We start from the raw sequence: 72,089 nt of genomic DNA, 5'->3' as shown, positions 1-72,089 counted from the left end.
AGCGAGTTACCGGTGCAAAAACTTCTTCATAATCCACACCAAACTTTTGTTTGTAACCTTTTACAACGAGTCTGGCTTTGTATTTTTGCACTTCTCCGTTTTGCTTTAGCTTTGTTCTATAGATCCATTTGACTCCAAGAGCCTTTTTATTTTCTGGTAATTTTACTAACTCCCATGTCTCGTTTCTTCTTATTGCATCAATCTCTTGATTCATTGCATCTTTCCAATTTTCATCTTGAATTGCTTCTTCAAAGTATACAGGATCAACATTTGCAAATAAAGCAAAATCAACATGTTCTTCATCTAGTATCCTTCTTGAAGTATTATAGATCTCTTGAATATTTCTGGTCTTCCTTGGAGTAGTTTCTTCATCACTTGTGGAGTGTGATGAAGAAGGTGAAGTCAGTGGTTGAGTTACTTCAAGCTCCAAGTCTCGAGCATCTTTTTTTCCATCCATATCAACATGTAATGGATTTTGGTCTTCATTTGGTGCATTCCATTGCCACAATTTTGCTTCATCGAACTTGACATCTCGACTAATAATAACTTTCTTACTTATCGGATTGTATAGTCTGTAGGCCTTAGAGTTCTCACTGTACCCAACAAAAATGCATTTCTCTGATTTATCATCTAGCTTACCTCTTTTCACATCTGAAATGTGAGAGTAAGCAATGCACCCAAACACTCTTAGGTGACTAACAATTGGTTTCAATCTGTTCCATACTTCTTGAGGAGTAATACCTTGCACACTTTTTGTTGAAGCTTGATTTAGGAGATAGACATCACAAGTTACTGCTTCTCCCCAAAATTGATCAGGAAGCTTCTTTGCCTTCAACATACTTCTTGCAAGTTCCATTATTATTCTATTTTTCCTCTCTGCAACTCCGTTTTGTTGAGGAGTTCTTCGAACAGTCTTCTGATGCTTGATTCCATTTTCCTTCAAGAAATCTGCAAAAACAATATATTCTCCTCCACGATCCGAACGCAATGATTTCAATTTCAAGTTACTTTCATTTTCCACCATTGCTTTGAATGTCTTGAAACATTCGAAAGTAGCACTCTTTTCTTTTAGTAGATAAATCCATGTTTTTCGACTGTAGTCATCAATAAATGTGAGAAAATAACGGTTACCTCCATGTGTAGTAGTTCTCATAGGTCCACATAAGTCTGTATGAACAAGCTCGAGTGGTTTTGATGCTCTCCAAGAACCTCCAGTCGGAAATGAATTTCGATGATGCTTTCCGAAAACACATGCTTCACAGAGTTGTTCTTCCTTTTTAATATTTGGCATTCCTCTCACCATATGTTGTTGACACATGTGAGACCAAGTGTCAAAACTTAGGTGCCCAAATCGACAATGCCATAACCATGAGGTGTCATTTACTAAAGTCTGAAAACAAACAAGCTTCTCATAGCATATTTTAATTGGAAACATTTTGTTGTGAGTCATACGAACCTTCGTTATGAGATCTTCATTCTTGGTTCTAATCTCACATATGTTATCTTTAAAAATAACATCATGTCCTCTTAGGAGAAGTTGTCCAACACTTAAAAGATTGTGTTTGAGACCTGAAACATAATACACATCAGTAATTTTTTTGCTCCCATTTTTGTCTTGACAAGAATATCTCCTTTTCCTTTGACTTCAAGCTTCTTGTTATCACCAGTCTTCACTACATTTTGAGGAGATTCATCTAAAGATATAAAAATATCATTTCTTCCTGTCATGTGGTTACTACAACCACTATTAAGATATCATATTTCTTCAGTGCTTGATTCTTGAACGTTGAGAGTGAAGAAGAGAAGACCTTGATCATTATTCGATTGCTCATGCATTAGAGTGGTTTCTGCTTGATTAGAATTAGCCTTCTTAGACCAACAGTCTGCTTGCAAATTTCCATAATGTCTACAATTGAAACATTGTATGTTAGAAAAATCTCCACGACCACCACTTCTATCTCTTCCTCTATTTGAACTCCTTCCTCGTCCTCTATTTGAAAAAGATTGATTGTCTCTGCTCTCTAACTCTGTATTTGTTACAACGTTGGATCGTTCATTGCCTCTCATTTTCCTTTGACTTCAAGTTTCTTGTTATCACCAGTCTTCACTACATTTTAATGAGATTCATCTTAAAGATATAAAAATATCCTTTCTTCCTGTCATGTGGTTACAACAACCACTATCAAGATACCATATTTCTTCCATGCTTGATTCTTGAACGTTGAAAGTGAGAAAGAGAATACCTTGATCATTATCTGATTGCTCATGCATTAGAGTGGTTTCTGCTTGATTAGAATTAGCCTTCTTAGACCAACAGTCTGCTTAAAAATGTCTATAACGTCTACAATTGAAACACTGTATGTTAGAAAAATCTCCACGACCACCACTTCTATCTCTTCCTCTATTTGAACTTCTTTCCCGTCCTTTATTTGAAAAAGATTGATTGTCTATACTCTCTGACTCTATATTTGTTACAACGTTGGATCGTTCATTGCCTCTACCACCATGTCCACCTCTTCTTCCATTGGATCAACCTCTATAGGAGGACTGCATATGAAAAGCTTCTTCTGAAGGAGTAAAATCAAACATCTTCAATTTGAGCTCATGAGATTGAAGAGATCCCATTAAGCTATTTATAGAGAGAGTTGACAAATCTTTGAATTCTTCAATTGCTACAACAATATGCTTATATCTTCTAGTCATGCTTCTAAGGATCTTCTCAACTATCCTTTGATCTTCAATTGTTTCTCCATTTGATCTTAATTGATTAACAATCAAAAGAACATGGTTGAAAAATTCTTCAATAGTTTCAACATCTTTCATTCGAATTGTATCAAATTCGGTTCGAAGGATTTGTAATCGGACCAATTTTACCTTTTCTTCTCCTTCATACAAATTTTTCAATGCATCCCATGCTGCTTTAGTGGTAGAGACTCCTGATATTCTTTCAAATATATTTTCATCTACAGCTTGGTAGATGAAAAATAATGTCTTCTTATCCTTTTTTCTAGCATCTCTCAACTCATTGAGTTGTTGTACTGAAAGACCATTCTCACTTTCTTGCTCCAAATATTCGTTATCAACAATATCCCAAAGATCTTGAGATCCATAAAGAACCTTCATTTGTTGGCTCCACCGCTTATAGTTTTTTCCCTCAAAGAGAGGAAGTTGAGGTTGCAACATGCTAGACGACATCTTTCAATCCTTGCTCTGATACCACTTTGTTGGAGGCATTGACGAGCCCACTCTAAATTTACTTTAAATCTCACAAACTTTTAAGAGAAGAAACTTATTCTTTTAGAAAACTCAATAACACACAAGAGAAGAATATTGTTCTCTTGAAACTCACTTACTCTCTAAAATTCAATTTGTTTCTATTGATTTAATTCTTTTCTCTTTTTTTTATACAAATGAAGGAAATGATCTCTATATATAGTACTCAAGAGACACTTCCTAAAAGACACAAAATAAATGAAGTACATGTATACATACCATTCATGTACTTGAATAATTACATGTATCTAGAAATGCATATATATCTTGAAATTAGAAATGTATCTATTAATGTCTTATCCATAATGTATCTAGCTTATTAATTTCTAACACTGTTGTGCTACGACAACTCTAGAGTGTTGTGAACGCTCGAATTCAAGATGTACTTTGATGAAAAAATATTCACCCATGTGAGCTCAAAGTGAAAAGGGTTTAAAACCTATTCGTATTAGATTTAATTTCTCTCACTCGTACATATAGTACACCGCTATCTTAGAATACTTATCAAAATCTTGTAATTTTTCTCTAAACGTCTATTAGATTTCTCTCACTTTCATTTCTTTGAAGACTAGTCTATACCATGTTTGAAGCTTTTCCCAAAGATGACGAAGAAAGTACTTTCTAAAATTCTTTACCATGTTTGAAGCTTCCCAAAGATGATGAAGAACTAAGGTAAGTCTGTTGGGAAGAGAAAGTTAGGTGGAGTTTTCTTGAGAATCCATATTTTAATTCTAGATGAATTTAATAAAATCTTGGTTGAATTTTGTGCTGAATTTTAATGGAATATAAAAAAATCACTTTTGAGTGACAAAGTTTTAGTTGCACAAGACATTTTTGTCTTTGTCAGTAAAAGATCATTTATAGCAATGTGTTAAAAATGTGTCACAAAATACAATTATGAGCAATGCACTTTTCAATGCACACACCACTAAAAGAATTTGTAACACAACAATCAGTGCCACTAACTATCAAATAGTTCTAGCAACAAACATGAATGTTCCTAAAAATAGAACCAAATTCACTCACCCAAAATTTTCTCCCCTTAATTTTACTTGGTCTCTTACATTTTTCATTTAACAAATTAGGTAAAAACAAAGCTTTCTTTACTTTTCCATTTCTTTCCATCTCCCTTCACACCTTGAATTCATCATGTGGCGTTATGAACAACCCAATATGAGGGTCTCACTAACCTAGTGGCAGTCGTACGTATTGCATTCTGAAAACATTCTCCTATAGTAATGTTTGTTCTCCTTTTACTCGTGGACGTAGCTAACATGTTGTTGTGAACCAATTATATCAATCTTTACGTTTCTATATTGCTTAATTGTTAATTTTGGAACAAACGCACAAGATGAGACACTTCACTCAAAGTTGAACAACACCTTACGGTTGCAAGCCACAATTAGCGATGACTTACATCAAGTAATATCATAACATAGTCATATCATATCTCAGCCATAACATATCTTAGTCATAACATATCTTAGTTATAACATATTTGTCATCTATGGTAGCTATCTATATGAGTCATCCATGTCACTCACATTATGCATATTAGCTACCTTAATATGAAAAAAATACATGCAAGTTTGGATTCGGTTTCGAAAGTCTAATAGTAGAATCTTTTACATGAGAGATTAGCTAACAAATAGTCTCTAGTTGACGGTCAACATTTCAAATGAACTAATCCTAAATAGTAAGAAAGAAAACAACTTAATAACCTAATAAAATTTTTCAAATGGTTTCATCCAAGACTTTCCTATTTGACTTACCAATAAAAGAGGTTGAAACCAACTCAACCTTTAAGGATAATTACAGATGACTACTCCAAAACTAGTTAATCAATAACCTTCAAGAAAAATAATCCAACTTTAAGAAAATAATTCAACTTTCACCAAAATTAAATTATTTTAGAACCAAGGGAACTGATATTTGATGGATAAACCAAAACCAATCAAATACTTACCAAAAACTTAAATAGCTTAAAGAAACTCACTGACGACTCGACTTGAAGAGAAATCGGCTCACACCAAGGTAGAGAGGCTTCAGGGCTCGGGTTTAAAAAGGAACAGTCGACTTGGCTAGGCTTGGAGAAAGGCATCTTGCACACGAAGTTGCACGACTTGGATTCATCTGAGACAAACAAATTGACATGACCGACAAACGCGTGCGACGATGAGACTTGACGAAAAGTCGTGCAAAAACCGAAAGGTTGGTAGAACGAACGGCTTGTGAAGTGGAGACCAAACACACAAAGAACGAATGTAGCTTGGTTCTCCAACGATGGCTGTGCGGCGGAGAATGGTGACCTGAAGTGAAGATGATGACAAAGAGATCGACATTCGTCGAGGGTTCGCAGAGATGAGGCGATGGGCTAGGGTTTGGTGAGGTAAAAAAGATGATGAATAGTGATGGAAATGGTGTGGACGTATAATGATGGCTATTAAAAAATAACAACAACAATATTATTATTATTTCTATTTTCCTTTTCCTTTTCCAAAAAAAAAAAAAAAAAAAAAACCAATAACTTCTTCTCTCTTCTCATCAAATTTCCTATCAAAACTTATTTTCAAAATATAACAAATTATATATTATCCTTAATAATAATTACGTTATTCCCAATAATATAATTATTCAAATGATTAAAGAGAGCAAGCTAGTGATTGAGGTTAGGTTTTAACTAGATTCATTTGAGAAAAAAACATGTTCAAACAAAGTCAAGTTTCTCTACTCCGATACCTAGACACGCTTCGAAAGGATTAAAAGTGTTTTAGGCAAGCCTATCCTTTACTATTGAGCGAGAATGATCCTTAAATCTAAGCCCTCAGCCAAAACTTAAAGCTAGTCAAAAAACTCTAACATTAAGTAGTACTAGTTTTTCTTAAGACAAAGGGAAGACTTTCTCGATAGGGGTTTATACCTCACTAACATCAGGCAACCTAACTGATCACAAAGGAATTTCCTACCATTTGGCTTACATGTACTAAATGTACTCACACTTGTTTAGTAAGCTTCTTTCTTTCTTTCACTTTTTTTTTTTTTTTTTTTGAGCTATTAACCTCACCTTTTATGCTAGCTTTTGCTTAGCCACTTTTTTGTTTGTGTTTTTTTTATGGTAGCAAGCATTTTGCTTTGCACTAGGTAGGCTATCCTAATCTAGTGGTTCTCTACTTAGTTTCTAGCTCGATTGTCCCTTCGAGGTGACAACAAGAGAATTTAAACACCTAGCCTTTTCTAAAATATTATAGGTTCGTTATGGCTTGACAGGAAGTCTTCTAACTCTTGGTTTGACTAGATAAAAAAGTTAAGACCACCGGAATGTCAAAGAAATGGCAACTTTTATTCTATTTGAAATCAATCTAGGCTAGATTTGGAAAAAGTGTATCATAGGTTTGGCTCATCATAACAGGCAACGTAAAAAACTAGCAAGAAGTATACATGCAAAGTAATAAGCATGCACTCAAAAATTCATTGCACTCCTACCAATACAATCATTCAATAGGAAAAATTATGGTATGGCCAAGAAAGGGTATTCAACACAGAAAACACACATATTCTTAATATAGCATCATATATCATAAATACATTTCAAACATCGATCCACCAATGTGAGCTCAATGCTCAAGGGTTGAGACTTATGCTTTTTATGCAAGATCTAAGTAAGCTAAGATGTTATAATGTACTTTATTCTAAGGAGAAATTTTTGAATTTTTTTTAAAGTTTGGGCAAATTTTGAAATGCCCTAAGTTTAAAATACACATGCAAACTAAGTAAGCTACTACCCACCCCCACTTAAAAAATTTCTTTGTTCTCAAAGCTTTTGAAAAGCAAAATAAAGGAAGAGAGAAATAAGGGGGAACAGTATACTCCCCTAGATGGATCGACAAAGATTTTAAGTCAACGTCCATTTACCTTTAAAACTTTTCTTATATTTTCACCAACAATCTCAACTGGACCAAAGTTAGAAACATTAGACACAACGAAGGGACCAATCCACTTAAATTTTAACTTGCCCAAATTAAATGACAAAGAAGAATTGAAACGGCTACTTTGAACTCTTTCCTAAGAATCTTGCTATCTTATTCATTTTGTCTTTTCCTTATAGATTTTATAATTTTTATAAGAATCTAATCTAAGCTCTTCTAACTCACTAAGTTCTAGAAGTCTACTTTTGTCGGCCTTTTCAAGAGATAGGTTACACTTCTTAACTGCCCAAAAAGTTTTATACCTGATTCTACAGGAAGGTGACATGCTTTTCAAAAAAACAAGTTTGAAAAGGAATGTACCTATTGGAGTTCTGTATAAAGTTCTATATGCTCATAGAGCATCATTAAGCCTAGAACTCCAATCTTTTCTTTTTGAATTGAGAGCCTTTTAAAGGATAAATTTTACCTCTTTGTTTGAAATCTCATCTTGTTCATTCATTTGTGGATGGTACAGAGTAAAAACTTGTTGTTGAACTCCATACTTCTTTATGAATGTCTCAATGGTTAAGTTGCAAAAGTGTGAGTCTTAATCACTAATGATGGCTTTTAGAATTCCAAACCAAGAGAAGATGTTAGCTATCAAGAAAGAAGACACAACAGAAGAACAATTTGTCTTAGTGGAGATTGCCTCGACCAACTTTGAAACATAGTCAACTACTAGAAGTATGTAGAAATTTTCAAAAGAAGGAAAAGGTCCTATGAAATCATTTCCCCAAATGTCAAAAACTTCACAAGGGAAAATTGTTTAAAAGGGCATTTCATTCGTTTTGAAAATGGACCCAAACGTTTGACACCTTTAACATGATTTACAATATGCATAAATGTCAGTAAATAGTGTTTTCCAATAAAATCAGGAATATAAAATCTTCCTAGTAATACGATTAGGACCAAAGTGTCCTCCACATGCTCTTTCATGAAAAAAAAAAGACAATATAGATTCATGCTCATTTTTAGCTACACGTCTTCTAACTATTTGGTCTAAGCCTATTTTTCATAAGTAAGAAGACTCTCAAACATAGTACTTAGACTCACTTTTCAATTTATATTTTTCATTGTAAGAGAAATGGATAGGAAGGTAACTAGTCACAAGGTAATTTACTATGTCGACATACCATGGAACGTGCAAGTCTAACTTGAAAAGGTATTCATAAAAAAAAACCACCTTGTATTGGATTGTCCTCTTGTTTTTGGATGATCGTATGAAATGGTCGGCTACGGGATTATCAAGGCCTTTCCTATCCTTAATGGTGAAATTGAACTCTTGAAGTAGAATAATTCATGGTGTTATTCTTGGTTTGGTTTCTTTCTTGTTTTCTAGATACTTGATAACTGTATTAGAGTAAATAGTTAATTTAGATCCTATGGTGTAGCTACGAAACTTTCAAGAGCAAAAATTATAGAAAGAAACCATTTTTCAGTTGTTGAATAGTTAGCTTGAATTGAATTTAAAGTTTTAGATGCATAGTCAATTGCATGAAGTTTATTGTCAACTTTTTGCCTCAAATTTGCATCTAATCACTACAAGAAATCGAAGGACTCTTGATGTCACAAAGGACATGAAGTTTATTGTCAACTTTTTGCCTCAAATTTGCATCTAATCACTACAAGAAATCGAAGGACTCTTGATGTCACAAAGGACGTTGGGAAAAATTCTCAATGCTTCTTTGCAGGTGTTGATTTAGGGGAGCAAGCCCGGCGTTAACATTTAAACGTCAAGACAACTCCACCATTTCAAAAATTTTATATTTAGTAATAAGTGTTCCTCGATGTTGAAGAAAAAAACGTCAAAGAGAAGAAAAATAATTATTTAAATGCTCAACTTTTCTGACACTTTGGAGAGAAACGTTAGAGAAACTAGAAATAATTATTTAATCGGTCAACTTTCCCTGACATAATGGAGAGAAACATCAGGGATAGTCAAAATAATTATTTAATTGTACAACCTTCCTCGACATTTTTGCAGGAACGTAGGGGTTGGTTCCGCCATCTCCAACATCTACAATGATGACATCGGGAATAATTGAATAATAAATTTTAATGTTTAATTTTCCCGACGCGATTAGTGAAACGTCGATCTTGGTTCCACCATCCTCGACGTCTACATTGACCACGATGAGGAAAATTGAATAATAAATTTTAATGCTTAATTTTCTTCGTCGCCATTAGTGAAACGTCGGCCTTGGTTTACACTATCTTCAACGTTTCACGTTATGACGTTGCGGTTGGTTGTACTTTCCAACGTTTTCGAAAACGTCAGAAAAGCCTAACACTTTCATTTATGTGTTCATAGGACACACAATAACGAAAGGAAAAAAGAAAGAGGGTTGAGAGAGGAGAAAAAGAGACATGCATCCTGTCATCCGCCATCGTTGCCACTGGAGTTCTTCGTTGCCCACCATCCTCCTTGTCACCCACCGCCACCACTCTCAATCATTATTTGTTCTTGTTTTTTTTTTTTTTTCAAATTAGATTAAAAATGAATGTATTGATATGATATAATGTATGTTTTTAGGATTTAGATTCAAATGTATGTTATGTATTAGAAAAATGTATGTATGTATTGATATAATGTATGTATTCGAATTTAATATCAGATTTTGAATTATTTTTAGATTTTAATATTAAATTTGAATAGAGGTTAGGATTTAAGATTGACGTTGAGTATTATTGAATTTGAGATTGATAAATAATTTGAATGTGCTGAGATTTGTGGGGTTATATTGAATTGGGGGGATGTTTATTGAATTTGAGATTGAGGGATATATGAGTGTTTACTGAATTTGAGATCGTTATTTAATTTTAATTTGATACTGAATTTGAATTTTGACAAAGCGAATTTATATGCGTAAAGAAGTATGCAAAGTATGTAGGCGAGGTCATTATTAAACATAAGTATTTTTGAAAATGAAAATTATTCCAAAAGGGTACTTACCTAGATTCGCTTTGACAAAAAAAATTTGTAGTTTACTCTTACTCTTACCCTAGATAGGTGGAAGCACGGGTGTCGAACCCAAAAGAGTGTAGGCTAAGTAATTCTCTTGAATAAAAGCTTCAAGGTGAATGATATTAGTAACAAAAAGAAAAGCATTGAAAAGAGATTAGGGGAATTCAAGATAAACCAAGAATTAAAATTTTATGGGAAAAATTTAATATCATTCAAAATGAGACCACCCAGTAGTTAGATGCAAACATTCGAGACCTTCGGCATCATTCTAAATAGTGTCCTTTCTTCGTAAGCTATAGCATTGGTCCTTTTTCCAACGTCTTGGACGAAAATAAAAACCGACTCTCGAGAATATTTTTTTTGGCTTTTATGGGCAATTTTTTTTTATTAAAATCACTCAAAGTGAGACCACCCAGTAGTTAGATGTGACCTTTCGAGACCTTTTGCATCATTCAAAATTTAGTCATTTCTTCGTAGGCTATAACATTGGTCCTTTTTCCAAAATCTTGGGACGAAAATAAAAACCGACCATCGAGCATATTTTTTCGGCTTTTAAGGGAAAAACATTTTAATATCACTCAAAATGAGACCACCCAGTACTTAGATGCGAACTTTTGTGACCTTTGGCATCATTCAAAATTGGGTCGTTTCTTTGTATGCTATAGCATTGGTCCTTTTTCCAATGTTTTGGAACGAAAATAAAGAACGACTCTCGGGCATATTTTTTTTCGCTTTTATGGGCAAAAAACATTAATATCACTCAAAATGAGATCACCCAATAGTTAGATGTAAACTTTCGAGACCTTTGACATCGTTCTAAATTGGGTCCTTTCTTCGAAGGCTGTAGCATTGGCCCTTTTCGCAACGTTCTGGGATGAAAATTAAAATCAACTCTCGGGCATGTTTTTTTCGACATTTATAGGCAAAAAACTTTAATATCACTCAAAATGAGACCACCCAGTTGTTAGATGCGAACTTTCAAGACCTTTGGCATCATTCTAGATTGAGTCATTTCTTCGTAGGCTATAGCATTGGCCCTTTTCCAACATTTTGGGATGAAAATAAAAATCGACTCTCGGGCATATTTTCTTCGACTTTTATGGACAGAAAACTTTAATATCACTCAAAATGAGACCACCCATTAGTGAGATGTGAACTTTAGAGACCTTGGTATCATTCTAAATTCGGTCCTTTCTTCGTAGGCTATCGCATTGGCCCCTTTTTCCAACGTTTTCAGACAAAAATAAAAATCGACTCTCAGACATATTTGTTTTGGCTCATATGGACAAAAAACTTCAATACCACTCAAAGTGAGACCACCCAGTAGTTAGATGTGAACATTCGAGATCTTTGACATCGTTCTAAATTGGGTCCTTTCTTCGTAAGCTATAGCATCAGTCCTTTTTCCAACGTTTTGGGACGAAAATTAAAACCGACTCTTCGAACATAATTTTTTTCGGCTTTTATGGGCAAAAAACTTTAATATCACTCAAAATGAGACCACCCAGTAGTTAGATGCGAACTTTCGAGACCTTGGTCATCATTCTAAATTTGGTCCTTTCTTCGTAGGATATAGCATTGGACCTTTTTCCAACATTTTTGGACGAAAATAAAAACTGACACTCTGTCATATTTTTTGCGGCTTTTACGGGCAAAAAACATGAATATCACTCAAAATAAGACGACCCAGTAGTTAGATGCGAACTTTTGAGACCTTTGGCATCGTTCTCAATTGGGTCCTTTCTTCGTAGAATATAACATTGGATCTTTTTCGAACGTTTTTGGACGAAAATAAAAATCGACACTCGGGCATATTTTTACGGCTTTTACAGGCAAAAAACATGAATATCACACAAAATGAGACCACCCAGTAGTTCGATTGAAACTTTCGAGACTTTTGGGATCGTTGTAAATTGGGTCCTTTCTTCGTAGGTTATAGCATTGACCCTTTTTCCAACGTTTTGGGACGAAAATAAAAACCAACTCTAGGGCATATCTTTCTCGGTTTTTATAGGCAAAAATTTTTAATATCACTTAAACTGAGACTACCCAGTAGTTAGATGCGAACTTTCGAGACCTTTGGCATCGTTCTAAATTGGGTCATTTCTTCGTAGAATATAACATTGGACCTTTTCCGAACGTTTTTGGAAGAAAATAAAAATCAACACTCGGGTATATTTTTGCGGCTTTTACAGGCAAAGAACATGAATATCACTCAAAGTGAGACCACCCAGTAGTTTGATTGGAACTTTCGAGACTTTTGGGATCGTTGTAAACTGGGTCCTTTCTTCGTAGGCTATAGCTTTGGCCCTTTTTCCAACGTTTTGGGACGAAAATAAAAACCAACTCTAGGGCATATCTTTCTCTGTTTTTATAGGCAAAAAATTTTAATATCACTTAAAATGTGACCACCCAGTAGTTAGATGCGAACTTTCGAGATCTTTGGCATCGTTCTAAATTGGGTCCTTTCTTCGTAGGCTATAGCATTCATCCCTTTTTCATAGTTTTGGGACGAAAATTAAAACTAACTCTCGTGTATATTTTTTTCACTTTTTTGGACAAAAAACTTGAATGTCACTCAAAATGAGGCCACCAATAGTTAGATGTGAATTTCCAAGACCTTTGACATCGTTCTAAATTGGGTCATTTCTTCGTTAGCTATAGCATTGGCCTCTTTCTCAACGTTTTGGAACGAAAATAAAAACTGACTCTCGGGCATATGTGTTTTGGCTTTTATCGGCAAAAAACTTGAATATCACTCAAAATGAGACCACCCAATACTTAGATGTGAATTTTTTAGACTTTTGACATCGTTCTAAATTGGTTTCTTTGTTCGTGAGCTATAGCATTGGCCCCTTTCTCAACGTTTTGGGACGAAAATAAAAACTGACTCTCGGACATATTTTTTTTGGCTTTTATAGGCAAAAGACTTGAATATCACTCAAAATGAGACCACCCAGTAGTTAGATGTGAATTTCTTAGACATTTGACATCGTTCTAAATTGAGTCCTTTCTTCGTAGGCTATAGCATTGATCCATTTTTCAACGTTTGGGACGACTATAGAAACTGACTCTCGGGCATATTTTTTTTTTTGCTTTTATGGGCAAAAAACTTGAATATCACTCAAAAAGAGACCACTTAGTAGTTAGATGTGAATTTCTAAGACCTTTCACATCGTTCTAAATTGAGTCCTTTCTTCGTAGGCTATAACATTGGCCCATTTTTCAACGTTTGGGACAAATATAGAAACTCACTCTCGAGCATATTTTTTTTGGCTTTTATGGACAAAAAACTTAAATATCTCTCAAAATGAGGCCACCCAGTAGTTATATGTGAATTTTCGAAGCCTTTGACATCGTTCAAAATTGGATCATTTCTTCGTAGGCTATATCATTGGTCTTTTTTTTAACGTTTTGAGACGAAAATAAAAACTGACTCTCGGGTATATTTTTTTCGACTTTTACAGGCAAAAAACTAGAATATCACTCATAATGAGGCCACTAGGTAGTTAGATGCAAATTTCTAAGACATTTGACATCGTTCTAAATTGAGTCCTTTCTTCGTAAGCTATAGCATTGGCTTCTCAACGTTTTGGGACGAAAATAAAAACTGACTCTCGAGCATATTTTTTTCACCTTTTATGGGCAAAAAACTTTAAATCACTAAAAAAGAGACCACTCAGTAGTTAGATGTGAATTTTCGAGACTTTCTACATCGTTCTAAATTCGGTCATTTCTTCGTAGGCTATAGCATTCACCCTTTTTTCAAAGTTTTGGGACGAAAATCAAAACAGACTCTCGGGCATATTTTTTTCAGCTTTTATGGGCAAAAACCTTGAATATCACTCAAAATTTGGCCACCCAGTAGTTAGATACGAATTTCCGAGACCTTTGACATCGTTCTAAATTGGGTCCTTTCTTCGTAGGTTGTAGCATTGGCCTTTTCTCAACGTTTCGGGACGAAAATAAAAACTGATTCTCGGACTTATTTTTTTCAGCTTTTATGTATCACTCAAAAGGAGACCACCCAGTAGTTAAAATGCAAAATTTCGAGACCTTTGTCATCGTTCTAAATTGGGTCCTTTCTTCAAAGGCTATAGCATTAGCACTTCTTCCAATGTTTTGAGACGACAATAAAAACCAACTCTCGAACATAATTTTTTCGACTTTTGTCGGCAAAAACCTTTGATATCACTCAAAAAGACACCACCGAGTAGTTAGATGCCAAGTTTTGAGAGATTTGGCATCGTTCTAAATTGGGTTCTTTCTTCGTATGTTATAGCATTGACCATTTTTCCAACCTTTGGGGGGAAAAATAAAAATTGACTCTTGGGCAAGTTTTTTTTGTCTTTTATTTGCAAAAAACTTTGATATCCCTCTAAATGAGGTAACCCAATAGTTAGATGCAAACTTTTAAGACTTTTGGCATCGTTCTAAATCAGGTTCTTTCTTTGTAGGCTATAGCATGGGCCCTTTTTCCAACGCTTTGGGATGAAAATAAAAACTGACTCGTGCATATTTTTTAGACTTTTATTTGCATAAATCTTGGAGCAATGAAGGAGTAATAAATGTGGCTTTTGGTTATGTTTTATTCGCTTTTATAAAGAAAATAACTTTAATATTATTATTTTTCCTTGTGTCTAACGTCTAGTTTTTTTAAAAGATGGTGAAGTTGCTTTATTGGTTTCTTTTTAAACAAAATATTTTGAAAAGACATATTATTATATTATCATTTGTATTGTGTCTAACGGCTAATTAAGTTTAAATCTCAACCATTCATTTTTCTTTTACTTATATCTAATGACCCAAAATGATTTTGAATTTATCTTTCCTCTCTTTTTAAATACTTCACTTTTCCCAAATTTTAAAAGACAAGATCATTAAATCTTTACGGCAAAAAGCCAACATTGTTATTCTCTCTAAAACTTCCAATTTTTGTTCTTTTCATCTTATTCTTGAGAGCTTCTTATCGTATTGTGAGGATTAAATTTGTGAGCTTCAAATTGTATACTCACTCTTTTAGAGAGTTTTCTTATGTGTGATTTAAAAACTTCAACATATTGTAACGGTTAGATCCTAACTCGTGGAAATGATCGGGTTTACTCTTGAACCCGAAAAAGGAGCAAGAATCGGTTCGGCTCAAATCCATGAAAAGAGTCCAAAGAAGATTTTCAATCAAAATCCCAAGAGGTGCTTGGGAAAGTGGATGTAGGTTGAGTTTAACCGAACCACTATAAAATTACGGTGTCTTCTTCTCTAACTCTTTTCTAATTATTTTTTAATTTAATTTTAGTTACATATTCTTATTGGTTGAGTTTGATTGCATACTTCCATTCATATATTTTTATCAATATTGTTATTTAACAAAGTTTACAAAGTTTTTTATTTAAATTTAAAAAATATCTAATTAGTTGATTTTACTTTTTATTTGTCAAAAAGATTATTTAAACCCTATTCACCCCCTCTAGGGTTGTCATACTGATCCAACAGCATTGAACATTTTTTCAACATTATGGGAGGAAAATAAAAACCGACTCTCGAGCTTTTTTTTTTTTGGCTTTTATTTGCAAAAAACATTGATATCACTCAAAATGAGGCAACCCAGTAGTTAGATGCGAACTTTTGAGACTTTCGGTATCGTTCTAAATTGGGTCCTTTCTTCTTAGGCTATAACATTGATCCTTTTTCCAACGTTTTGGGATAAAGATAAAAACCGACTCTCGGACATATTTTTTTAAGCTTCTATGGACAAAAAACTTTAATATCACTCAAAATGAGACCACCCAGTAGTTAAATGCGAACTTTTGAGACTTTTGGCATCGTTCTAAATTGGGTCGTTTCTTCGTAGGCTATAGCATTGATCCTTTTTTCACCGTTTTGGGACGAAAGTAAAAACCGACTCTATGGCATATTTTTGTTGGCTTTTGTGGGTAAAAATCTTTAATATCATTCAACATGAGACGACCCAGTAGTTAGATGCAAACTATCGAGACCTTTGACATCGTTCTAAATTGGTTCCTTTCTTCGTAGGCTATAGCATTGGTTCTTTTTTCAACGTTTTGGGACGAAAATAAAAACCGACTCTCGGGCATATTTTTATCGCCTTTTATGGACGAAAAACTTCGATATCACTCAAAATGAGACCACCCAGTAGTTAGATGCGAACTTTTGAGACTTTTGGCATCGTTCTAAATTGGGTCGTTTCTTCGTAGGCTATAGCATTGATCCTTTTTTCACCGTTTTGGGACGAAAGTAAAAACCGACTCTATGGCATATTTTTGTTGGCTTTTGTGGGTAAAAATCTTTAATATCATTCAACATGAGACGACCCAGTAGTTAGATGCAAACTATCGAGACCTTTGACATCGTTCTAAATTGGTTCCTTTCTTCGTAGGCTATAGCATTGGTTCTTTTTTCAACGTTTTGAGACGAAAATAAAAACCGACTCTCGGGCATATTTTTATCGCCTTTTATGGACGAAAAACTTCGATATCACTCAAAATGAGACCACCCAGTAGTTAGATGTGAATTTTCAAGACTTTCGGCATCGTTCTAAATTGGATCATTTCTTCTTAGGCTATAACATTGTCCCTATTTCTAAATTTTTGGGACGAAGATAAAAACCGACTCTCGGGCATATTTTTTTAGCTTTTATGGGCATAAAACTTTGATATCACTCAAAATGACACAATCCAATAGTTAGATGCCAACTTTCGAGACCTTTGGCATCGTTCTAAATTGGGTTCTTTCTTCGTAGGCGATAACATTGGCCATTTTTTCAACGTTTTGGGGAGAAAATAAAAACAGACTCTTGGGCATATTTTTTCTGGTTTTTTTTGCAAAAAACTTTTGTATCACTCAAAATGCGGCAACCCAATAGTTAGATGCGAACTTTCGAGACTTTCGACATCGTTCTAAATTGGGTCCTTTCTTCTTAGGCTATAGCATTGACCCTTTTTTCAACGTTTTGGGACGAAGATAGAAACCGACTCCCGGGCATAATTTTTTCGGCTTTTATGGGCAAAAAACTTTGATATCACTCAAAAAGGTACCACCCAATAGTTAGATGCAAACTTTCGAGACTTTTGGCATTGTTCTAAATTGGATCGTTTCTTCGTAGGCTATAGCATTGACCCTTTTTTCAACGTTTTGGAACAAAAAAAAAATCGACTCTGGGGCATATTTTTGTCGGATTTTATGGGCAAAAAACTTTAATATGACTCAAAATGAGACCATCCAGTAGTTAGATGCGAACTGTCGAGACCTTTAACATCGTTCTGAATTGGGTTCTTTCTTCATAGGATATAGCATTTGCCATTTTTCAAACGTTTTGAGACGAAAATAAAAACCGACTCTTCGACATATTTTTTTTGGCTTTTATGGACGAAAAACTTTGATATCACTCAAAATGAGACCACCCAACAGTTAGATGCTAACATTCAAGACCTTTGGCATCATTCTAAATTTGGTCTTTTTTTTGTAGGCTATAACATTGACCCTTTTTCCGACGTTTTGGGAAGAAAATAAAAACCAACCCTCGGGCATAATTTTTCAACTTTTATGGGCAAAAAACTTTGATATCACTCAAAAAGAGACCACCCAGTAGTTAGATGCGAACTTTCGAGACCTTTGGCATCATTCTAAATTGAGTCCTTTCTTCGTAGGCTATGACATTGGCCTCTTTTTTAACGTTTTGGAACGAAAATAAAAACCGACTCTCGGACATATTTTCTTCGGCTTTTATGGGAAATTTTTTTAAAATCATTCAAAATGTGGTCACCAAATAGTTAGATGTAAATTTTCGAAACGTTTAACATCTTTCTAAATTGGGTCCTTTCTTAGTATGCTACAACATTGGTCGTTTTTCGAATGTTTTGGGACAAAAATAAAAACCGACTCTCGGGCATATTTTTTTTGGGTTTTATGGGCAAAAAACTTTGATATCACTCAAAATGAGACTACCCAGTAGTTAGATGTGAACTTTTTGAGACCTTTGCCAACATTCAAAATTGGGTCCTTGCTTTGTAGGCTATAGCATTGACCCTTTTTACAACGTTTTCAAACGAAAATAAAAACCAACTCTCGACTTTTATGGGCAAAAAACTTTGATATCACTCAAATTGAGACATTCCAGTAGTTAGATGCGAACTTTCAAGAACTTTGTCATTGTTCTAAATTGGGTCGTTTCTTTTGAGGCTATAGATTGGCCTTTTTACCAATGTTTTGGGACGAAAATAAAAACTGATTCTCATGCATATTTTTTTCGGCTTTTATGAGCAAAAAAACTTTGATACCACTCAAAATGAGACCACCTCGTACTTAGATGCGACCTTTCGAGACCTTTAGCATCGTTCTAAATTGGGTCCTTTTTTTCGTAAGCTATATCATTGGTCATTTTTCCAACGTTTTGGGATGAAAATAAAAAATGACTCTCGAGCATATTTTTTTGGCTTTTATGGGCTAAAAATTGTAAAATCACTCAAAATGAGACCTCCAAGTAGTTAGATGTGAACTTTTGAGAACTTTGACATCGTTCTAAATTTGGTCCTTTCTTCGTAGGCTATAACATTGACACTTTTTTCAATGTTTTGGGAGGAAAACAAAAACCGACTATCGGGCATATTGTTTTTGGCTTTTATGGGCAAAGAACTTTAACATCACTCAAAATGAGGCCACCCAATAGTTAGATGTGAATCTAGGAAAACTTTGACTTCGTTCTAAATTGGGTCCTTTCTTCATGGGATATAACATTGACCCCTTTTCAATGTTTTGGGACAAAAATAAAAACTGAATTTTGGACTTATTTTTTTCTGCTTTTATGGGCAAAAAACTTTAATAACACTCAAAATGAGGTCATCCAGTAGTTAGATGTGAATTTCCAAGACCTTTCACATCTTTCTAAATTGAGTTCTTTCTTCTTACGGTATAGCATTGACCTATTTTTCAACGTTTTGGGAGGAAAACAAAAACCGACTCTCTGACATATTTTTTTTTACTTTTATGGGCAAAAAACTTTAATATCACTTAAAAGAAGACCACCTAGTAGTTAGATGTGAACTTTTGAGACCTTTAACATCGTTTTAAATTGGGTCATTTCTTCGTAGGCTATAAGATTGACTTTTTTCAACGTTTTGGGAAGAAAATAAAAACCAACTCTCGGACATATTTTTTTTGGCTTTTATGGGTAGTAGAATCAATGTGTAAGAATTACGAAGTACAAATCGAGAACATTGCACTGAAGGCTAACTTGATCCTACTCGAGCCCGATGAGTTGAATGTGATCTTAGGAATGGATTTTATGACTTAATATCATGTGGTACTAGATTACTTCAATAAAAAGATAGTTCTAAGAGAGCCAAGTAAATTCAAAGTTGAATTTGTAGGCGATAAGAAGGTAGAGTTGACAGGTATCATCTTCGTGCATAAAGCGAGAAGGCTACTAAAGAAAGGGCATACCGCTTACCTAGCACATGTGGTGGATACCAAGACAATAAAGATTGATCCAAGTCGTGTGGCTATAGTTGACGAGTATTTGGGTGTATTTTCAGAAGAGATGAATGGTTTGCCTCCAAAATAAAAGAAATTGAGTTTACCATCGAGGTTATACCTGGAACCACACCAATTTTCCAAACCCCTTACCTCATGGCACCGAGCAAATTAAAAGAATTGAAGAACCAACTGGAAGAGTTATTCGACAGAGGTTACATTCGGGCTAATACCTCCCCTTGGAGAGCTCGTGTCCTGTTTGTAAAGAAGAAAGACAGACCATTGAGCCTGTGTATAGACTATCGACAACTAAACAAAGTGAGAACTAAAAATAAGTATCCTTTGCCACATATAGACAACCTCTTGGATCAACTTAAGAGAGCCTCAGTGTTTTCCAGCATAGATTTGTGTTCAGGTTATCATCAACTAAGGATTAAAAGGTCGGATAAGTCGAAAACATCCTTCAAAACGCGTTATAGCCATTATGAATTCTTGGTAATTCCTTTTGAGTTGAAAAATGTTGCAACTGCTTTTATGGACTTGATTAATAGAGTATTCCATCGTTATTTGGATCAGTTGGTCATAATCTTCATTGATGATATCTCGATTTATTTGCAAGATGAGGAGAGACACGTGGAACACTTGCAGATTGTCTTTTAAACTCTATAGGAGGCGAAACTATTCATAAAGTTCAATCAGTGTGAATTTTTGCTGAATCAGGTGCTATTCCTTGGACACCTTATCTCCTCGGATGGGTTGAAGGTTGATTCAGAAAATGTTAAGGTTGGACTGCCCTAAAATGGTTTATGAAGTGTGGAGCTTTCTTGGATTGGTGGGCTATTATAGACACTTTATTGAAGGATTCTCCATAATAGCCCTTCTATTAACCACACTTACAAATAAGGCAATGAGATTTGATTGGACCGGAAAAGAATGTGAAGTCTTTTGTAACGCGTCTCACCAAGGCTTAGGATGTGTTCTAATATAAGAGGGAAGAGCAATAGCCTATGCATCCAAACAATTAAAAGTGCTTGAACGCAACTACCCAACACACGACTTAAAAATAACTACCATAGTCCACACATTAAAAATGTGGCAACATTATCTTTTTGGAGAAAAGTGCAACATCTTCACCTTAAGACTTAAGAGCCTCAAATACATATTTGACCAAAATGAGCTAAATTTGAGACAAAGGCGTTGGATGGAAGTTGTTAAGGATTTTGAATGCACTATCTCGTATCATCCTTGGAAGGTTAATGTTGTGATGCGTCTGAGCAAAAAGAGCTTTAATACAAGAAGTGGAGGGAGAATAGCCTTACTACAAGATTTGAGAGACAAAAAGGTGATCTTGAGTTCAGGTTAAGGATGTCACGTCCGTCACGAAATCCGTCAAACACGATTAAGTGAGGGTATGATCATCTAAGCTATTCTATGCAAATTCTCTCTGCAAGATATCATCCAGATCACTTAGCAAGCAAACTTAACTAAAAGAATGAGATAAAAGATAGATAACGCAAATGAGACAACCAACATAATTCGATACTTTCATTAATAGTAAAAGTGGAATACATGGACGAAAGTAATTTGTTAATACAACAGACTTTACTATTTTAACTAAACCCTAACTTACTATTTTAACTAAACCCTAACTTATTACCTATCTCGCTTAGCTTCTAAATGCTTGCGAGAAGATAGTGACCACTACCACAATAGATTATGCAAATTGAATATGATACATCAGGCAATTAAGAGGGTAGGACAAAGGTTGGATGTTCCTCGCTACCTAGCGGGGGGAACAAACCAAAACAATTGAAAATTAGACAGAAATGTCTAGTGAGTGAAATCCTTTTTACCCAAATTCATCGATAATAGAATAAAAGGAAAATTTATTAAATCATGTCATTATAAAAGAAAACCATGTGTTTCACAAACATTTGATTTCTTCTATTATTGGGTGATTAATAAACTGATTTTTTCCAAAATCATCCACGATTGCTATTTTAGTACACTTATCTCGCAAAAGTCCTTTGGACATTTAGTTCTCTCTTTTGCCCTATTTTCCCGCCAACTCAAGCGTTTGCCACACTCTTTTGTTGGGTTTTCGTGATGCAGAGTGATCTCAACGCAGCAACATTCTATCACAAGTTTTATACGGCTTGATACATCCTTAAATGCGATATCACTAATAACTTTTAGAAATACAAGTAATTATAGCCTTTTAGAGAGAATAATTAGACCAAAATGCATAATAAAAGTGTGAAAACGAATAGCTTATGTTTTAAATTCATAAATATTCATAAATCCACTTTATATAAGCATCCATGCTTGTTTCACCCTATTTTTAGTGTCTTAACACGAGATTTGAACAAAATAAGAAGCTAGCAAATCGCAAAAGAACTCACATGGAAACTACTCGAGAATACCTTATTACTATGCGAGAAGATGTTCACTAGACGACCAAAGTGGTAGATGCAGTTGATGTGACTTGACACATGCAGCTTTCGATACTAACATGTTCAGGAGAATAGAAGCTTCCCGCTTGAATCATCCTATAGAAAGGACGCCTACCTCACTAAGAAGAGGGGTGACATTTGAATAGATCGCCACACATAATGCTTGAATAAATCGAGTGAAATGTCGACTGAGAGAAAAGTCAAATGCTTGTGCGAATCGGCCCAAACCCTAGACAGTGGTGGAAAGGACTAGCCTCTCCACTGTTTATAAATTCTTTCTTCCTCTTCTTCGATCAGTCATTGAGTGAAAGCTTGAGCTCTGAGTGAAGAAGATCTCATCTCTCATTTCCTCTTAACTTATATTATTCATTTCTGTTGTTTCCATTTTGTATTTATTTGTAATGTTATCTGTTCATATTGTATAGTAGCCTAAGATCTATATTCTTTAATACATTGTCTATTTATAGCTTTTCAATCCATCATGTTTTTATTGTTCACCTATCAATGTGTTATTTGTAGTTTAGGATCTATGATAGGTTATTGATAAGAAGATTAGCTTATAAATCTTTTCGCGTTAGCTGAGCTATATTCATCGTCTGGCTAGTGTGTCGCCAACTACTTGAGAGACAAGTAGCAAAGATATGGCTAACATGCACAAGAAGGAGTTTGGAGACAAACTCCACCTTGATGAGATAACTTCCATCATTTGTGTCTTGAAAGAAGAACAAGTGTGAGTGTTTGGTGCCAAGATGTTATCACCCTTAAAATAGAAGCTCTATAAGTTTTGTAAGTGAACTCTTCAAGATATATCTTGTTTAACTAAGCTTAGTCATTTAGATCCTGAGAAGTGAGCAAATATGGCATTTAAAGACATCAAGAGGTGCTTGCCTTAATCATAAGCCAGTTAACTAAGTGATATCACATCAAGGCTTTCATACTACTTAATCACATAGTAATGCATAGATGTTCCTTCACCCCTTTCTTACATACAAGTTAGCTCACATTTTCATCTCACTTCCATGTACACTCATTTATACTGTATAGGTTATTATTTCATATCGTCCAACTGAAGAGTAAACCCTAGAGCTAAGATTTTGATTTCAATTTCCTGTGTTTGACCCTAGATTACCCATGAAATCTATTGTTTCGCTTACACTTAGGCAAGCAACAGGAAAACTTGTACTCAACGAGGACTTAATAAGTACATGATGAAAGAGATACATAGTGAGCATCTAGCATGCGGTGACCATGATCAATGACTCACCATGTAGAATTATATACCAAAATATGCAATGACACTATTCCCTAAGTCCAAGTCAAATCTACCCAAGCCAGTTTTTTGCCATGGCGAATTGATTTGCAAGCAAGTCAATCACACAACAAGCAAAGGGCATCTCACACTACATCACACAACAAGTATGAAACACTCTATTCTAGATCACACAACAAGAACAAGACATTCTACTCCATATCACACAAGGATAATGTATTTTCATTGTATAAGAAACAAGGTCATTTATCATACCATCATAGTTAATAAAAGTATTATTTCAAGAGTTAAAAATATATGAGAAATCATATGCATCACATAGTTCCAGATTTTATGAAAAAAAATTTGTGGCTTAAGATTCAAAAATATAAAGGAAAATTGCATTAGATGACAAAAACCTTTAGAAAAAATAGCCAAAAAAATAGCCAATAATACCTCTTTTTTGCATATTTCAAATATGATAAATATGACAAGTTAGTGATATCAGACGACTAGTGATATCAGACGACTATCAAATGGATATCAAAGGATTATCAGAGGGCTATTAGAGGGTTAACAGCTTTTAAATTTGCTACTTTTGCAATTTAGAAAATGTAGTGACATGGGTCTTATTATCATAATTGTTTTCGCTATTTTCGCAAGCGCCTCAAGTATAAATGCATTTGAAATTCTAGAATTTAGCTAGAGCTACGAGTTCTTTGCAAACATTTTTAGATGGACCACTCACTGTCAAATTATCTTCTTGAATAGCTCCTGACTTTGAACTCCCTTGGACACTTCTCACGATGTTCACTGATGCAATTAACGAAGAATCAATGTTCTTACTTCAGTTTTTCCTCAAATTTTCTTAAGTGAATTAGTTTCTACACCTTGACCGAAAATTCTTTATTTGTAGTCCTCCTTCTAGCGATTCTTTTTATGTCGAAATGATTACTTCTGCTCAGTGATGGAAATCCTTAAATATCAAAATGTCACGTGGTACTCTCTCTTCCTTATCCTAACCTTGATTGGGCAGTAGAGTCAAATCAATTGTCGCCTTCATGGGGATAACAAAATGACGTCACTTACCTTCGATGGAAGGAACTCTCAACGCCTTCTTAACTTAACGCACAACTTCTTTGTATCGTGTGGTCAATTCGCGAGGTGACACCTTCCCTTTTCACCCAGAAAAAAAAAAAAAAAACTTTCATCACCTAGTTGTCCTTGTTCCATGCCTTTCCCACACGAGATTTCAAAACACGTTAAGGGTCTCATAAAGGCCATCTTCGAAGAAGAAACGGTTAGGACACAACCTGAAGATCTCATACTAAGAAAACTGGCCTAGGAAATAAACTATGAGAAACGATCTAACTTCACATTTAGAAATGACGGTTTGTTGCTAAGGGATCACAAAGTAAAGTTTATTGTGCCTTTTGTTGTGAATTCAATTTCTTTAATTAAACTTAAGTCTAACCAAAATTTCCTTTTGTGTCTAGTAAGCTTCTTTTCAGGAAATTAGTTTACTCGAGATTTATAAATAGCTTTTTTTTTTGGGAGATTTTAAAAAATAGCAAATTATCGAAACTATTTACAAAATATAGCAAAATTCATCAAACTCTCTAGACTCATTTAAACTTTTACATATATTTTGTAAGTAGTTTCGTTTTTTTTTTTTTTTGTTATTTATAATAATTTCTGTTTTTTTCTTTTTTATTCTTAAACTTAAGTTAATTTAATTCCTTTTACCCAATTTCAACTTCAATTTTTTTCTTGCAAGTTTAAGTTTGTTTAATTTCTTCATTGAAATATTTTAATTTATGGGGATTTTCAATTCGAAGGAAAAGTTGACATTATGAATTTTTTTTACCAAAAGTTTTCCAATCCTTACGAGATATCTCAACAAAATTTGTCTTTTAATTTTTCTTATAAGAATAACAACAAATCTGCCAAAAAACACGGGTTGAAACTTGCAAAAACAATGTGAAAAAGATAGAAAATGAAGTTTAAGGTTAAAAATTGAAATTGGGTTTGAGAAGTTGTATTAGAAAAAGATAAAATTGAATATATACAGGGACAATTTTTAAAATAGCAAAATAAATTAAAATACTTACAAATTATAGCAAAATTTTAGATTCTATCACTATAGAATATCAATGACTATCCGTGATAGAATTTGCTATTGGTTGTAAATATTTTGTAATTAATGACTATTTTTAAAAATTCCTCTTCAGTTATTGATTGCTGGCTAACTAATTAATGAAAAAATTATGAGGCATGGTTGAGGTGGTCGTGAGCTGGCAAACTTTTATTAATTTATATATTAAAATAAGTTTGTGTTGGGTCTTTTAAAATATATAACAAAGGGATAAAATATTTATACCGTATAAAAAAATTTCGAAAACGGAAAAAACTCACAGGCCTACACTGAGAAATTTAAAAACTCTGATTAATTAACATCCAATGTAATATATTTGGAAAACAATCGTTTAGTATTTGAAAAACGATCGTATATATTTGGGTACTATTTCCTACACGATCGTTTAGATTTCATTGTTTAGATTTGGGTTATTTAAATCTAAATGATTTTTTTCATATCTTTTTGGTACATGATCGTTTAAATTTGGGTTGTCAAATCTTAACGATTTTTTTCAAGATTTTTTTGTACTCATTTATATTTGGAAAACGATCGTTTATATTTGGAAAATGATCGTTTATATTTGAAAAACGATTGTTTAAATTTGGTACACGATCGTTTATATTTGGAACACGATCATAATTTAGACTTTATCGTTTAGATTTGGCTGCCCAATCTAAACGATGTTTTTAAAGATTATCCAATATCCCAACGATTTTTTTTTCATGATATTTTATATTTGGAACAACCAAATAACAGTTTGAAAAAATAAATAAAAAATTATATCTTTTATATTTGGTACACAATTTTGAACCAAATAGTAGTTTGAAAAAAAAACAATAGAATAAAGAAAAAAACGATGGAAAGAAAAAAAAACATTGCAGAAGAGAAGAAAGACGATGAAAATGAATGACAGACCTGAAATATTAAAAAAATGGTCAGTTTCATGGGATTTTTCATTTTATTATATGAAAAGTAAATATTTTGTCGGTTTGTTATGTTTATGAAAATTAATGGCATTTTCTAATTAATCTAGGACTATTCTATTCCTCTCTCTCTTCCTCCTTGGCCATTAACCATCTATTTCTTTCTTATCTTCTCCATTTATATATAGTTTGAAATACCAAGTCGAGATGCGTTAAGTTTATGTTGAATGAAACATTCTTTGCATGATAACAGTTATTCGATAAGGACCAAACTATATGTGATAAGAGTCTTACGTAATAGAGTTATCAAATTTTGTAAATTATGTGATATTGATCATGACTACGCAATAATACTAGCTATGCAAGATATTAGAATACCTCATTGCGTACATTGACATCCTAGGCGAGATGAGATATAATAAATAACATGATCTTTATCTCATAATTAAATAATCAAACGTTTTATTACCGTTTTGTATTTAATAGTCAACATAATCTCTCCACAACTATAAACGTTTACAAAATTAATTTCCAACGGTTCTATTTGTTTCCTCACACCACATAAACTCTTTTACTTCTTTCAATTTGTGTGTGAGAATTCACAAGCAAATACTCTCTTTCGAATCTCTTTCTATGAGTTTTCTAAGCAAAACAAAGTGTTTTATTTGAGTGTTGAGAATTTCGATTGGTTTCAGTACAAAACTAATTGAAGAACACGGCTATTTTATCTTGAAGGTATCGAGACATTTGAAAATTATTTGCACAAATGAGCAGAGCCACAAAACGTTTTAAAAAGAGTGAGATCCCCAAGTCAGTCCTTTTTTTAACTAGTTTATGTTTTGCAATAGGCATTTTGACTAATACACAAGTTGATTAGTTGGTATCTTGATAAGTAGGTGAGGTGATCATTTGACGACTTAACCATTACACGAGCTGACTAAAAAATGGGTTATGGCAAGATGAAATACCAACAACTAGGACGAGACTCAAGGCAGGGAATCATGCATTCTGTCCCTCTTTTTTTCCCTCTGTTTTTGTTTTGTTTCTGCATCTTAAATTCCTTTCCTTTACTTGATTTCAATATGGTAAAAGAAAAAGGTTTTTCTTTTTTAGATTTAATTATGAAGTTTGTGTTCATATAAGCATTCCTGATATTTACATAAAAGGAAATACAAACTGTTAAGAGAGTACAAAATGGGTTGTTTCGTTTGGCCCATCGGATCCCAAATCACCATTTGGGGCCCATTTTTATTGCCTATCATCAACTGTCCTTTCACTTCCCCACCAAAAATATAGACCCAAGTCCCAACCTACTTTTTCTTTGTCCTTCCATTTTATATTTTTCTCTTCCCTTTCTTCTTTAACTCTTTTTTTTATTATTATTATTTATTTTTCCTTTGGCAGTGTGAAATGTAATTTTGACTGTGAAAAAAACAATTTTGTAATATAAATACCTCGGAATTATATTTACACCGCATAAAACAATTTTGAAAAAAGAAAAACTTACAAGTCCGCAACATGATTGTTTAGATCTTGTATTAAGAAGATAAAAAGAGGATGATAAATGAAAAAGGAAGAAATTTTGAAAGAGAAAATGAAGAAATCACAAATAAGAAGTGAGAATATGAATGAGAAGTAATAATATGAAAGAGAAATAATAATACGAAAACGAATAAACTGGAAAGAAGAAAAGAAAGAAGAGAGAAGAATGGTCATGCAATATTAAAAAGCAACAAAGGAAAAATCTGGAATTTAGAAGAACGAAAGACAGACCCAACCTCGATGAATGTCTTTTTCATCTTCAAATGGACCAGTTTTCGCTATGGGGCTAGATGCCACCAAATCCCGATCACATGAAAATAGTCCATTTTTCACATTCAAAGAAGAAGCGGAGGCAAGCCGAGACCAAAGGTTGGGAACCCCACCGAAGCCCACCCCGTACCGCGTAGGGGGTAGGTTCTTTCGTTTATTCTAAATGAGGGAAATGCGAGTAAGGAAAAGCTAAAAGGGTGACTACATAAGCTTTGATTTTTTTTGTTTATGGAATATATAGTTTATTAATTGTGATGTATTTCCAACAAAGCATCATTTTGGATCATTTTAAAAATGTTGATATGAGGAGAATTCCTGATGTAAATCACCTTTGTATTATTTTTGTTAAAAAGAAAAAAGAGAAGGAAAGAAGGGAAAACTCCTATATTCACAACAAATAAAACAACACATATATTTATTTATTCTTTTGGAACTGATATTATTACAAATTAGTATTTGGGACGAAATTGGAAGGGGGAGGGATTTATTGTATTACACACATCTTTGAAAATGTATGTTCAGTGCTACCGCGTGTATTCAAGCACAAGCAGAAGCACTACTGGGTATGGGTGCTTTCACATATCTATAGATATCTCCACAGGTGTATCTCCCTTCTCTACTACAAATGTCTTTGATATCTTCTTAGAGGCATTGACAATGATCTGTACGTTATATGTTCCCTGAAAGCCTCTGAATTTGAACTCACTCGTCCCATCCATCTGTCCACTTGCGTGCGAAAGCCATTCGTGTTTTAGACCCAAGTATCGTTTTCCCGCTTCATTGATCTCGCCTTCAGCATTCACTAAATGAGAATTGTCCCGGCTCATAAACAACTCCCAGAATCCCCATAACATTATACCTTCTACTGCAGGATGAGCATAAGCTTCTCGAAGCATCACTTCTAAATCATCGGCCCTTACGTATTCGTTGATGGAGGACACGTCAAGTTCTGTGAACCAAATTGGAAGACCTAGAATTCCCATTTTGTCTAAAGCAGAACTAACAATTGGTCCCACTGGACTATCAATATGCCCTTGGATCCCAACTCCTCCCACTATAGCCCCTTGTTCTTGTAGTTGAAGAATTTGCTCTATGTACTTCTCAGGAGAAGATCTCGTGTCGCATCCGTCCTCAACGTGATAGTCATTCACAAATAGGAGAGCTGATGGATCAAGTTTGTTGGCGTTCTTAAACATGTCTGCTCGAATATCTTTGCCAAGATGGTCTTGATAGAATGATCCATGCAACATCTCATTGTTCACATCATAGTGCTTGAACTTTCCCTTGTAGCGTGTTAATAAATCTGTAAGGCGATTTTGAACAGCAGCCATCATATCATTCTTGTTTAAGGACTGAATCCATTGTTGCACAGCACCCTGCACTTCCCAAAAGATGCAGTGACCACGGGTCTCTATGTTGTGGCTCTTGCATAAATCCAATAACTCATCGGCGTCCTTATAGTTTAAGTTTCCTTGTTGTGGTTCTGTCCAATACCACTTGAGCTCATTTCCAAACACAGCCCAATTGAAATTCTTCACAAAGAAGTTAACAAAATCTTCGTTGTCAATGTTTGTTCTAGAAATGCAAGTCCCGAAAGGAAAACTGTTCTGCATTTGTCTGACTTTTACAAACGTGCCACTAGAGCTAGATCCTGAGAACTTGAGGGTGATATCACGCCTGCGGATCTGCAGTTGTCAAATTAAAATTGTAAAAGCACAATAAGCACTACTAAGCAAATGGAGCTAGAAAAGTTAATGGCATGATGAAGTAAATGAGACCAAAAAACCAAGAAATATTAAAAACTAATTTTGCACAACAGACTCAGACTAGATAACCATTCACAAACTTTACAATACTTTATGCTAAGAATATTGCACTTATATGTTGCTTTTCATTCTTACAATATTAATGTATTGTAATTTCTTCCTTTACGTGGACTCCGTGTGTGCACATCTAAATTTTACCTTATCTGTCTGTGTCCTCAAATATCTTAACCTTGCACGGCGGTCAATAGGAAAAATTTGAAGTCCAGCAACCATTAAGTCAACACTTGGAGCAGGACCTTGTATATAAACCATTATCTTTGTTGCCTGCTTCTCGATCCTAAAGGAACCCCCAATTTCATGCCATCGATTATCACTGATTTCGACTTGCCCTCCGTTCACCCATTGGTTATCCACCCCGAGTGCAACATTGACATTTTGCGCACCGGTTGCCCCAGAGCCAATCTTTACCCAAGCAGACACTTGATATGTGAGAAAGAGTTTCACCTTATCAGTTATCATTTGAGCAGGACCCATCCAAGTTTGCGTGCGATTTGTCACAAGAATGTAGCGACCGCTTAGAGGTTGAGAAGGACCAAGGGAATCTCTGGCCATGGGAGGAACAATATGCGGTGACCCGGTTCCAACATTAAGTGTACAACTCCCAAGGGGAAACCATCCGTTGGTGCCATTACTTAGATTGCTGTTCTCAATTATGTTAAATCCATAGGCTGGATTCTGCACATAATAAACCAAGAACAATAAGTCATCTGAAACAGCTCATATAATAATTCAAGCATGTAAACTCCTAAAGTTGATTTTTAATTGATCATTCAAGAAACCTCATAAGACGGTGGGGGTGAAGGAGGAATCTTTTGTGCATGCTTGACAATAAGACTATCGATAAGAATATCGACTCCCGAAGGTGGACCTTCAATATAGATGACAACTTTTGATGGGGAAGCATTTAAAAGAAACTTCCCCTGTAATTGTACCCAATCTTTATCTGTTGCCTGCACACTTCACCAAATCCAATCACAGTTTAGTTTCATCATACATTATACAAGTTTTTTGTATTAAGATGGAAAGAGATAAAAAGAGACACTAACTTGGCAATTCCGATATATTGATCACGAGAATTTGGTGTTTGCACCCATAAAGTAGCTCGTACATCAGTAGTGGTGATATTATTTCCAAATACACGCACAACAGCAACAACATCATAAGCAAGCTTTCGTTGCACTCTTCCTGTGATCTCCTGCTGAATGCCGTTCCAACTCTGTGTGCGCTCTGTTGCAGAGGCAAAAAACTTTCCAGACTGTGGGAGAACTTTTCCATTTCCCATTGAATCGTGTACAACAATCTTGCATCCTCTTGCAGACCAATTTTTGAGGTCATCATCAAATTTTGGGTTTAGAATAATATTCTCATCACTAGCATTGTCTTTCCCAGATTTCTAAAAAAGATAGACATGAATAGATAGTTAAGTTAAAATGAACCAGAAGCTTAAATTTTTTTAGAAGAAAAACATGAAATTAGGTTGAATGACAACAATGGACATTATTTTCCATTGAAGTTTTGGATGTAGACTTGACAAAGGGATGCCAGACAAGGGGTATACTAAATATAATTTCTCCTACTAAATCAGAAAAGGATGAGATAAGCAAAAAGAAATATAATCACCTTCATTTCATTGGGACTAGCACAAGTAATCTCAACAGACTGTATAAGCAAATCAATACCCGGAGAAGGCCCTTCCAGATAGAATACAACACGGTCTGGCATGGTTGACAAGGAGAATGTCCCGTCCAACTTCTCCCACTTATCTTTCAACACAGAAGATCTGCATGCACTTTTCTTTGTTAGTCTTCCAAATTTTGTTGTTTCTTCTCAAAGAAAAATAATGGAGTCACACGACAATAAAATTAATTACCTCCCAATGCCCAAATAGTTTATAGTAGAATCTTTGTACACTAGCTTTAAAGTTGCTAGGACATCAGCAAATCCTTGAAGGGATCCTGATACCCCAACAATTGCTGAAACTGAATAAGTAATACCAGGGATAATACTGTTGGTGATTTCCTGTTCCAGTCCCTGCCAACATTCATTTCGATCGGTAGCAATGGCATACCTAGCACATGAACTATGGGATGCTTCATCCAGGTTATTTGACTTGGCCAATGTTACATAGCCATTACAGCAATTGGGGTGCCAATGTTGTAGCCCCATTGAGAAGTCGTGGTTCTGTAAAATATTGGCAGCACGTGGAGGACTTAATTTGGCCGGAGTTTCTTCCACATCCTATCATAAAAATATAAGTTACGTAGAGAAAGGAAACCATCTAAAAAGAAGAATCTATAATCTATATTATATAAAAAATCGGGATTGAGAAAAAACAATGTAGGACAAATTCATCTTTCGACATTTTAATTAAATACAATTGTTCCCTTTTTCTAATTTAAAATTTAGTACACCAAGTTCATAACTTATTACTTAATGCTTCCTTTTGCAAATCTGTAACATACAAGAGGAATAATCGGTGTAATAGTTGCTTCTATATATTGTATCAAATTTACAGTTTAGATTGATATTTAATTAGAATAAAAAAATGTATATAATAATTAGTCCAAACTTAATATATAAAGTATACAAAACTATTTCATAGTTCCACATTTTGGGTTCAATTCTCACTTTTGAAGATTGAAGATTGTAGATGAACATTATATTGAAGTTCGAAGATGAAGAATGCAATCGTTGATATTTTTGTTGGTTGCTTTTCTACTTTCTGTCCAATATAGTTTCCACTTTTTTTAATAATTCAATGGTTTAAACTTTCTTTTTTGTTCTCCTAATGCATTCTTGTCTTTTTTTTTTTTTTTTTTTTTTTTTTTTTTTTTTTTTTTTTTTAGTTTTGTATCTATTTTGAAGAATGTGTACAAGTAGGATCTTGATTTTACTAGTTCTTCTTTTATAATTACTATATTATTGTGTTTATTGATCAAAATGATAATTGAGAAAACAATCAGATCACTCTATTACATGGTTATGTTTCTTTGTTCAATAAAGAAAATATTTATGAACAAATAGTATTTATTAATTAACTATAAATAGTAAAATAATTAATTCTAAAAAATATATTAAAAATAAAATGGTGTGATTAAGAACTAAAATGATGCAATACAAAAGTTATTTGGACAATAGAAAAAATAGACAAAATATTTATATTATATAAAATAAAACCACTAAAAAATAAAATTTTATTAAACTTATTTTTATATGAAGTTCAAATATTTTGTTAAATATTTTATTTTTAATCATTTTTTAAGTTTATGTTACTTTGGTAGTCGCTAAAATACTAAATAATTGTTCTTTAATTATAAGAAGGAACTTTAATTATAAAATAAAATCAAATTAACTTTATTGAGTTTGAAAACTTATATTATATATATATATATATATATATAATAAAAAAGTTAGCAAAAGACTATCAAAATTTTAATAAACAAATAAAAGTTAATGGTTCAAGATTGGAAAAAACTTTAAAAATCATTGAAAATAATTGTTTTTTCTTAAAAGATGGGAGAACTATATATATTAATTTACACTAAAAAAATAATGTAATATTTAAAATTTATTAAGAATGGAAAGTAAAAAGTTATAATGAATTAATAAATAATTAATTCTTTAAAAATATTACTAATTAATCTTTAGGGATTTTTTTAAAAAATAGAACAAATATTTACACCGCAAATATAGAACAGTTTTTTTTTTTAAAAAAAACAAGCCCACAACGTAAAATAACAAAAATACCCCGCAATTAATCGATCACACTCGCATGAAAAAATGATTTTGTACCCCGTCTAAACGATCTCGTACCTAGTCTAAACGATCTCGTAGCAAGTTTAAACGATCTTGTACCCTTATTCGTAGTCTAAACGATCTTGTATCTAACTTAAACGATCTCGTATGATGGTTTAAACAATCTTTCTCTATGTTTATGGGATAGACAATGGATCATTTACATATTGGTACACATTCGTTTAGATCTTGTACCAATACCATTTAAATCTTCTACCAAGAAAAAAAAAAAAAGAAAATGAAAAATGAAGAAGGAAGAAATTATGGAAGAAAAAATGAAGAAAATAGTAAATATTTGCATCAACAATCATAATATTGTAAATTGAAAAAGAAATAATAATACTAGGAGGAGATGAATAAATCACAAACAAGAAGAAGTGAAAAATCGTTTGCATTATTTAAGGACAAACATGAAATTTATGAAAATATCATGAGCTTTTATATTTTGTTATACGGACAACAAATATTTTAGTGTTTCGTTATATTTATAAAAATTAATCTAATTTATTTTTATCCAATTATATTTAATTACACCATATGAAAATTTTGGTATGTCAAAATATTTTATAACTTTGTTTTTAATTTCACTAGCTCCAAATATTTTTATTATATTCATTTTTAGAAAACTTTGAGAGCTTTATGTATTTTAAGAAAATTGTAAAACTAGGAGCATAGGAAGATAATTAGTAAACCAACTAAAGACTTGATAGATAAGGTAAATTATATATAAAAAAAAACTGACCAACCTAAAAATACCGCCAAATTTTTTAAATTTATCATATTTTTTGTTGATAATAACTACGGTTTTTAATATCATATTTTTATATTTACATTAATATTGAAAATAAAAATAAGTTTGTGATTTTTATCATATACACGATTTATTGTAAATGAAAATATAATTTCTCATTATAATAAAAAATAAAAAATATTTCACATGTAATATAGTTGTCAAACAAAAGAACATATTCTTATAAAAGTATTAATTTTTACCTAAAAGTTAAATAATAAATATATTTATTTAACTAACATTTATAACTTCAAAAAAATCTCCACAAAATTAATATTTTCAAATATAACAAAATATTGAACTATTTAGCAAATATCTAGTACATTTTAATTAGTTTTTTTTTTCTCGTTATATGGGGTAAATATAGTTTCAATTTTTCTCTATCATTAAAATTTCCCTTTAAAAATGTATGGTTTTTAGTTATTAAATTAATTAGTTAAATTAAAATTATATTACATGATCGAAAAGATATTAAGGATTAAATAGTAATATATTATAGGAGCATATAAAATCATTTTTAAAATCAGATTTAGTAACTTATATTTAATTTAAATTATTAAAAGAAGTGTCTATTTTGATTTTTAAAAATTGTAAAAATGATCAAACAAATTAGTACCTTTGGAAGTTGAGTGGCATTATTTTGTTGAGTGGTTCTCATGGTCACAACAGAGCTCTATGAAAATCCAAATGCAAAACCAATTTTGTCAGATAAGGAAACATAAATAACAACTAGTCAAAGAGAAATAGAATTGGTTGCTGGGAAGGCAGAGTGGCACCTGAGAAGGCTTGTCACTGTTGGGATTCTGACGTTTGATGTTGGGAGATGAGCTTGTGAAGCAGCAGGCACATACCCTTCTCATTTTATATGAATTTGTAATCACATTTATGAGTAAATTCTAAGGAAAGCCAACACTTCTATAGCCAAACAAACAATCAAAGTCTCTTGATCTCATTAAACAATCACCAGTATTTGTTGTAATCACCTTCCGTCAAGCAATACCGATTTGAATACTATACGAAGGGGTTTTCATATATTTTGCTTTGTCTTGCAGATTGGAGCAACACTAGCTAGTGCCCCTCCCTATATGCTTGAATTGAAATGGAAGCGTCAAGACTATTCTGTATGTGTCTCCCAATTCCCAATAAATAAAGCAAATCTCTTGTTTTTCATTCTTGCCTTCCTAGACCTACTAGAAGAATTTGCTTAAAAGAAATATGACAGTATAGCCACTTATGGAAATTAGGAGTTAGGTGAAATGGGTTTTTCAAAAGTTCATATTACATCTAAAAGGAATCAAGGATGTGACTTCTAAACTCTATTAATTCTTCCATATCCTCATCGCATACAGACTATGCCTTGAGAAACAAATAGATTTTTGTTTCCTGTTTTGATGCCCAAACTCTCGAGCTGTTTGGAGCTCTCATTCCTAACTGTATAGTAGACTGTATTTTCACAACAAGAACTAACAAAGCTTAAATCTGCCCATTCATCTCCTCGATTATGCCTCCACGTTTGAGACCCAATTTCATAATACATACAACCAAAACGTAACGCCATTCTTCCTTTCCAAATGAATTGATGTTCCTTTTCTTAGCTCTGCGCAAAATAAAAACATAAAAACTTATAGTGGCATTCAATGTACACAAATCAGAATAGGTAACAAGAAAACATCAATACAAAGCGAACAACATGTCATATTCAGTCAGATTTAGACATGAATGAGTTTGAAATTGAATGTAGATCATGGCAGCAGAATAACAGTGAAAAAGAGGATGATTTTGGAGTACGATAAGTAATACTAAAAGAAAACAGATAAAATGGAGTGATAGTGAATACCTCAAAGTCAAAAGAATCCGAGGAGGTTGAAGAAACCCCTTTCACAAGAAACTTCCCTCCGAGTATGAACTCCGCCAATTGTGGTTTTTGTATTGTATGCCAAAATTAATTTTAAAAAATTTCAAATATAGAGAATCTTTTTATTTTTCACTTTTTTTAAAGCTAAAATTTTGCGAATCTAACTAGCTTGTTCTTGCGGTTTTTTTCTTCTAAAGAGTTTGTTTGAATTTTGATATTATGTTTACTTTCAAAGGTTGAATTTTAGTAGACTTTTATTAAATCTTGAATTTAGTCCACCTACTAGTTCATGGTAGATCTTTTAGTTTTTTTTTTTCATTAGCATCTTCACTGTAAAATTTTAAAAATATGTTCACAGCTTGTGTTTTCTTTTCTTATGCATGTAAATTAGGGTGATTATTTAATCAATTTAAATAAAATTAACTCAAACTAACTAAATTTAAGATTTTCTAAAATTAAACCTTCAAAACTATAAATATTAGAATTAAACAAATTTGAAGGTATAAAAACCAAAAAAGTATTTAACTTTTTTTTATGTCTTTTCTAGAGAAAGAAATGGACATATATATTTTTAAATATAACAAAATAGTATTGAGTTATAATTATAAATAAATAATATGTTTGAAAATGGTCCACAAAAAAAAAAATTTCATATAAAAAACGGTTTATGTATAAAACCATTCTTAATATAAAGGATTTTTTTTAAAAATAATGTAAAATTTGAAACATATTTCAAAAATAGGGTAGATGCAAAACTATTTTCAAAAATAGGTGTTTTGAGGTGAAGTCGTGGACGGGGTACACGACTTCCATGCAGTGGACCCCACATACTCTATTTTTTCCTTATTTTTATATTTATACTACACTGGGCCCCACATTTTTTAATTTTCTCATTATTTATATACGTGGGTCCCACACACTTCATTTTTTCTCATTATTTATATATACATACTCACATATAATATAATATATATATATTATACATTCAAATTCTAAAAATATCTTTCTTTATTAAATTAATTTATTTTTTTTATTTTTTCTTTATATATATTTAAATATCACAATCTTCAATCTTCAATTTTTCTTATTAAATTCATTTTTCTAATTTAATTTAATTCTTTCTTAATCAAAATTATACATATATTTTTTTCCAATTTTCAATTTCTTTTAAAAAAATCTCATATATTAACAAAACATGTTATTAAAAATATATTTAAAAAATTAAAAGAGTAATAATAATAATTTAGATAAGTTAAAATTACTAAAAAAAATAATAATAATAACACTTGAAGCCACACACATTGATAATTGAATAAAAAAAATTCATGTTTATGGTAAAAGGAAAAAAACAAGAATTGGTTCGATTACAAATTAAATTTAAAAACTTAATGGATAATTTTGAATTACAAATTTATTGTTATTATTATTTTTAGAGTACGTTTCAACTTCCTTCAATTACTATTATTATTTTTATTTATTTAATGTATTTTTTAATAACATATTTGGTTAATATATGTGTTTTTTTGAACAGAAAATTAGAAAAATATATATATAATTTTGGTTAAGAAATAATTAAATTAAATTAGAAAAGATGAATTAATAAGAAAATTTAAAGATTGAGATATTAAATAAATATATATATATATATATATAAAATTAATTATTATTATTACTCTTTTAATTTGTTTAATATATTTTTAATAACATGTTTTGTTAATATATGAGATTTTTTTTAAAAAAAATTGAAAATTGGAAAAAAATATATGTATAATTTTGATTAAGAAAGAATTAAATTAAATTAGAAAAATGAATTTAATAAGAAAAATTGAAGATTGAAGATTGTGATATTTAAATATATATAAAGAAAAAAATAAAAAAATAAATTAATTTAATAAAGAAAGATATTTTTAGAATTTGAATGTATAATATATATATTATATTTATATGTGAGTATGTATATATAAATAATGAGAAAAGTGAAGTGTGTGGGACCCACGTATATAAATAATGAGAAAATTAAAAAATGTGGGGCCCAGTGTAGTATAAATATAAAAATAAGGAAAAAATAGAGTATGTGGGGTCCACTGCATGGAAGTCGTGTACCCCGTCCACGACTTCACCTCAAAACACCTATTTTTGAAAATAGTTTTGCATCTACCCTATTTTTGAAATATGTTTCAAATTTTACATTATTTTTAAAAAAAATCCTAATATAAAACATAAACAAATTTATAAAAGTTAGGATTCAATGGTATTTCTTTTTTATTGGTTCAATTTTAATTATAGTAGGAAAAAGCTACTCCAAATAATATATATTATATTGTGAGTAGCAAGCATTAAACAATATTTTTAAAAAATTACTTCCAAAGATTCCCAATTATGTCACATACAAGCAAGGTATAACATTTTTCCAAGCAAAGATAGCCCAAAGTTAAGTGATTGCATTTTTTCAAGCAAAGCTACTCCCAACTTAAGTAATTGTTTTACTGACAAACTTTTTTAAAGTAAGCACTTTAAATCTCCACTTTCTTTTGTAAACTTAGATGACCACGAAAAGATTACAATGTAGAATTATCTTATATCCAAAGGAAATTCAAATATTGATTTGAAGATGTGAAAGAAAACTGACCCCGCATATAAAAGTTCATTTATCGAAAAAGATAGCTACAAATATAACAATAGATTCAAAGTATTAGTATATTTAGCAATATCTTTAAAAGGGCGAAAGTTAAGCGTCTATTTGATACATGATATTTTAAAATGCACCATGTTGATTTGTCGAATTAAATGGTCCCTTATATTATTGCAACTTTTATTAATTTTATATCAAAATAAGTTTGTGGAGCATTTTTAAAATTAATTTGCTACTTTTTCTCCTCCTCTCTTTCTCTCCTTCTCCTTCCCCTTCGTTTTCTACCATCTATTTCTAATTCTTGTCTTCTCCATTGATAGTACTTTGAAACAACCGGTTATTAAATGGGTGAAGATACATCTAAAAGGGAAGCCACCCAAGCGAAGATAAGTGGTGTATTTGGTAATTTTGAGAAAAGAAAAGACCTCTTTCTTTTACCATATTGAAATCAAGTAAAGGGAAATGAATTTAAGATGCAGAAACAAAAGAATATAAAGTTAGGCATGGAGGTTGGGTCATGGTTCGCGATGGAGGTGTTGAGGGATATTGGAGTTTTGGATTTGATGGTACTTTCAAATTAATTATCAACAGAGAAGACAAGAAAAAATATATATTAGAAGTAAGGGGAAGAAGGGGAGAGATGAAGAGAAAAGAAAAGTAATAAATTAATAGGGTTCTTTCAAAAATTTAAAAAATATTTCCACTCAATCAAACTAAACTTGATTTTTCGAGGTATTAAGTATAAATATTTGACAATTTCTCCACATTTCTCTAAATTTAATTGGAAAATACTACGTAAACTTAATTTAATTTAAAAAGTAATAGAAGTTGTTACCTCTTAAGTAATTTTTTCGTTAATCCATTTTTGGTTCACCTATTAAAAACCTTTCTCAAACTTGAAGTTTAAGAGTGTCTATTTTAAAATCTTAATAACCAAATAAACACCCGACTTAAATTACAAAATAGTATTTTGTTCTCGAGAAGCTTTTCACATAAAAGACAATTTAGAATATTAATTTTCCAATGGTTTTCTAACTTTGGATTGATTGAGTCATTAGCTCTCCTTATAAAAAATAAAAGAATCGTTACAAATTTAGCAATTAAATTTAAAATAATTAAGTATATAGCAACATTTTAAAAAAATTATAAATATAACAAAATTTGTAAAATTCTATCACTGATAGACCATGTTGTAAAAAATGATTTATCACCGATAGATCATACGAGTCTATCAGTGATACAAGAGTTTTGCTATATTTGCAATTTTTTTAAATGTTGATATATCCTTAATTATTATTTCTCAAATGGTCCTTCATTACAATTATAAAAAAATAAATTCCAATTTAGAGGTAAAAATAAATAAAGAATAATTATCGGATAGTACAAATGGCAGAGTTTAATAGGAGGAGAAATAACAACCTTTCTTTACCATATTACATTTCTCATATATACCTACAAATTTTCATTACCCTGACCATTCAGCTTCAACAAGGTAAAGGATGCCGACTCGATTGCTTGTTCACGATGGTTGTCTCTAACACAATTTCTTCTTTTTTTTCTAAAGAATTTTTAAAGGTTAAGATTATTAAATGAGTTGTAAAGTGATTAGGAGTATTTTTAAGTTTTGGTATTAAAGGTTTCGGTCCATTTTCTAACAGTAAGTCAATAAGACACTTTTTTATTTGAAAGATTTAGACAAAAAGCCTAAATTGACTAAAAAATTTTACAAATGTCCTAAAGTATAAATTACTTTTTTAATTATGAGTTCGTATAATTTTTGGACAATACTAACTTTATAACTCATATTAATTATATATTATATTCGTAATAGATTTTAAATTATTTCCTTATTAAAAATACGTTCAATTTATTATGATATTAATTAGTTCCGTATATAAATGTGTGTTATTGTTACGGTAATATTTTGAGAATAATTTTTAATGAAGTATAGTACCAAATATAATCTAATATGGATGATTATGGAAATTAATTTATTATAACCGTGAAAATTATTTTATCTCCATCACCAAACTCCATCCATTTTCAATCGTCACCGATAAACCCTTCATCTCCATACCGTTAACCAACCTTTCATCCACAAATTTCTAGTTTTCTTCATCCTTCACATTAACCTTATTTTTTTTCGTAGAATTCGTTGCCTTCAATATCGTTGTTCATCTTTTCATATATGGTCGGAGTTTTATTTTTTTCTTTTGTTCTCACTAAACTTCCGGTTAGTATTCTTTATCAATTATTTTCAGTATTCTTCATTCCATTAATTACAAAAACACATATATAATACACATATTTTACAGTATGTCATCCAATAACAGTAGTAAACTATAATATACAGTGACAATATATCATCGATTTATATTTATTATAAATTAACTATATACTCGTAAGGTATAATAGTTTTCTGACGTGATTTATTAAATATATACCACATATTATTTACAATTATACTAATTTTTTAATATTCCCGCAAAATATAACAATATATATTTATTATGTACAATTTAGTATAGGTCACGTGTCTAACAACATATATATTGGTTCTTAACACGTGACATTTGTGTTTCATTTTTATTTTATTTCCTAGCTTGATTTTTTCCTTATAACATTTTTTTTTCATTCTCAGTTGATTAATTTTTCTCTCATTGTTGTTTAAGATTAAACTCATAAATAGTTCTTAAAATAGAATGCTATAATGATTGCTAGACAATTGTACTTTGCAAGCATTTTATACTATATTGGTTTACCATACTAAATTCTAGAAACTTGTAGAGAAGAGAGTTGATGAATCAATAAAAAAAACACAAATTAAGAGAACGTGGCAAACCCAAAGCTTTCTTCTTATATACTTACATATATAGATATTTTTAAAGATGTCGATGAGATAATTCATATAGAAAAGCATAAAAAAAATAAAGAAAAAGAATAGAAAGGAAATAAACAAGGGAAATTTACAAAAATAACACATTTTACAAAATATTTAAAACCCATAGTAAATTTTATCACAAATAGATATTGATATATATGCTATAGTGATAGAAGACTATCATTTATAGAATCCAAAATTTTGCTATAGCTTGTAAATATTTTAACTTATTTTGCTATTTTTAAAAATGCCCCAATAAACAATCTAGGACTAGAAATATGCAATGAAACTGAGATTTTCTTTTAGAAGTGAGTTTGATAAGTCGGGTTGGTCGGATTACCAGCTTTTTAACACAAGGAATCCTTCTTATTTGGATGGTTGTCCAAATTATGTGCAAACTCCATATAGAAAAGGGGGTTTTATAGCCATTCATATTTAAGAATTTCTAAAAGGTTCACTCATTGTATTTTGTATATGAATTAATAATTAAATGTATTATTAATTCTTTTCAATTAGAAGATGGACTTTTTGATTTCCTTAGCTATAATATTGTTCATTAGTTACAATTAGTTAATAAGGTAAATAAATTATTCATTATTTGCATTTTAAAAGTTGAAAAGACTTTTCGTTTTTCTTGAGCTATTAAAAGTTGGAAAGAATTTTGGTTTTTTTAAGCTATTAGTTATTCATACATTACAATTAGCCTAATTAATTCATAAAATCATCTAATTTCTTCTTCAATTAGCATAATTAAAATAGGAGAGGAAAAATACAACATAAGCTTATAAACAACCATTTGACTTTTTTAGAATTAAGCTTATAAACAACCATTTCAATTTAAATTATATTGTTCACATGAATTTTTGAAGAAATTTAATTCGTAGTTGAACTTGTGTTGATGTTATGTTTGTGTTGATTCAATGTGATGTCGTTTGATCTCTAGTATTTGGCCTTCTGATTCTCTCTCGATTTGAATGTCTATTCTTGATTTGAGGAAGTTGAGCATATGATGTTTTTTTTTAAATTGGAGTCTTGAAAGAAAGGTTGTATTTTCAAAGAAATTTCAACATTCGAGAGTGATCGACTTTAGGAGTTAGGGAGTTAGAGAATTATCTCTAGATCTTCTAGTGTAAAAAAATTCTGCCCTCCACAAATGTTGAGAACTCCTCTATTTATAGAGTTATCGGGTGGATTTTATGAGCTTGGACATGTTTGGCTCATGGGCTTAACAACATGAATTTGAGTCATATTTATCATTTGGGCTAACTTAAGCTTATTTTTAGGCTCAATTGAAATTTAGTCTGGACCAAAATAGTTAACTTGATCAAAATGTCATGATGAAAACATGTGATGTCATGCCAATTTATGTCTTCAAATTCAATTTGGAACACATGTCAACTTTTAATTAATTAGTCTGAAAATTTGTGATTAGTCTAAAATTTCATATTCAACACATATTTTAATCTAATAAACAACACTATAAAAGTATTATTCTAGCAACTAAAGAGTTCAAAGATAAAAATTAATCTTTTCAAAACGAGAGGCATGAGAGAGATGTCCATAAGGCAGGCTCGAGATGTCATTCCTCGTTTCCATTCCTACCTCTCATTTTACTCGCATTCCCATGAAATTCTCCACGAGAATAAGGGGAGGATTCCCTGTGGGGAATTTACAGAGATTAGGTTTCCCATAAGGAACTTTTTCTCGTTATTATTTTTTTAAAAAAATCAATTAATTTAAATCATTACTATGAATTTTTTTAATTAAATTATTAAATCTTATCACTAAATTGTATATTATGTTAGTTTTAGATGACAGTTTGAACTTAAACCTAAATTACTCAAATTTTAGTCTAAAAAATAATAAATTTTTAGTAGAAAGAAATAATCACAAATCAAATTATTCACCTGTATAATCGAAATTTAAATATTAAATTTAGATATATTCATTAACTTGACAAATAAAAAAACAATGAAATGTCAAAATCTAAATGTAATATTTATATAATAATAACAATGTAACGTTAAATAACTAGGAGCACTTGCAAAAAAGGAAAAACAATTTATTATAATTAAGTCTATAACACACACATTTATTGTTTGCAAAAATGAAAAAAAAAAAAAAAAACAAAGTCCACTCCACAGATACAAGATGTAAAATGTCACAAATGTTTTCGTTACTGATACATATTTGATACACCTACTACACCTAACATCCCTTGATACACCTAATTATACTCCTTGATACACTTGATATACATTTGATACTTCTTAATAACTTTTTGACTTTGATACACTTGATGAACCATGATACTCTTTGATACACTTAATACTCTTTCATACACCTAAAAGACCTTGATACACCTAGTACTCTTTGTTATACTTGATTCTTCTTGATACACATGACACCATTTCGACCTTGATACACTTAAATGCTTCACTTGTAAGTTTTATACACTTGATGCACTACTAATAAACTTGTTATGTTTCATCAGTACACTCAACAAATTTGATATGCATGATACACGTGATATGTTTGATACACCTGATGTACTGTAGATACACTTAGTATTCTTCACCAATACATTCAATTAATTAAATACATCTGATATGCTTGAAGTCCTACTTATACACTTGATACACTATTAATATACACTTGTAAACTCAATTTATATACATGATAATGATTCACTTTATTAATATGTTAATATACTTTAATATATTGTTCATATACTTTGTAATCATATATGAGTTATATCATTCATATACTTAATAATGCTACAATAAACTGCATAAAATTTTAAAAAATGAAAATCGCGTAATAAGTATATCAACCAACTAATAGATATAATATAATTACATCACAACACTAATATACAAAATTAATACAAAGTAAAATAAAAACAAAACCAACTAAAAAAATAAAATAAAATAATTTGAAATCATATTTAACTTAGAATACACATCGAAGAAAGTAGAGAAAAATCACAAATAAAGTTAAACTATTCAGATCAATAACTATTATATTTCATATTAGAAATAACATGTCATTCATATCCTAATTAAAGTCAAGATTAAGGTAGGAAGAACAAATTGTTTTTCTCATATAAGAAATGATGATTAGGGAGGGAGAAAAATATGTGTGTTATTGAAAGAACAAATTGTTTTCCCGTAACAGAAAGAAAGATTATGGTGATCTTAAAAATTGAGAGAAAAAATAAGGGATGATTAGGGCATTAAAAAAGGAAAAGGAAAAAACTTATTGAAAGGTAGTTTGAGAATAATAACAAATTTAAGATAGAGAGTATTTTAAAAAATAAGGGTGGGTTTGGGGTGAGTTTGCAAAATTAGGGATTAAGGTTAAATAACCCTGCAAATTTCCCTACTTCTTATAACCCTACGAATTTTCCTACTTCATCTTCTCATAACTCTATGAATTTTCCTACTTCATCTTATCTCATAATACTAAACTCGTAACCCTTTTCCTAAACACATGTTATAATAACACTACAATCATAACTGTTCTCCCAAACAGATATAATTATCATAATACTACAACAATAATTCTTCTCCCAAACACATACTATCATAATCCTTCCTCCAAACACATACAATCATAACACTACCATTCATATTCCTTCCCCCAAATAACACATATTACCATAACACTACCAATAATAACCCAAACCTTAAACACATATTATCATAACACCAAGATTATTATAACACTAGGATTGCCATAATCTTTCCCTCCCCAAATGCACCCTAAGAATTTTGCCATATTTGCAAAATTATAAATCAATGTGCTATATTTGTGATAACATGTTCTCAAAATGCTACCTACTATAACTTTTCAATAAATAAGTAGAGACTAACTAGAGCAAGGTCAGGACAGGGAGTGTCTTCATCTTGGTTTAGCTCACAGTGAGTTTTAATTTTTTTTTTTTGCTTCCACTCCCTCTCCATTCTCCACGTGGTTCAGTGCAGGTCTCGGGCACCCGTCTCACTGGAAAAATTGGACATGTCTAGAAATATTTAAAGCATATCTCAAAGTTTACGGTCATTGGTATTCTCTCTATGAAGACCTTCAAAATATTATTTAACACGGTCACAATTAAATATTTGAGAGAGAAACAACGTAAGTATTTCAAAATATGTATCAATAAATTTTGTAGGTATTTCCATATTTATGTAGATTATTGTGAATCAACCTTTGTATCATATGATTAAAAATATATATATGAAACAACAAAATGTACTAATATGTAAATCTAATATAATATAAACAATATGGTATATTTTCTATTGATTCCTTTAATAAGAAAATGTTTTCTATAATTTTTTTTAAAAAAATATCAATCCACATAGAAAATTCATATCCATTGGCGGCTCATTCAATAATTTAATATATTCTTTTCGAAAACTAGAAGCCAAAATTAAAAAAAAAAAGAAATTACATTCAATAGAGAATATTTGGTGTTATGGCCATGGAAAGCTCAAAAAGAAAGACCTGTCAATGAAAGTCTTTCTTTACTCTTAAGCTAAAGGCCCCCAATTATGGAATTATATCTCTTCATTCCTCCATTTTCGTTTCTCCATTCCCCAACTCTCCTATTTTGCACTACACTGTTCTCTACTGCCTTCTGCATCCTCTTTTCATGAATCAATCTGCTTGGTATTCACCTAACTTTTTCTTCCATTGTTGAGAATAGATGGACTATTGATGTGTTTTTCTTTTTATATTGTAAAGCTATTCTTCTTTCTTTGTGTTTCTTCATCTGGGTTCATTTTTTATCATGTTTTTTCCCATTTCTTTTTGTTCCCCTGTATTTTCTTTGTATTTAGCAACGTATCCTCTTCTGCTCTCTCTGTAGATTCTTACTGCTTCTGGGGCTGTTTATGATCTGGGGTTGTTTCTTGTCTTCAAATTTTAGTTTTCACTATGTGGGTGTCCGTTTGATTATGAAAACGTGTTATTCTGATGTTCCCACACATTTTCTTGATCATGTATGAGTTACCATTAGTATGCATTCTGCTCTTTACCAAATGAGTATAATGTGATCTAGCTTTCTCTATTAATGTCGGTGAGATCCTCTATATCTTGAATGTGTCATACCTTTTCAATTTGATCAAGATGATAATGTTTTTGCATTTGGAATGAAGTTATATATAGAAACTTATGGAAAAAGGGTTAAATAAATATTAATCTTTCCTCGATGGAATGTAAGAAACACTTTTTAATCTATCTGCTCACTTCTTTATTTTGAGACTTGGTTTTTTGGGTTGAATAATATATGGGGTGAGGTATTTGAACAGTTGATCTTTTGGTCAAGGGTACATATATTATGCTAGTTGAACTTGGCTTTCTTTTTAGGCTTCATCATATGCATTGTAATCAATTTGTTTGATATGACAGAAAGAAGTTCGGAGTTGATTTTTCTTGGATTGGATGGGTAAAACAATTCAGCTTTTTGGATTCCCTTCTGGTGTATTGCAAGAATCAGTTAAGACGTTTGTAGAGGGAATTACAGGCACAGGAACTATTGATGCCATAAATACGAAACGTTCGAAGGGAGGAGGAAGACGAGTGTATGCTATCATCCAGTTTACTGATGAAGAAGGTGCTAAGTCAATTATATCTAAGGCTACTGAACGCCTTTGTTATGGTACTTCTTATCTGAAGGCAAGGGAGATGAAACATGATATTCTACCAGATCCGCTTGTCTTTGATTACAACTTCAAAGCTCTAAGACTACATCTTGGCTGTCAGATATCAAAGGAAAGTTTTTCCGTGTTATGGACAGAGTCGAATGTTTCTGTAGATTTCGGGTTTGAGCTGCGCAAGCTTTATTTCTTCATATCCTATCCTCGTGTTGACTACATGCTCGTATTGCGCTACGAGAACATTTGGCAGGTTGAGTTACACAAGCCACATGGTCAATCTGTAGATTATCTTCTGATTCAGGTTCATCCATTAACTTTGAACAATGTCATGTCATTAGTGTACTGTTGTATTTTCTCCTCACTATTGAGAAATATCATTGATTCATCCCAAGCAAGTTTCACCTAAATTTTTCACTTTATTCATGGTATTGTTCTCTAATTACGGGGATTCAACTACTGACTCATGTACGTGCTCATAGGCCTGATTTCCATCACAGAACAGTGGACGGATATAAAATGATAACTGAAAATAAAAATTTAGTGAACCACTAAAATCATCATTTATACCTAAGTTCCTGAGAGAAATATATAGACTGAACACTTTATGGGACAAAGGAATTAAGTGAATTTATTGATAACTTCGATGCAAAAAAGAACTGAGAAACGATCAAGGTTTTATCAAAAGATTGTAAAAGGGATAGTGGAAGATAGCTGTAGATAAATTCCAGTGCTTCAAATGGGTGAAAGAAGCTATAATTTTATTAAAAAGGTGTCTTAGTTGATAATTTTATCATACATTTTTTCTCCAACTTGATAACTTCAAGACTATGGGTAGGATTTGGATATAATGAGATTTTGAGCCATATAAGGTTAATGTTGTTTAGTAATTGTAATCTGGCAGGATATGTTTTCTTTGAACAGAGCTAAAACATGTCCCTAGATATGAATTTTAACAAGCTAAGTATAAACAGAACTAAGCTTGCAACTTTTCTATATTTCTATACTTCAGGATAAGCTTATAAACGCAGGTAATCCGTGCAAGTGAACATATGTTTCATAAAAACAAATTATGCTGTCTTCATACTGATGTTGAAATAAGCAAGTCAAAGTTCAATGGCAAAGAATTTGAGAATAGCTTAGGTTCTTGGCCCATGCACATTTTATGTTGTATATATTCTAACTATGACATGTTTGTACTGTTAGTTATTTGGTGCTCCACGGATTTATGAAAGAGATGCAAGGTCTTTTGGACTCATTACTGAAGACCCTTTCTTAAACTTTTCCACGGAAATTGACACCCAATGGTTTCGAGCAACTGATTTTACTCCATCATGTAGTATTGGACAATCTGCTGCTTTATGCTTGGAGATTCCCTACGGTCGCCAGCTCCCTAATTTTCATGATAAATTTGCTTACTTCAAAGAAATCAAGGGTAAATTTACATTGGTCAGTGGTTCTACTTATTCCTCCAATGTAAACTTGGTACCTGTAGTTACACCTCCTCGAACCATCAACTTGCCATATACAATTTTGTTTAAGATAAATTTGTTGGTACAACAAGGATGTCTTCCAGGCCCAGCTCTTGATATTAGTTTCTATCAGATGGTAGATTCTCAGATATACAATACTGCCGTCATAGATCATGCGTTAAAGAAACTTCTCCACTTGAAAGAGTGTTGCTATAACCCTTCAAAATGGTTAGATGAGGAATACAGAAAGTACTTCAAATTAAAGAATCCCCCCCAGCCACCTATTTTGACCTTGAATGAAGGGTTAGTCTATGTACACAGGGTTCAAGTGACACCTTGTAAAGTTTACTTTTGTGGTCCAGAAGTTAACATTTCAAATCGTGTATTACGCCGGTATCCTGACTACATTGACAACTTTTTGCGTGTTTCATTTGTTGACGAGGAATTGGGTAAAATGTATTCAACTGAGTTGTCTCCACGTGCATCTTCTTCTTTGGAGGATGGAAAGACAAAAATTTTTAAACGGATTCTTTCAGTTCTAAGAGATGGCATCACTATTGGTGATAAGAAGTTTGAGTTTCTAGCTTATTCATCTAGTCAATTACGGGAAAATGCTGCATGGATGTTTGCTCCAAAAAATGAACTTACTGCAGCTAAAATAAGGCAATGGATGGGAGATTTTCATAATATACGAAATGTAGCCAAGTATGCTGCTAGACTAGGCCAATCCTTTGGTTCATCAACAGAAACTTTAAGTGTCAGTAGACGTGAAGTTAAAGTTATTCCTGATATTGAAGTTGAATCAGGTAGTGGTGTCAATTATGTCTTCTCTGATGGTATTGGGAAAATAGCAGCTAGTTTTGCTAGAAAAGTGGCTAAAAAATGTGGGATCAGGCATACACCATCTGCTTTTCAGATTCGTTATGCTGGTTTTAAAGGTGTTATTTCTGTTGATCCTACCTCATCAGTAAAATTATCGCTAAGGAACAGCATGCTCAAGTATGAATCAACAGACACGAAGCTTGATGTTTTATCATGGAGTAAATATCATCCTTGCTTTCTAAATCGTCAGTTGATTACTCTTTTGTCTACACTTGGAGTTCAGGATCATGTTTTTGAGAGTAAACAACAGGAGTTGATTGATGAATTGGACACCATTTTTAGTGATCCATTGAAGGCTCAGCAGGCTCTTGAGCTAATGTCTCCAGGAGAGAATACCAAGATACTTAAGGAAATGATGTTGTGCGGTTACAAACCTGATTCTGAACCTTTCTTAAGAATGATGTTGCACACATTCAGAGAATCAAAGTTGATGGAATTGCGAATGAAGTCAAGGATCTTCATTCCAAATGGAAGAGCAATGATGGGATGTCTCGACGAAACAAGAAACTTGGAATATGGGGAGGTATTTGTGCAGTGTTCTGCACATCAGCAGCTGCATGACGATCGCGTAATCTTTAAGAGAATAAAATCGAACCGGCATTTCATTGTAACTGGAACAGTTGTAGTGGCCAAAAACCCCTGCTTGCACCCAGGTGATGTGCGCGTTTTAACAGCCGTGGATGTACCATCACTGCATCACATGATAGATTGTGTGGTTTTTCCACAAAAAGGGTCAAGGTAAATGATCTATTTTAACATCAAAATTTACATGTCCAGTTCAAGTAAAATAAAATATATTTCTCCTTTTCAGTCTTAGATATATGTTTATACTCGACTTAATGAATTCTTAACTGTGTGGCTAAGCATCTCTAATGTCATCATGTTTACTAGTAATTTTGCTTATCTTAGAAACTTCTTTTTTTTTACTTGCCTTGAGGGGTGTCATAACTCTAATTGATCTTACCTACCTTTATTCTCTATATTTCGTACTTTCTTCCTTCTCAAGTTGATAAAACCGTTTCTCTTCATGCCTCTAGATAGCCAACACATCATCAGTGAACTAAAGTAAAACTATGTGTTGTTTTCTTCTCTGCCTGCTGATTGTTTTTGTCATAGCACTTGTCTTGTTTGATTCTTGCATGTTGATTGTTTCTGTCATAACACTTCTCTTTCTATGTAAGACCTCATCCAAATGAATGCTCTGGAAGCGATCTAGATGGTGATATTTACTTCGTCTGTTGGGACCCTGATTTGATTCCACCTCAACAAGTTGAACCAATGGATTATACCCCTGTACCTAGCCAAGTACTAGATCATGATGTCACAATGGAGGTATGGTTTACAAGTGAACTTTGAACTGTTGTTATCATCAACAAGTATTTTAGAGGAAAAAGGTTGTTCTATAGTGTAAATGTTGTAATGCAGGAGGTCCAGGAGTATTTTGCAAATTATATGGTCAATGACAGTTTAGGAATCATTGCCAATGCTCATACAGCTTTTGCAGATAAAGAGCCAAAGAAAGCAATGAGCAATCCTTGTATACAGCTCGCAAAACTATTCTCAATTGCAGTCGACTTTCCGAAAACTGGAGTCCCTGCTTTAATACCTGCTAATCTAAGAGTAAAAGAATATCCGGATTTCATGGATAAAGCCGACAAAGTGACATACGAGTCGGAGAATGTACTGGGGAAACTATTTAGAATGTTGGATAGCATTGGTCCAAACATTAAGAATATCAGGTCCTTCAACTATACGCCGGAGATGGCTCGGCAAGATTATGACCCTGACATGGAAGTTGAAGGTTTCGAGGAGTACCTCGACGATGCAATATATCACAAGAACAACTATGACATGAGGTTGGGAAATTTGATGCACTATCATAAGATCAAAACTGAGGCGGAATTGATCAGTGGTGGTAGTTTGACGTCATCATTATCTTTCACCATGAAAAATGAAGCGGAATCGATTATCTTGGCTGTGAAGTCGCTGCGAAAGGAGGCGAGGGGCTGGTTCAATGAGAAAGCAGACTTACATTATGGACATCATACTAATGTGTATGCAAGAGCTTCAGCATGGTATTTTGTTACATATCATCACACCTACTGGGGGTGGTCTGATGGCAGAAAGAATCATGGCCATTTTCTTAGCTTTCCATGGTGTGTTTATGATAAACTCATCCGTATCAAGCACCGCAAAATTAATTGTAGAGCTCGCTATTGATAGAACGTCTACAAAGTATACAGGACGCCATCCCGATTAGGTCCATCATGTTCTGAGTTTTGAAGTTGAAGAACAAATCTTTTATTTTTGTTCATGTTTTCAACAATGTTAAGACACTCCTTAGTGTTATGAATTGGAGAAATCCATTCCTTTGGTTTCTCCAAGGAATGTACAGTGACGCATTAAGTTGTGAACAACAATCAACCTTTGATGATATAAATAGTGGCACAGATTTGGTTAACTTCCACTAGTTACCCTTTATTCATCTACCCATTAGCTAATAATATTTTGATTCATTCACTTTATAGTTGGATGCACCAATGTTTGAAATTAAACTGATTTTATCTCTATTTCATTCTTCACTCCCAAATTTTTTGGTTAAATTTTATAGGAATTCAGTATGGATCTATAAAAGTTTATTCAACTACGGCTTACAATTTTGTATATATGTTTAAAAATAAGTTAAAATATAATGTTTCTATTATCAACCTTAAAATTCGTATTTAATTCAATGCTTTAAAAAGAATTAAAACAAATGTTTATGGTCTATAATCTCTTTTCTATTTTTCTTTTAGGAATTTTGAAGGTTTTGTGTTTGGTAACCTATATATTTATTAAAATATTTAGAGTAGGTTAAAAATGTTTACTAAGTCTAGTTCTTGCAAAAATAGAAAAAAATTTATGATAAAAGGTTCATGTCACTACATTTTTTAAATTGCAAAAATAACAATTTTATAAGTCGATAACCTTATGATTACCATCTAATATCCCTTATGATTACCGTTTGATATCATTAATTTTGTCGTATTCGCAATATGTAAAAAAAAAAAAAAAAAAGAAATAAGTGTCGAGCGAATTTTTCTAAATAATTTTCTAATTTAATGCAATTTTTCTTTTTATTATGTTTAATAGGTCTAAACATATTCAAATTTTAGAAAAATGAACTAATCTATTAGATATAATATTGAATTTTATGTCTAATAGGGCTAACTTTTATTTTTTCTTTCTATTCCATCCATAAAAATTTATGGAAATATTGAATAGGCCTAGGGTCTATTAAACACAAATTTAAAAGTTAAAGTTTTATCAAACACTAAATTGTAAGTTTATTTGTCGTTTGTCAATACTGATAAAATCTGAAATTTTGTTATATTTTGTAAATACTTTTAAAAGTTTATCACTTACGATAACTGTTCTATCATTTTATAGGTTTCTATTATTTTCTACCAATATTTTTAAAACTCAATTTTTTAATTTAAATAAAAAGTTAAAAAAAAATAAGAAAAAAATGAAACTCGTCGTTGTTTATTAGGAGAAACAAGTATTAAACAAAATTGTTAAATGAAAAACTAGAGACGTACTAAAGATTCTTTTAGTTTAAAAATTGAATTGACACCAACCTAGAACTTGAAGATATAGCTCCTTCATAAGTATGAGTTCTAAAGTAGCTTGGATTGTTTGGAACCCAAAATCAATTAAAGATGAATAACATATCAAATTGACTGAATGGCATATGATAAAACTCAATCAACAAAATGTTGGAGGCAACGGGATATATTATATAAGCTTAATATGCTCCTATCATGGCCAATCAAGTCCTCTTTTGCATGCTAGATTGAATGTGTTTGTTGAAAGTAGTGATTTGAGAACAAAAATAAATATTTTATTACAAACCAATTTTGAAGATCATATTGATGTTTAGTTCAAAACTTGTTAGAGTCGTTTTAAAATTAACAAATTACTAAAAGAAAGGGTAAATTTGGTATTTTAATAAATAAATGGCAACTTGGTAATATTTCAATGAAGTGAAGGAAATTTTTTGGAGTGATAATCCATCAAAAATCACCTCTCAACTAACTATTGAAAAATAACTTTTAAAATGATTTTAGGTTTTTCAAGAGGGAATTTCAATACTTACAAACATCAATATTTGAGAAGAAATTGATTATCATATTGTTTCATTACCAAAATCACTCAAACAAACGCACACGGTGTGAAGTTAATCATTGTATTGAAGGAGTATGACAAAAACAATAAATAGTTGAAGTGCTTCTCTTGTAACATATGATATATCTGATAATCCTGGTGTTGACCATTGATACATAGAGATGTTTAGAGAGCAGGGTAGGAGACAAAGTAGGCTTCATCATCCTTGCTTTTGTTTAACTATTCATTTTGACAAAAAAAAATTTGTTAAATTTTATAGGAATCGAGATGGAGATTCCCCACTAGATGATCTCATAAATCAACGAGTACGCACATAAAAAGCTGGCAGGAGGATGGGCTATAGTTTAAGAGAAAGTGAGACTAAGGTTTGAGATTTCATGAACTCTGTACATGCGAATGTGGATATTACACGGTAAACAGAAACAACATTCCTTATAAACTAACAAGTTTTCAACGAGTTAAAAGACAATTTCCATTTCAAGTTTCCTCTCTTAGTTCAATCATTTAAAGCTACAGAAAAATTTAGTTCAATCTGACAGCAAACCAACCATATTGATCATTCTTCAACTCCCACCAAGATTTAACACATGTCCGAATCTGTCGAAACTTGCCAGTCTTGCAGCTCTCTCTCTTCTTCTCAAATTATTCTCCTTGATTTGCATCAGTTTGTCGTAAACACACCAGGGGAAGCTCAAATAATGGTCGCGTTTCATTCCCTCATTATAGCAGCCCCAATAAGAGTGATGGTATGTAACATAGTACCAAGCTGAAGCTTTGGCAAATAAATCATCTGAATTCGAATCTGCGCCTTCTCTTGCATTGAACCATGTCCTAGCCTCCTTTCTCAGAGACCTTACAGCCAAGTTGATTGCTTCTGCATCTCTTCTCCTGGTGAAAGACTTGGACATCCTCATGATACTCCCACTAAGTACTTCTGCCTCAGACTTGATACCATAATAATCAAGCAAATTCCCCAACTTGTAATCATAATTGCTTTTATGATAGAAGGCATCTTCAACATAATCTTCAAAGCCTTCGACTTCCATATCACAGTCGTAACACCTTCTTGCTACATCTCGAGTAAATGACCGAATATGGCTTAAAGTTGGTGCAATGTCTTTCACAGCCCGAAAAAGTTTTCCAATTACTTTGTTTGATTCATAAGAGGGTCGGTCAGGCTTCTCCATAAAGTCAGGAAACTCTTTGACATATAAATGAGAAGGTATTATAGCTGGTACTCCAGTTTTTGGGAAGTCCACAGCAACGGAGAATAGCTTTGCAAGCTCCAAACAAGGACTACTCCTTGCTTTAAAGAGCTCTTTATCTGCAAAGGCAGTATGAGCATTGGCAATGATTCCAAGACTATCATTAACCATGTAGTTCACAAAATATTCTTGGATATCCTGTGGTAAAGAACAGTAGTTTCAGATTAGGACTAAGAACACATACAAACATGAATGGTCTCTCTTCTAATGAGAAGCAATGCGCAACGTGAATCTATTTTAAGAAAAAAAACATAAATTGAAGTTCACTGTTATGTCAAATATTAAAACGGAGATTAAACACTGAAAAAGTGGCATGAGTTATCAAGTTTTCAAAACATGCCACTGTCAAAATACCTCAGTTGTAACATCACGATCTAACTCATTTGGAGGTGCAGGAGTATAATCCATAGGTGGAATTTGTCGAGACGGGATCAATTCGGTGTCCCAACAGACAAAGTAAATATCACCATCTAAATCACTACCTGAGCATTCATTCGGATGAGGCCTAAATAAACAAGTACAAAATCTGGTTAGTAACATCTATTTAAGAGGAAAATCTTCCAACCAAAATTATGCAAGCTATTAGTCACAGAACCTATTCTAGAAAATATATGTTGACATGTTACTATTCTGAAGTGAAGGGGCTTTCTTGCATTTAAATTTGAAAACATAACTTATTGTCCAAATCAAGAAAGAACTAGCATTGGTCAATGTACTACCAACCTTGATCCTTTTTGAGGAAAAACTACACAGTCAACCATATGGTACAAACCAGGTATATTTACAGCCTTTAATACACGAACATCACCAGGGTGCAGGCAGGGATTTTTAGCAACTGTAACATTTCCTTCAATAACTAAATGGTGTTCTCGACCAATTCTATTGAATGCGAAGGATTCAGATAAATTTCGATGTCTACCACTGGAGATTTGCACAAATACCTGCCCATATTCCAAGGTCCTGGTCTCATCAAGACATCCCATCATCGCTCTCCCATTTGGGATAAAGATTCTTGATTTGGTGCGTAACTCTAGCAACTTTGATGCCCGGAAAGTTTGTAACATCATTGACAGATACGGCTCGACATCTGGTTGATAGCCACATTTGAGCATTTCCTTGAGAATATTAGTATTCTCTCCGGGAGACATCAACTCCAAAGCTTCTTGAGCCTTCAATGGATCTGTTAAAATGGCATCCAATTGTTCTACAGCTTCACTTTGTTTTTTCTCAAAAATTTCGTCTCTAACACCTAGAGTAGACATGAGAGTAATCAGTTGACGATTAAGGAAGCATGGTTGGTATTTGCTATGGCCTAAGACGTCAAGTTTTGTGTTGTCTGATTCAAATTTGCACATACTCTTCCTCAGAGATAATTTTATAGTTGAGTACGGATCAACAGCAACAACACCCTTATATCCACCATAACGAATTTGAAAAGCAGACGGGACGGCTTGGAAACCACATTTTGCAGCAACCTCTTTGGCGAATTTGCTTGATATTTTTCCAATTCCATCAGAAAAGACATACTTGATTTCTCCCTGTTGAACCTCTATGTCAGGAATAATTTCCCTTTCATTACTAGCAACTGAAAGTGCCTCTGTCGATGAGCCGAATGATTGGCCCAATCTAGCAGCATACTTTGCGGGATTCTTGATATGTCGAAAATCGCCCATCCACGCTCTAATATAAGCTGCGTCAATATCAGGTCCGGAAGCAAACATCCACAAGGAATTATCTCTTAATTGGCTTGATGAGAATGCAAGAAACTGAAAGGTTTTATCACCTATGACTATGCCATTTTTAAGAACAGAGAGAATTCTCCTGTAGATATCAGTTTTACCATCCTCACTCTTTGAAGACATCCGTGGCAATAAATCTGTTGAACGCATTTTATCCCACTCCTCATCAACAAAAGACACACGAAGAAAATTATCAATATATTGAGAAAAATGGCGCAACACCCGATTTGAGACATTGACTTCAGGACCACAGAAGAACACCTTACAAGGTGTTATTTGAACCCTACGAACATATACCAAACCATCATCCAAGGATATAACAGGAGAATTTGGAGGATGTCTTGAATACTTTCTGTACTGCTCTGTAAGAAAGTTTGATGGATCATAGTTGCATTCCTTTAAATGGAACAGTTTTTCCAAGGCATGTTCAACAAATTCAATTCTTGTTGTTATTATTCTTTCGACCAACCGGTAGAAACTAGCATCAAGTAATGGCCATGGAATGCAACCATATTGAACTAATGCATTTATTTTAAACAAAATTTTATACGGCAGAACATGAGAACGAGAATCAACAATGGGAGCAAGATCTCTACAAAAAGAAAAATTGGCATCTTCATCTATCAAGCGGAATTCATGTTCAAATTCTTCATAATAAGCAAAATTTTGTTTAAAAGGTGGAAGTTGACGGCCATTAGGTAGCTTCAAACATAAAGAAGAAGATTGTCCAATAGAGCATGATGAAGTAAAATCAGTCGTTCTAACCCATTGATCATCAGATGCTTCCTTAAAAAAGTTCAAAAGTGGATTGTCGAAGATTTGTCCACTATTCGGTGCAACTTTTTTATATATCCGAGGAGCTCCACTTAACTGATAAGAAAAACATGAAAAAGATAACCTGACTATTAAGCTTACATGTGAGTAACATATCTACTATTTAAGACAAATAGCAACATTTTCAACAAGGTTACATCGATTTAATGTTCAAACAACTAACACAATAGTTGAAACAATTTAAACAAGTATAGCAAAATGTTTCAACTTTACAAGAGAGGATAATTATGCTTTTCAAAATAAAATGAAACAAATTTAGATAGACATTTGATCATAGAACCTGGATCAGAAGATACTTCATAGACTGATCTCGCGGACAGTGCAGTTGTATCTGCCAAATGATCTCATATGAAAGCTCAAGCCTATACTCAACAGACTTATATTTCAAATGAAAGTTCATTTTCCGCATTCCAATTCCAAAAGTCACCAAATCAACATTTCCTTCCCATAGAACACGAAACTTTTCAGTTGAGACTTGACAACCAAAGCATAGCAGCAACTCTTCCAAGGTATACATGTATGTCCTAGGTTTTGGTACAATATCAACCTCGGTTGCCCGAGCCTTAAGATAAGAAGATCCGTACCATAGACGTTGATTAGCTAAAGAAATGATCAACTCAGCTTGTGTAGCACTAGTGAATTGAACAATAGCATATAGTCTACCTCCCCCTCTCTTAGGTGGTCTAACCTTTATGGCATACACAGTACCTGGACCTGTATGACCCTCCAAAAAATTCTTAACAGCATCTGCGGTGACATGTGAAGGAAATCCACTAATGTGAATTGTTTTCCCCATGAGATTCCAAAGAAATCTTTCACGACTTTCTAAGAGGCCTAACTTCTATGCTCCTATGCGTATTGGGGTTCCAATTTGAATGGAGCATTCCATGACAATGTGAAGAAAATAAGGTCTAGTTAATGAAACTGCCAAGGGTGAATGTTGTCCTACGAAGAGAAACAAATACCAATACATGGATTGAATTAGAATCAGTGACAATTCAGATGCAGATAAGTTAAATGAAATGAAGAAAAGAAGAGTAACCTACTCGACAAGAAACACTCAATGAAAAGAAACCAAAGAAACCTTTGTTTTGAAAATGGAAAGAGACACACAATCAGACAGCCCCAGAATATAGGTGAATGCTCGAGTTTCCAACCTGAGTGCTCGCCTAGATCAAACTCCAACTAAAAAAAATTCAAGAAAAGAAATTCAAAAGCGCCAAGAAAATGAGAAAAATAGCATGATGTAATGATGAAGAAGAAAAAAGGTCCAACGCACACACATAAAAACATAAATGTCCTCCACTGGGTACAAAAACCTGAGGATCTTGAAGGGAATTTGGGAAGAAAAGACAATTAAAAGGCACAAAAGATATGAGCAGAAGAAACACAGAGAAACCCACAGTTAAAAAAAAAAAAAAACATGAAAAATCCCCTCCAAGTGGCACAAATCGATAAACCGAAATGAAAACTTTAGGATTTTGAAGTTTCCATATGAACCCAGTAGAGCAATCAAAACCAAAAAACAGTGTAAAAACAGAGTAAAAACAGAGGAATGCGAAGAGTCAACTGCAAGAGCAGCAAGCCCAGTCCCCAGTTAGTTGGTAATTACAAGAAGAGGTTTAATGGAATGTCAAAAACTGAAGCAACATCAAAAGGCCATAAACCCAGAAGAAAAGGAAAGCAAAAGGAGAAGGAGTGATGAACAGAACATACTGTTGGAGCTTTGAAAGAAGAAAATCGCTTCAGCGCCAGTAATTCCAACGTAACTTTTGGTCTGACCGTTTGAGAGCCCATACAGAGGGAGACGAGGGATCGTGAAGTAGAGACTGATCAAGTGAGGTGTAACCAGTCAAATTGTCAAAAAGAAATAGCACCCTTTGGTTAACCTTTTCATCTTGCTCTATTTTTCTTGGTTTTTTCTTGTGAAATCACCATTTTTAATACAAAAACATATTTCTGTCACCAAATTTGATGGATCATATTTAGTCCTTGTGGTTTCAAAATGGGTAAAACCAAATCAAACCAAACTTACCCAATGAATTGGATTGAATTTGGAGAAAATCAACCATTTTTTAATTTGTTTGATCTTTGTCTGAAAATCCATCCCCAAACCAAATCCAACCCAAATATATGAACATACCTTAATAAATTTAAAATATCTCCAATGTCTTTTTCTTTAATTCTTCATTTCCTTTCATCTCACTCATATAAATATAGATTAATTTGTTGACAAAAATCAATCAACAAAATATAGATTCCAATCCAATTTCATCAATCTTTTTGATTTTAATCTATAACAATATCTACTCGTTTTCTTTAAATGATCGGTTGAAACTTTATCTTCTACGGATAGACCTAGTGACCGAAAGAAGTTGGCACACTATGACTGAAATAATGAACATCCATAAATAAGGGGACGTTGTGGGAGAGCTAAAAGAAGGACTTAGAATATGTTTTACCAATATGGTCTAAATCAAAATCAAAACATCATGGAGTAATTCACCAAATAAGGCTGTGGATCAAAAGTCAAATTTTTGCTATTTAATGCACAAAATTTCAACATGGGGTTCCCTTTATTTTAGGTTTTATGTTTCCTTGATTTTCAAATTTACTTATTGATGCTAATTAAATTTTAGTGTGTTTCTATTATATGATTACATTAAAGATAAAGCGTACTGAAAAGTAAGAATAAGTAAAAATAATTAATTTCAAGTAAAGTAATATTCTTAAAAATGTTTTTGTGGGGCATGAGAAGAACTTGAAAGCTTTAATAATAGACTTCATTTCCCAAAAGCCTTGACTTGACGCCAGATGGGAAAATCACAAACAAAACTTGCTACCTAAGTTTAACCTTTCTAGTACAATTATTTTCTCTTTTTCTATTTCTTAATAAAAACACAAACCAATTATATGAATTCTCACTTTTCAAATAATATTATTCAATTCACATTAATTTACAACAATAATCCTTTTCTCTTCAATTCTATTATTCTTTGCCAAATAAGCATTACATATTGTTTATATTAAAAGTAAATAACTAAGTAGACTTTTGTAAAAGGAATTTATTAATTACATTATTTTATAATTAATTTGCTTCATTATCTTTTCAAATTCTTACTTCTTTCCTAACACATTAGTTTAGTTGGTAACATTTTATCTTCTTTTCAAACTTTCCTTCAACCATGTTTTTACGAACATTTTAATTTTTCCTCCATTTAGGTTACTTTTATTCTTTTTACTCGTTGGATGTGTTTTTCCTTCTTTGAGAAAGGTATGTGTTTTTCATTTCATATAATAATTTTTATTCTATAATATTAATTGTTATAACTCTCGTCATATTCATCTTTGACTTTACTTTTATGTTTAGCAGTATATTTTGTGTTACGTTGTTGTTTTTAAAGAGGTACAAGAGAAACTCATTCATTTTTACCAAGACTTGTAGTTAAAGCTAATCCAAAGGAACCATAAGTTACCTTGGATAGAATTTCTTCGGTAGTATTTTTACCTATTATTGGGTCATATTCAATAATAAAAAATATGCAATATTTCTCTCAAAACCACGTAATTTTCTTATATTTTCAAGATATAAGACTAAGAGTGCCCAACTAACTACAGTAACTATTCAATATTTTGTTGAGAAACTCAAATAAACACAACACTAACTTGAATCTATTTATCTAAGTCTTTTAACTATTTACATTGATCCTTATCGGTTGTTTGGAAAGCCAAAATAGATTATTGGTAACAAGAGGAGTGCTGGAATGCACAACGATTGAGAACCAAATAAAAATAGGATCTTGAACCGTGAAAACGATGAAAAAGAAACTAGATGAGTAATTATAATGGATAACAGTTTTAGAAATAATAATTAAGTATATAACAGCATTTTAAAAACATTGTAAATATTGCAAAGTCTACACTAGACTCTTATGATTTATTAGTGATAGACCAATATTTGCAACATAATCTATTATTGATAGACTTTTACAGATTTTGTTATATTTGCAATTTTTTAAAAATGTTGTTATATTCTTAATTATTTTAAATTTATTTGTTATATTTACAACTATTCTAAACAATATTAAACTAAAATTTGCATAAACAAAATAAGTTCGATATTGCAATTTGAACGCAAATACGGTATCCAAACATGGATTTTAGATTATATTATATTACAATCATACTTTATTATAGTTCAACAAACACCCACTTATTGACCATACTAATGCTTGATATGGTAGTTTTCATTTTTAAAAACGTGATTTAATTCAAGACCAAATAAATTTCATTTGAAGAGGGGGAAAGAAAAAAAAAATCTTCTTTACAAATCACAAATCCTACAAAAAAAAAAAAAGGTTTTTTCTTTACAAATCACCCGAAATCACAGTTCTTGTAACACTTTTGAAAAAAAAATAATAATCCAATTTGTAGTGTTGTTTTAAACAATAAGCTTTCAGCTATCTATCTTAATACATAAAAGCACGGCTGAGATGTTAGAAGTCAGCTTCAGTGTTCAGTATACATTTAGTTGGTCAACAAGAATTGAAGATCAAAATGCTTAACAAAGCTATTGAATTTTACACCCACGGCAAAGTGAAAAAGAATACTAACTGTTAGTCGATCTTTATGTTCAATGAGATACAATACAAATTCTGTAGTATGAAGAGAGGGTAGCTTCCTTCACAATATTCACCTTGAAGAAGATGGAGCAGAGAATGATATGAATAATATACACTGTTAACCCAAAATAAATGCACCTCTTGCCACAGTCTTTCTATTTGCTGCCCCTAAAAGCAGATAGGGAAAAGAAAGACCTGCCAACTGCCACATGAGTATAAAGAAAAAGGAGTTAAAATCTTGTGTCCTCAGGTGTATCAAAAAATGAAAACATGTAAACGGAGATGGTAGAAAATGTAAATCATTCATGTCTCTAACCTTTATTTGACGAAACTGTAGCATGATCATGGCTTTCTTGAAACTTGGAATTAAAATTATGTGCACCATATGTACCTACATATGTATGACATACAAGTTAAGAATATAAATAGACGAAATTAAACATGTCCTAATAGATTAGAATAAGAGGTCTTTCGTTTGAACTCCTTCATTGTCATTTTCTCCAAATTCATATCAAATAGTTCAAGAATTGAGCTTCACAAGTGAATGAAAAGGTCAAGAATATTTATATTAGATTTGATATATCTGATGCTAATTGTTTAAGCTTTTGGTTCTGTTGATAATTTAAACGTTGCATTTATATTATTATTGTGTTATTGAATCAAAATCATAATAAGAGAAGGCAGTTTAGAGATAAAATTATGGCCAAAGTAAATAGAATGCAACATTGACAAGGAGATCAAACCTGAGTACAGCTTTTCATGGTCAAAATTTTTGTCCAGTGAAGCCTTTACAAGACCAGAGTTATGAGTAGCTTTCATCAATAGATTGTCTGCCTTTTTCGTGTTCAAAGGTTTAGATTCTTCAGAATCATCCTCCCCCTCGGAAACTACAGAAGGGCTTGACCAACCAGCTAGGTTTGCTTCCCCCTTGCTTTTCCTTGCAAACTTTAGGAGTCGCTTAAATCCTTTTGGTGCACCCCTTTGGTAGTTCATCATGGGAGGATTTTCTGCAATTCCCCAATCAATGCTATCAGGTTCACTATTTTCTTCCTGCAGCATCTGGGACAAAGAGAGACGAACACGGGGATTTTCAATTGGTGCAGTGTTTTCCAGCGATGCAAGTTGAGGCATGTCATCATTATTGGCTGGTAACTCTTGAAACTCTTCTATTTCCTCTGTGGACTTAGATGGGATCATTGATTCTCCTTCAACCGTAATTTCCACAGAAGATTTCTCTTCATTTTGTTGAAGTGGAACATCACCTTGATCAGCATCAACTACATCTACAGCCAGTATCTCACTATCCTGTTGATCATTCACAACAGTTTTGAAATCGCAATGAGCTGGCACCAAATCATCCCCTTTATCAGGTTGACTGGCAAGATCAGGAACTGTAACCTCAACTTCCAGATCACGAGTCAACTTTTTGCTATTATTTGAAGAATCTGCAGACTTCGAAAGTTTTGAAGGTTTTGTCTTGCTAACCACTTGACTACTATTGTCTAAGCTATTTCTAGAACCCTTATGAAAGGACTTTGATTCTAGTGGTACTATGCTGCTTTTTTTGGCTACCTTGTCACGGATTCTCGACTTCACAGGAACGGAGGAATCCCCAGTAAGTGTAACTTTTGTTTTTGTTACTTTTCCAGTCTTTGCCTGCACTATCTCCTTCTTTTCCTTCACACTCCTCAAGTCCCTTGAGCTATCATTATTTTCCTTCACATTTTTCTTTTGCATGGGAGATTTTTCCACTTTAGCACTCAATCGATTAGAGGAGGATACCGGTTGGGCTTTCTGACGTGTTGCATTTGCTGTGGCTGGAGAAATCCCAGTGGTTCTTTCTGATGCAGAAGATGGCCAGGATTTGCGGGTGGCAGCCATTGGTTTTGTTCTAGATGAAATCTTCTCAATCGTGGATGGTTTGGAAATTTCCTTCTTTGGTTTTTCTGATTTTGACAAATTTGCTGATGGAACTTCAGGCTTACGTGGTGCACGTTTTTTTGTTACGTTAACTTCGGCAGAGGCTATCTTGGTTTTCCTATCATCTGCAACTTGTCGAGTTCCCTTAATTTTTGCCTCTTTATTTGAATTCCTTTTAGCTTCCTCTGCCCTACGTTTTTCATCTCTTTTTGCCTTGTACTGATCATACAGTTCACCCCTCTGTTCAGAATTGACGTCTTTCTTTCGATTTGCTTGGGAATTGTTTTGTGCCATATGCTTACTTTCCATCACTTTTTTCAGCATTTGGTCCAATTCTGCTTCCTTTCTTCTAGTCCATTCCGAATTTGCAGATAACTTTTGGACAGCTACCTGTGGTTCGCTAATGGGAGAATCTGATTGAGTCTCTAGTGGATCAGAAGTTTTTACTGCTGAATCTTCTAATTTCTCTTCAACTTCAGCAGTAGTACATGTCTTATCAATTGAAGATATATTATCAGATCCCACTTCTTCTTCATCTGTTAACTTACTCTTTGGCACCTCTTCAGCCAAATCATGACTTATTGGATCTGATTCATCACTAACAAGCTCTGGGTGGCATTTTGTAGAAGCCTCTCCCATGCCTGTACTCCACCTTCGCAATACAAATTTATTTGCACCAATGGTTATATTAGCTAATGATCTTCTTTTCTGAATATCGGAAGCGTCGTTTTTCTGTTTGCTTTCAAAAAGACTGATTGCATCCTGAACAGATATTCTACCTACATTGTTATCAGCTGTTTTACCAGAAGGTTCTGATCCTTCCTCATCACCATCACTATTAGCTGCTGCATCTCCTTGGGAAAACATGCCGTCTCTTGTTTGCAGATGATTTAGACTCCTAATCATTATTGCTGGTGCTCGTCGGGATCCCGTTCTACCAATCTGAACCCTTCTCATGGGTGATGCTGACCTTCTTGCAACCGTTGAGCGTACCATTGTTCTACTTCTTTCTGCTGGTGTCCCATTTTCATTATCAGAGTCAGAAGACTCGGTTTCTGATGAATCCTGTCGCTCAATCTGGGCAACTTTTGCAGGTGAAACACCATATTTGACTGGGGTAGATGAATTTGATTTTTCAGCTTTAATACTTCCACTAATAGCATTTTCGTTGCATATGTTTGAAGTAATTGTGTACTTATTATCATCATTAACGAGCTCGACGTTATCACTCTTTGGATTTAGTTCCAAATATTTGTATGTACAATTCCTGCAGAGGTCACGTGAAGATGCTGTAATGAGAACAAGCAAATATAATGAAAAGAAGTTTCTTAACACATCTTTTAACATCCCCAAAATGAAAGTTCGTAATAACCTACTTCAAATTTATAGCTCCAAAATGTTCAGTAAACTTTGCCAAATGGCTGATTTCTTTAGAACTGCAAGCTGCACCGTGAGCCTTTTCAAATGCTGCAGTTAAGTCCTTATTTAATGCTGTAAGCCTCAAGTCCATAGCTCGCAACAAGTCATTTCTGTCAATTCATTTTACATTGTTCACATTTGAGCAACCCCTTCTACATTATGTACAGAAACAGAAAAGATAATTAAGAACTCAAATAACCTACTTTGACGCAGCTGATGAAGCAAATTCAGGTCCAGACTGGCAGCACAGTGAAATTTACACAATGAGGAACTCAACTAATTAATGACATAAAACAAACAAAGTAATAGTGAATAAGTATTTCTAAGAATCAAAGAAAAATCAGTACCCCGTGTTTCGGACTAGAGGAGTCGAGGTTGCAGCCATCTGTCAAAACAGGAGATAAAAAAATTTAAGAGACACATGAAAGTATGATCATAGTAGTTTCATCAGCAAAGCGTTACCCAAATGGATTTTGAGAATTACCTTTTTCTTCGGTCTTTGACATCTGACCCTGGAAAGAATATGGAAATAAATTAATTTTCACCAGCAAGAAAACATAACAGGGAAACAACTTTAAAAAGATAGCACGCACTACTACCTGGCCATATAAAGAAAGATGAAATCTTTTGGTTTCTTCTAGTTGAGACATCTCATTCATTGTTTTCATAATATTCGGTAATTCTGGTGAGCCAACTATTTGGAGGAACCTGAGTAGACAAGTAAAAGTACTAAACAAAAATGCAAAATTAGCTGAAGGAAAAGAAAATTGAAATGGTGTAGTCAGAACAACCTTCTTAAAGTAGATTTTGTAAACCATGTTGTACCGCCTGAAGAAGCTGATGGTTGGAGTTTAATGCTAGCCTTAGATCCTTTGCTATTGAGCTCTTGTAGTTCGGGTAAATGCAGCAACAACGTGTCCAGATTCCCCTCAGCCAGTCCATCTACCTCATTGCCATAGCAAACAAATGCCTCATACCTGTATACCATCATTCGCATCAAGAGGCAGAGGAGACTTTAAGGAGAAGGGAAAACAAGAAATTCTATAGAACCAAGTGCTAGGAAATATTAATGTTGTAAGATTTTCCCTGTTAAGCTTTTTTAATTGCAGCATAAACATAACAACAATAAGTACTTCATTCTTCACTACTTCTTTAGCAGAAGCCAAAAGATAGGTTGTACATCTTTTGGATCGCAATCTAAGAAAACCTGAAAACCGTGCTGGGTACTTAAAGATAGAGAAAAGCCTCTAGAAAGGATCCGATGCAAATTTAAAATCAAACTAAGTGGAAGCCATAATATATAATCCAAAGATAATGTTCTGATTAGGAACTTAAAGAGCTATTAAAGAAGTAGAATGTTCTGTTTCCCATGCAATCTACTTAAAGAATTAGACTTCAAAAGCACAGAATCTCGAGGAACCATGCACCCTTTTTATAGTTGGTTGGGGAGTAGGAAATAGGAACGTTGTGACATTCTGAGACTCGTTCTATTTGCTTCCTAATCATGAATTTTCACTTAAATTGTAAATTCTAAATTGAGCAAATAATAGACTCTATGATACTCATTCCTCATCTTAGCTAGTCAACTACTGTTCACCATGTCTCACTCTCCCTAAATTATTTCTATTTCGGTGTTAAAAAAGTCATTTCTATTTCTCCTCCATCCTACCTCAAAAATGGATGGTGCCAGGGACTTAGAATAGAGCAATTAATTAAGAACATGATTTTGGAAGCAGAATCACATCTACATTCTGTCTAAAAGAAATGAGGAAAAAAAGGAAAACCTGTTCTCAGAAGGTATCATCTGAATCCTGGCATAATCTAAAGCCCCATCATCAGCTACTCCACCACTCATGGCAATCAGCTAAGCAGAGAAGTAGATCCTGAACTAAAAACAGTAGAAACAAACACAATGCTGGTAAGTTCAATAGGACAGAGAACACAAATTTGAAGAACATTTCATCAAAATTACCATTAGAAGGAAAAAAAGAAACCCACAAGCAGACAATCATTAAACTAAAAAAGGAATAAAATCCAACTCATAAAACCCAAAAAAAACACCCATAACCCAGAAGACGAAGTAGCAAATTGTAGATTCATAAACAAAAGCCACTCGACCCAGATCTGGGAAATGAGTAAAAGAAAAAACCCATAAATTCACCAGAATCGCAAAACCCACGAAAAGAAAGCAAAAGCGAAATCGCAGTTTCTTGAGATGCATTTTACTGGCACAAAGCTGAGTGAAGTGGGGAATTATGGAAGTACATTGATGAAAAAAGAAGAATGGTACCTGGGTTATGCAATGAGAGCAGTGATGAAGGAGCAGAGGGGAGCAAAGTGGGAAAGATCTAGGAGGAAAAGGAAAAATGAGCGATGGGGAGTAAAGATTTGAGGTCCAGTAGTTCAGTGGAAGTCCTAATCTGTGGCCCTTTCAACTGGAGATGCTCTTTTGGTAGGCTTAAATCGCAAGTATTGAATTCGATGGAGAACTTTTTCTCTTTTCTTTTTTGCTTTTTTTGTGATAAAAAACTTCCAAGTTACGAAATCGATAATTCCACTTCACGCGTGAAACACACGCTCTTTCCTCCCTTCACTTTTCTTCCTAACGACCACGCTTCCATCACCACTCCTCTGTCGGCTTACTTATTACTATTTTTATTAATTCATTCTTCTATTCAAATCCTTTTCATCTTTTTTTAAAACCACAAAACTTATTACATTTATTTACACCCAAATCCAAAATCCATCATTATTTACCCACCATTTTTTACGAATATTATGGACATTTACTTATTTCTCGACAACATTCTTCATGAATCAATATACATATTATTCTTTAACTAAATTTAAATTTCTAAAATCATCTAGTTCAAACATCTTATCATTATTGTTATACACAAGGTTAGAGTTTTATTGTATAATCATAAAACTAAAAGGTTACATGATGTTAGATTAGGTCAAAAAATAATGTTCTAATTAAAAGGGTGATGTTTATACATAAAACCTTAGGGATTGATATTCTCACTATCATTAAGTAGTTCATTCTTTTCATTAAAAAATCTAATTAAGTTCTAAAGGAAGATCAACCAAGAAAAACACAAATTCCTCCAAATTAAGAAAATATATTAATGAATTAAGGTATATTATTCTTTAACTAAATTTAATTTATAAAATTATCTAGTTTAAAAGTCTTGACATTAATGTCAGAGTTTTATTAAAGTTTAAATGTAGTAACAAAGTGATGATCGAGAACTTACGATTTTACCTCTATGATTAATAATTTTGTTTTTAATGTTCCAGCATGTTTTATTAAATTTAGATTTGGATTGTTTGATTATCAATTTGAATTAAGATTTTCTAATTATGGATTACCAATTTTGATTAAGATTGATCACCAAAAGTAAGGAAATTCAAATGGAACGTCAAAAGTCAGGATGAAAACTCAATAATATATATATGTGTGTGTGTGTGTGTCCCACCGCCGTCCACATTGTTTTAATTTGTTTCATCGATGATTAATTATCAATTTCTTTGTTTTGTTTAAGAGATTAATTATCAATTCCGTTGTTTTACTTCTTTAATAATTAATTATCAATTTCATTACGTTGTTTAAAAGGTCTAATGGATTAAATCAATATTCTAATCCCTAATTAAACGAATTAGATCAGTATTCTAATTCACAAATTAAAAGAATTAACATCGAAATTAAAGTTAGGATGGCGCCAAAAATCTAATTCATCCTAAAATCTAACTAAAATTTAGATTGGGATGATTTTTCCAAAGTTATTATATTTACTTAGATTGGGATGATTTTTGGAAAGTTGTTATATTTAGTATGGATTTATTTAGTTTATGTTCAAATTGAAGATCATATGTGTTATGTTCAATGTACCAACTTATATTTGAATTTTAAATTATACGATTAAATTTTGAATAATAATGTGTGATTGTATGAAGTTTTATGAAATGATTGCAACATCTAATTGTAAATCAAGTGGAATTGTTTTTATGATGATCATATAAATTATGTATCAATTGTATTTTATGTGTTATGGATATATAATGATAATAATATGAAGTATGATTTAAAGTATCCATTTATTCTAATCATTTAAGTTATATCATTTAGATTATATTGAATGAGAGCTTTGATAAAATTATTTGCAATATTAATGTTTTTTCAAATTTTGTGATTAAAATCACATGGAACTTATGTTATTCGATATCTATATGTTAGGAATAATTTGTTAGTCTCAAAGTGACCAAATTACTATGTTATATAATTAAACTGATTTGGGAAAACAAATACATTTTAGAGATGGATGAAAAATCTTTTATAAATAAAGATATCATCAAGAGATAATTTACCCAAAGATAATCACACTATCAAGATTAGGGTTTTCCAAGATTCAAAATTTTTTCTTGGATTTTAAAGTTATCTCATATTTAATTACGTTATTAATTACTCGGATAATGTTACTATTTCTTTCATAATTGAGTTGCTTAAATTTAAAATATAATAATTTATGCATGTAAAAACAAAAAGCAAAAGTCATTATCAAATATATATGATTTTTGTTTTTAATAAACAAAATTTTAAAAATGAAATTTAAAAAACAAAACAAAAATTGAAAACAATTACCAAGGAGACCTTAGTTTTTCACATTTTTGCATAGTTTGTTAGAATATAGGTCAAAGGTAAATTAAACAAGCAAGAAAATATAGGTCAGTGTCGGATGCAGAAAATTTATTGACAGGAGGCTTCGAGTTGTAAATGTTGGAATAAATGGTTATGATTTTTCATAAATGAATTCTTTATGAATGGATGCATCATTTCATGAAAAATGTTATTAACTAAAGGATATGACTTTTCGAATGACCACGAAAAGTCTATAAATAAGTCTTTTTGGTTAAGAGAAACAAACACATCGAAATCATTTATTTTCTATAAACAAATTTCTCTTCATATTCAAAATCTTAACGTTCGATAGATTCACAAAATTTCGTCCGTAGATCTTCTATACGGGATACTACACTTAGAAGAAAGTTAATTTGTTCTATCTTGGGAGAGCATTACTCTAAATTCTCAAGTACTAGAGTGAGTAAATTTGTCTTAAGGAGACAACGTGAATTCGTTGGGCTCAGATCTATAGTTATGTATGATTTTTTGTTCATTGATAATAATTTTTATGACATTTTGATAATTTGTATAACAATCTCAAGACAAATTTAATTTACAAATATTTATGTATGGTTGCTTTTACATGCTTATGTATTTCTTCAATTAACAAGATTAATCTCTCCATTTGAAGTCTTATTTTTTTAAGATTATCAAGCACCTTTAAAATTATATATGTATAAGTTTTTTAAAAAAAAAAAATTAAATAAATATTACTTATCCATTTATCTCTTTTTTCTATATTCTTTTGATTTTTAATTTGTTTGAATTTTTTTTTCCTTTCATTTGGGCCTGATTTTTTAACTTATTTGTTAGAAAACGAACCTCAAACATATAAAGATGTCATGTCCTCTCCTCAAGCTCCATGTTGGGAAGATGTTGTGAATAGTGAAATTGAGTCCATTATGCATAAACATACTTGGGAACTAGTAGATCTTCCATTAGAAAGTAAACCACTTGGTTGCAAATGAATTTTCAAACGAAAATTGAAGACCGATGGGTCAATAGATAAATATAAGGCAAGACTTGTCGCTAAAGGTTACAAACAACAAGAAGGACTTGACTATTTTGATACATACTCACCAGTTACTTGAATTACTTCCATTCGCATGCTCATAGCAATATCAGCTTTGCATGGATTTGAGATACATCAGATGGATGTCAAGACGACATTTTTAAATGGTGAGTTAGATGAAGAGATCTACGTGCAACAACTTGAAGGGTTTGTTTCTTTCGATCAAGAAAATAAAGTTTACAAATTAATTAGGTCTCTTTATGGATTAAAATAAGCACCAAAACAATGGCATGAAAAATTTGACAGTGTAATGATGGTCAATGGGTTTAAAATCAATGAGTGTGACAAATGTGTATATGCCAAAAGTAATGAGA

At 32.4% G+C, this 72,089-nt stretch overlaps 4 protein-coding genes across 13 annotated transcripts; 1 reads left to right on the top strand and 3 right to left on the bottom strand.

Moving 5' to 3' along the window:
- Nucleotides 1-28,650: 28,650 nt before the first annotated feature.
- LOC101206229 (endo-1,4-beta-xylanase 1) lies at nucleotides 28,651-36,611 on the bottom strand. Its single transcript, XM_031886073.1, has 9 exons — nucleotides 36,512-36,611; nucleotides 35,451-36,271; nucleotides 35,291-35,347; nucleotides 31,960-32,327; nucleotides 31,710-31,869; nucleotides 31,136-31,482; nucleotides 30,869-31,046; nucleotides 30,228-30,764; nucleotides 28,651-29,948 (listed from the first exon to the last, which is right to left on the bottom strand). The coding sequence occupies exons 2-9, from the start codon at nucleotides 35,532-35,534 to the stop codon at nucleotides 28,839-28,841; spliced, it is 2,841 nt and encodes a 946-aa protein (XP_031741933.1). The 5' UTR covers nucleotides 35,535-36,271; nucleotides 36,512-36,611; the 3' UTR covers nucleotides 28,651-28,838.
- Nucleotides 36,612-46,533: 9,922 nt separating this feature from the next.
- Nucleotides 46,534-52,541, top strand: RDR1 (RNA-dependent RNA polymerase 1-like). Of its 2 annotated transcripts, XM_011656122.2 has the most exons (5): nucleotides 46,534-46,716; nucleotides 47,458-48,006; nucleotides 48,909-50,794; nucleotides 51,238-51,388; nucleotides 51,482-52,541. In XM_011656122.2, the coding sequence occupies exons 2-5, from the start codon at nucleotides 47,491-47,493 to the stop codon at nucleotides 52,274-52,276; spliced, it is 3,348 nt and encodes a 1,115-aa protein (XP_011654424.1). In that variant the 5' UTR covers nucleotides 46,534-46,716; nucleotides 47,458-47,490; the 3' UTR covers nucleotides 52,277-52,541. The 2 variants fall into 2 exon arrangements, with proteins under 2 accessions (XP_011654424.1, NP_001267682.1); NM_001280753.1 differs by lacking the exon at nucleotides 46,534-46,716 and having other exon boundaries at nucleotides 47,491-48,006; nucleotides 51,482-52,276.
- A 2,025-nt stretch (nucleotides 52,542-54,566) lies between these two features.
- Nucleotides 54,567-60,180, bottom strand: LOC101206705 (RNA-dependent RNA polymerase 1-like). 5 transcript variants are annotated; one of them, XM_031884939.1, is made up of 6 exons: nucleotides 59,778-60,178; nucleotides 59,108-59,246; nucleotides 58,342-59,006; nucleotides 56,212-58,097; nucleotides 55,843-55,993; nucleotides 54,567-55,626 (listed from the first exon to the last, which is right to left on the bottom strand). In XM_031884939.1, the coding sequence occupies exons 3-6, from the start codon at nucleotides 58,855-58,857 to the stop codon at nucleotides 54,787-54,789; spliced, it is 3,393 nt and encodes a 1,130-aa protein (XP_031740799.1). In that variant the 5' UTR covers nucleotides 58,858-59,006; nucleotides 59,108-59,246; nucleotides 59,778-60,178; the 3' UTR covers nucleotides 54,567-54,786. The 5 variants fall into 5 exon arrangements, with proteins under 5 accessions (XP_031740799.1, XP_031740802.1, XP_031740801.1 ...); XM_031884941.1 differs by having other exon boundaries at nucleotides 54,787-55,626; nucleotides 59,146-59,246; nucleotides 59,778-60,180; XM_031884940.1 differs by lacking the exon at nucleotides 59,108-59,246 and having other exon boundaries at nucleotides 54,787-55,626; nucleotides 59,778-60,179.
- Nucleotides 60,181-62,492: 2,312 nt separating this feature from the next.
- Nucleotides 62,493-68,519, bottom strand: LOC101206463 (serine/arginine repetitive matrix protein 2). Of its 5 annotated transcripts, none has more exons than XM_031886179.1 (11): nucleotides 68,313-68,519; nucleotides 67,807-67,905; nucleotides 66,814-66,999; nucleotides 66,622-66,730; nucleotides 66,507-66,534; nucleotides 66,370-66,407; nucleotides 66,226-66,260; nucleotides 65,980-66,132; nucleotides 63,427-65,870; nucleotides 63,000-63,074; nucleotides 62,493-62,885 (listed from the first exon to the last, which is right to left on the bottom strand). In XM_031886179.1, exons 2-11 carry the CDS (start codon nucleotides 67,875-67,877, stop codon nucleotides 62,839-62,841), a joined length of 3,186 nt encoding a protein of 1,061 aa, XP_031742039.1. In that variant the 5' UTR covers nucleotides 67,878-67,905; nucleotides 68,313-68,519; the 3' UTR covers nucleotides 62,493-62,838. The 5 variants fall into 5 exon arrangements, with proteins under 5 accessions (XP_031742039.1, XP_031742036.1, XP_031742037.1 ...); XM_031886176.1 differs by having other exon boundaries at nucleotides 67,807-67,910; nucleotides 68,313-68,518; XM_031886177.1 differs by having other exon boundaries at nucleotides 67,807-67,910; nucleotides 68,184-68,316.
- Nucleotides 68,520-72,089: the final 3,570 nt, after the last annotated feature.

Source organism: Cucumis sativus, chromosome 5 (genome assembly GCF_000004075.3).
Source record: "Cucumis sativus cultivar 9930 chromosome 5, Cucumber_9930_V3, whole genome shotgun sequence".
Lineage (NCBI taxonomy): Eukaryota > Viridiplantae > Streptophyta > Magnoliopsida > Cucurbitales > Cucurbitaceae > Cucumis > Cucumis sativus.
Note: the sequence above shows the minus strand (reverse complement) of the source record. Positions and strands in the feature narration are given on the sequence as shown.

What these genes read in the sequence shown, in the direction of transcription:
- LOC101206229 (XM_031886073.1), bottom strand. Translation starts at nt 35,534, where the DNA reads ATGAGAAGGGTATGTGCCTGCTGCTTCACAAGCTCATCTCCCAACATC. An exon ending in CTAGTCCCAATGAAATGAAG is followed by an intron (nt 31,483 to 31,709) that starts GTGATTATATTT and finishes TATCTTTTTTAG; the next exon opens with AAATCTGGGAAAGACAATGC. An exon ending in CACCCCCACCGTCTTATGAG is followed by an intron (nt 30,765 to 30,868) that starts GTTTCTTGAATG and finishes TATTATGTGCAG; the next exon opens with AATCCAGCCTATGGATTTAA.
- RDR1 (XM_011656122.2), top strand. Translation starts at nt 47,491, where the DNA reads ATGGGTAAAACAATTCAGCTTTTTGGATTCCCTTCTGGTGTATTGCAA. An exon ending in TAGATTATCTTCTGATTCAG is followed by an intron (nt 48,007 to 48,908) that starts GTTCATCCATTA and finishes TTGTACTGTTAG; the next exon opens with TTATTTGGTGCTCCACGGAT. An exon ending in TTTCCACAAAAAGGGTCAAG is followed by an intron (nt 50,795 to 51,237) that starts GTAAATGATCTA and finishes TTTCTATGTAAG; the next exon opens with ACCTCATCCAAATGAATGCT.
- LOC101206705 (XM_031884941.1), bottom strand. Translation starts at nt 58,857, where the DNA reads ATGGGGAAAACAATTCACATTAGTGGATTTCCTTCACATGTCACCGCA. An exon ending in TGAAGTATCTTCTGATCCAG is followed by an intron (nt 58,098 to 58,341) that starts GTTCTATGATCA and finishes TTTTCTTATCAG; the next exon opens with TTAAGTGGAGCTCCTCGGAT. An exon ending in TTTCCTCAAAAAGGATCAAG is followed by an intron (nt 55,994 to 56,211) that starts GTTGGTAGTACA and finishes TTGTTTATTTAG; the next exon opens with GCCTCATCCGAATGAATGCT.
- LOC101206463 (XM_031886179.1), bottom strand. Translation starts at nt 67,877, where the DNA reads ATGAGTGGTGGAGTAGCTGATGATGGGGCTTTAGATTATGCCAGGATT. An exon ending in ATGATACCTTCTGAGAACAG is followed by an intron (nt 67,000 to 67,806) that starts GTTTTCCTTTTT and finishes GATGGTATACAG; the next exon opens with GTATGAGGCATTTGTTTGCT. An exon ending in GTCAAAGACCGAAGAAAAAG is followed by an intron (nt 66,408 to 66,506) that starts GTAATTCTCAAA and finishes CTGTTTTGACAG; the next exon opens with ATGGCTGCAACCTCGACTCC.